The following is a 72,089-nucleotide window of genomic DNA, read 5'->3' as shown; positions in this document are numbered from 1 at the left end:
GACAAATAGATTTTTTAGTACATTCGTTTTTGGCGAGTTGGTGGTCAAATGTGTGTAATTACAGTGAAAAATATAGAGGTAGCGAGGTTTGGCGGATAAGTACGCTCACAATTTTAAAGATGCGAGTTTGAACATAGTTGACGACTTTGTACATATCAGTTTGCGAGTTTTGACGCAAGATTTGTTGCGGGTAGCTCGCTGACTGCTTAGTACATGGAGCCCTAAATCCTTAGAGACAAATTATAAGATTTTAACCAGATTGTATATTACCCCAACAAGAATTAAAAACATCTTCCCAAATTCCTCTGATATGTGTTGGAGGGGCTGTGGGGGGAGAGGCTTGATGATCCACATTTGGTAGAATTGCCCAAAACTGAAACCTTTTGGTCTCACATAGAAAGCTTCATTAAGATTCTACTGGGATGAGACTACACATTTAAACTTGAACACACAGCAGCTCTCCTAAACTTGTTACCAAAATTTTCTTGTAAACTTCACCTCCACTTAATCCAACTGGCCCTGAATTCCTCCCGATCCATAATAGCCAGATTGTGGAAATCACAAACAATCCCCACCATTTACACATGGGTGGACCACATAGAACACACTCTAACATTAGAATTAGAGAATAATATGAGTGGACCCTGCGCTAATAACAGATACCTCTAGCTCCCTTCGAAAGGGCCCCTAGTGAACCTAGTGATAAACAGTATTTAGAGAAATGAAGCGAGCGCCAGAAAAGGCTGAGGTAATTAGGTGAATGACTATTAGATTTCTTAGACTCCTAAACAGTTTATAGTATACAATTTAATACAATTTAATACATAACAAAACAAATATTCATGGATCCATGTTAAACAGATAAAAGGTTAAAATCACAAATAAAAACACATATAGAACAAATGTGAATGCAAAATATCTTGGTTATATAATAGCAGACGCAGTCCTAAATGATAGTAGAGGATAGGAATACCAAGGGATCCTAGTATGAATAAACCAATTCAGGAATAAAAGTCCAAATAAAAATCCAATTTTTGATTCCAAATAAATGTATTATCCTGAGTGTCCGTGATGGTGTAATGCAACTGGTAAATGGCAATAAAAAATGAAAAAATGAAAAATGGTGAAGAAAAAATGTGTGATGAACTGTGAAAAAAATAATATTGAGATTATTGAGATTTACGCTGCTTTTTTGCAGGTTTTAGACTTTTTCTCAGCCGGCTCTCCCCATTAATGTCTATGGGGAAATCGTGCACGAGCACGTACGACCAGCTCACCACTCACTTAAGCAGCGCTGGTATTGGAGTGCAGTGTGGAGCAAAATTTTGCTCTACGCTCACTTCTTGCCTGTTAACGCGGGGTTTGTAAAAACCCATAATACCAGCGCTGTAGGTAAGTGAGCGGTGAGAAAAAACTGCTCGTTAGCACCGCTCAGCTCATAATGCAAAACTCGTAATCTGGCCGATAATTAGTTTTTAATGTAGATAAAAAATGTAGTAAAATACTAGTGATAACAGTAAACCCGAGTACATGTCTGCAGTATCTGGTCGCAGCAGATATGCCCCTAAGTAGTGTACCTTTGCAAGGCAGAGCAGCAGTAGCTATGGAAATGCCAATGAGTTGAACCATCTGCCAGCTGTGACAGGCAGTTATTTATCCATAAGCCCCAAGTTGTAGTTCCTAACTTTAGCCCTTTCTGCCTGGTTTCAAGGGACAGGAAAGTCAGTATTAAACTGTCATAATGCATAGAACATGCAATTTTAAACAACTTTCCACTTTACGTCAATTATCACATTTTCTTTGTTCTCTTGGTATTCTTTGTTGAAGACTAAACCTAGGAAGACTAATAGCAGCTTAGGAGTGTGCACATTTCTATAGTAGTCTATGGCAAGAGTGTTGGCAACAATGTATAACATTTCTTTAAACAATGTTGCAAACTCTACTGCCAGATGGCTTAACCGCACAGTCAAGTCAAAATTAAACTTTCAAGAATCAGATAGAACACACAATTTTAAAGAACTTTCCATTTCACTTACATTATCTAAATGTGCAGAATCTTTTTATAAACACTTTTTTTGAGGCACACATCCTACTGAGCATGTGCAAGCTTCACAGAATAAATGTAAATGCATTTTGTGATTGGCTGATGGCTGTCACATGATGCACTAGGACGAAGAATATAACTAACTTTGACATTTGTCAGAAAAAAACAACATAATTTATGTAAGAACTTACCTGATTAATGCATTTCTTTCATGGTGACAAGAGTCAATGAGCTAGTGACATATGGGATATACATTCCTACCAGGAGTGGGCAAAGTTTCCCAAACCACAAATGCCTATAAATAAACCTCCCATCTCACTTATACCTTAGTTTAACATATAGCCAAGTTAAACCTAGATTACGAGTTTTGAGCGCTATAGGGAAAGTAAAGAACGCCAAAAAAGTGGCGTTATTTAACCCCTATAGCGCTGCCATTACAAGTTTTTTTAAAAAAAAACAGCTTGTGCGGGTGCTATTGATATTTTGAGCTCCATGCCGCACCAAAATACAAGCAGTGTTTTGACGTTCTCGTGCACAATTTCCCCATAGACATCAATGGGGAGAGCCGGCAAAAAAAAGCCTTACACCTGCGATCACGGAAACAAAAGCTCCGTATTGCAGCCTCATGTCTATGGGGAAAAAAAGAAACTACAGTTTAAACCTAACACCCTAACATAAAACCAGAATCTAAACACCCCTAATCTGCTGCTCCCGACATTGCCGAGACCTACATAATGGTATTAACCCATAATCTGCTGCTCCTGATATTGCACAGCCTAAATAAAACTATTAACCCCTGATCTGCCGCTTCCGATGTCGCCACCACTATACTAAAGTTATTAACCCCTATTCTGCCGCACCCCAACATCGCTGCAAACTATATTAAAGTTATTAACCCCTATTCCGCCGCTCCCCAACATCACCGCAACTATAAAGTTATTAACCCCTAAACCTTTGGCCTCCCACATCACTACCACTAAATAAACCTATTAACCCCTAAACCGCCAGCCAACCACATCACAACAACCTACATTAAACTATATTAACCCCTAAACCTAACCCTAACCCTAATGTAACCCTAACGTAACCCTAACCCTAACACCCCCTAACTTTAACATAATTAAAATATAGCTAAATTAAAATTAAAATTATTAACTAAAAAAAACTAATAACACCTAAACCGCCAGCCCCGCACATCACAACAACCTAAATTAAACTATTAACCCCTACACCTACCCCTAAACTTAACCCTAACACCCCCTAACTTTAACATAATTAAAATAGATCTAAATTAAATTTACAATTATTAACTAAATAATACCTATTTAAAACTAAATACTTACCTGTGAAATAAACCTAAGCTAGCTACAATATAACTAATAGTTATTTTGTAGCTAGCTTAAGTTTTATTTTTATTTCACAGGTAAGTTTGTATTTATTTTAACGAGGTAGACTAGTTATTAACTAGTTATTAACTATTTACTAACTACCTAGTAAAATAAATACAAACGTACCTGTGAAATAAAACCTAACCTTCCTTACACTAAAACCTAACATTACAAAAAATAAAAAACACTAAAATCACAAAAAAATATTAAATTTTTTTTGAATTAGCCAATAGAGAGAGCTGCTTAAATCCTATTGGCTGAGTTGAATAGCCAATAGGATTTTAGCAGCCTTAATTCCTATTGGCTGATTCAATTTTTTTAGTTTTATTTAAGTGGTAGTTAGTTTAATTTTAGTTTAATAATTATATTAGTTTAATTGTTAGTTTAAACTTATTTTTTTTTTATTTGACAGGTAAGTTTTAATTTAATTTAAGATAGGGAAATTGTCATTTTAATATAAAGTTAGGGGGGCGTTAGTTTTAGGGGTTACTAGTTTAAATTGATTCATTGTGATGTGGGGGGCTTTCGGTTTAGGGGTTAATAGTTTAATTTAGTATATTTTGTTGTGGGGGGCTTGTGGTTTAGGGGTTAATAGGTTTATTATAGTGGCGGCGGTGTAGGGCTTAATAACTTTAGTATATTGGGGGCGATGTGGGCGGATGGCAGATTTGGGGTTAATAATATTTAAATGGTGTTTGTGATGAGGGAAAGGCGGAGGTTTAGGGGTTAATACGTTTATTATAGTGGTGACGATGTCGGGGGTTAATAATTGTTTTAAGGAGCAGCAGATTAGGGGTTAATAGATTTAATATAGTGCTTGCAATGCGGGAGGGTCTCGGTTTAGGGGTTAATAGGTAGTTTATGGGTGTTAGTGTACCTTGTAGTAGTTTACTTATGAGTTTTATGCTTCAGCTTTGTAGTGTATACTCATAACTACTGACTTTAGATGGCGGTACAGATCTTGTCATTTTAGGCTGTAACGCTTGCGTTTTAGCCTCTCTGCAAAACTCGTAATACCGGCGCTATGGAAATCCTATTGAAAAACTTCATTTTTAGGAGTGCGGGACTAACTTTGCGGTACAGGCTAAAAGGCTTGCGGTACAGCTATACCGACAAGACTTGTAATGGCGGCGGTGCTGTTTTAATGCTGAAAATACCATATTTTCAGCATTAAAAGATGAACGCACAAACTTGTAATCTAGGTGACTGTGAGGTGTAAAAGGAGTAAAAGCATACAAAAGAGGAACGGGATAAATAAAGTGCTTTATATAAAAAAAATCATAACCCCCAAAAAATTGGGTAGGTCTCATGGACTCTTGCCACTAAGAAAGAAATTAATTTATCATGTAAGTTCTTACATAAATTATGTTTTCTTTCATATAGGTGGCAAGAGTCCAGGAGCTAGTGACGTATGGATTATAATACCCAAGATGTGAAACGCATAGGCTCAAAAGAAGGACAGGAATCCAGTTCTTAAGGCAAATCTCCTGTCTGGGTTGTAAAAAAAAAAAAGAATGCCAGGGTTTTATGCCTAAAAAAGGTAGGCTTTATTGACGCTTTAAATAAAAGTAGATACAAGGTATTAGGTCAAACGCGTTTTGTTTGCTTTCACTTTCTCAATGACCCATGTGCAGCATGGTGATATAAATCCCTTTAGAGATTGCATTAAATATTATGGTTGATAAATTGATGAATTGATATTTATCTTTAAGGGGGACAATACTATGATAAAAAATTTCTATTCTTACTTATCTATTAATGCATTGAACTTAAAGTTCACCATGGAAATCAGCAGGGCTAGTATGCCGTTTTTAGATGTAGTATTAAAGTCTAATTTGATGAATAACAGAATAGAGGTTGAATTATATAGAAAAGAGAAGGAAGGCAATACATTGCTGAAAGCCAACTCATGTCACCCCAGACACTTCATTCAAGTAATACCCAAAGGGCAATATATGCGAACAAAAATAAATTGCACTACAGAAGAGGCATATGAGGTACACTCTAGAAAAGCAAGAGAGAGGTTTTTAACAAGAGGATATACTGCACTTCACTTGAATGAAGCAAAAAATGAAGTTGATTCCATGAATAGGAAGGATCTATTAAGGTCTAAATCACATAAAAAATATGAGTAAAGATTTTTAGAGAAAACCTGTTTCTATTGCAACTTATAGTAGAGAATATAATCATATATGTGACATAGTCAAGAAGGAGCTCCCTATCCTAAAAATGGATGATACTTCATGTAAGATTGTAAAAAATGGATGCCAGTTTGTCACAAGAAAGTCAAAGACATTATTAAATATACTCCCTCCCTCGATGTTGCCTAGCAGCAAAACCACTTATTGGTTAACACCTAAGAAAGTTCTTTTCAGGTGTGGGAGTAGAAGATGCAAGTCATGTACACACACTATAAATAAGAATAATTTAGTTAATGATAGTAATTTTATTTAGATTGATTTAAATTATATTTAAGTTAGGGGGTGTTAGGGTTAGGCTTAGGTTTAGGGGTTAATAAATTTAGAATAGTGGTGGCGACGTTGGGGGCGGCAGATTAGAGGTTAATAAATATAATGTAGGTGTCAGCGATGTTGGGGGCAGCAGATTAGGGGTTCATAAGTATAATGTAGGTTGTGGCGATGTCCGGAGCTGCAGATTAGGGGTTAATAAGTATAATGTAGGTGTCAGCAATGTCGGGGGCATCAGATTAATGGTTAATAAATGTAAGAGTAGGGGTGTTTAGACTCGGGGTTCATGTTAGGGTGTTAGATGTAAATAACTTTAGTTTCCCCATAGGAATCAATGGGGCTGCATTACTGAGATTTACACTGCTTTTTTGCAGGTGTTAGACTTTTTCTCAGCTGGCTCTCCTCATTGATGTCTATGGGGAAATCGTGCACGAGCACGTGCGACCAGCTCACCGCTCACTTAAGCAGCGCTGGTATTGGAGTGCAGTGTGGAGCAAAATTTTGCTCTACGCTCACTTCTTGCCTGTTAACGCCGGGTTTGTAAAAACCTGTAATACCAGCGCTGTAGGTAAGTGAGCGGTGAGAAAAAACTGCTCGTTAGCACCGCTCAGCTCATAACGCAAAACTCGTAATCTGGCCGATAATTTGTTTTTAATGTAGATAAAAAATGTAGTAAAAGACCAGTGATAACAGTAAACCCGAGTACATGTCTGCAGTATCTGGTCGCAGCAGACATGCCCCTAAGTAGTGTACCTTTGCAAGGCAGAGCAGCAACGGGTGTGGAAATGCCAATGAGTTGAACCATCTGCCAGCTGTGACAAGCAGTTATTTATCCATAAGCCGCAAGTTGTAGTTCCTAACTTTAGCCCTTTCTGCCTGGTTTCAAGGGACAGGAAAGTCATTATTAAACTGTCATAATGCATAGAACATGCAATTTTAAACAACTTTCCACTTTACGTCAATTATCACATTTTCTTTGTTCTCTTGGTATTCTTTGTTGAAGACTAAACCTAGGAAGACTAATAGCAGCTTAGGAGTGTGCACATTTCTATAGCAGTCTATGGCAAGAGTGTTGGCAACAATGTATAACATTTCTTTAAACAATGTTGCAAACTCTACTGCCAGATGGCGTAACGGCACAGTCAAGTCAAAATTAAACTTTCAAGAATCAGATAGAACACACAATTTTAAAGAACTTTCCATTTCACTTACATTATCTAAATGTGCAGAATCTTTTTATAAACACTTTTATGAGCTAGTGACATATGGGATATACATTCCTACCAGGAGTAAAGAAACTACAGTTTAAACCTAACACCCTAACATAAAACCAGAATCTAAAGACCCCGAATCTGCTGCTCCCGACATTGCCGAGACCTACAAAATGGTATTAACCCATAATCTGCTGCTCCTGATATTGCACAGCCTAAATAAAACTATTAACCCCTGATCTGCCGCTTCTGATGTCGCCACCACTATACTAAAGTTATTAACCCCTATTCTGCCGCACCCCAACATCGCTGCAAACTATATTAAAGTTATTAACCCCTATTCCGCCGCTCCCCAACATCACTGCAACTATAAAGTTATTAACCCCTAAACCTTTGGCCTCCCACATCACTACCACTAAATAAACCTATTAACCCCTAAACCGCGAGCCAACCACATCACAACAACCTACATTAAACTATATTAACCCCTAAACCTAACCTTAACCCTAACGTAACCCTAACGTAACCCTAACCCTAACACCCCCTAACTTTAACATAATTAAAATATAGCTAAATTAAAATTACAATTATTAACTAAAAAAAACTAATAACACCTAAACCGCCAGCCCCGCACATCACAACAACCTAAATTAAACTATTAACCCCTACACCTACCCCTAAACCTAACCCTAACACCCCCTAACTTTAACATAATTAAAATAGATCTAAATTAAATTTACAATTATTAACTAAATAATACCTATTTAAAACTAAATACTTACCTGTGAAATAAACCTAAGCTAGCTACAATATAACTAATAGTTATTTTGTAGCTAGCTTAGGTTTTATTTTTATTTCACAGGTAAGTTTGTATTTATTTTAACGAGGTAGACTAGTTATTAACTAGTTATTAACTATTTACTAACTACCTAGTAAAATAAATACAAACGTACCTGTGAAATAAAACCTAACCTTCCTTACACTAAAACCTAACATTACAAAAAATAAAAAACACTAAAATCACAAAAAAATATAAAAATATATTTGAATTAGCCAATAGAATGAGAGCTGCTTAAATCCTTTTGGCTGAGTTGAATAGCCAATAGGATTTTAGCAGCCTTAATTCCTATTGGCTGATTCAATTTTTTTAGTTTTATTTAAGTGGTAGTTAGTTTAATTTTAGTTTAATAATTATATTAGTTTAATTGTTAGTTTAAACTTATTTTTTTTTAATTTGACAGGTAAGTTTTAATTTAATTTAAGATAGGGAAATTGTCATTTTAATATAAAGTTAGGGGGGCGTTAGTTTTAGGGGTTACTAGTTTAAATTGATTCATTGTGATGTGGGGGGCTTTCGGTTTAGGGGTTAATAGTTTAATTTAGTATATTTTGCTATGGGGGGCTTGCGGTTTAGGGGTTAATAGGTTTATTATAGTGGCGGCAGTGTAGGGCTTAATAACTTTAGTATATTGGGGGCGATGTGGGCGGATGGCAGATTAGGGGTTAATAATATTTAAATGGTGTTTGCGATGAGGGAAAGGCGGAGGTTTAGGGGTTAATACGTTTATTATAGTGGTGACGATGTCGGGGGTTAATAATTGTTTTAAGGAGCAGCAGATTAGGGGTTAATAGATTTAATATAGTGTTTGCAATGCGGGAGGGTCTCGGTTTAGGGGTTAATAGGTAGTTTATGGGTGTTAGTGTACCTTGTAGTAGTTTACTTATGAGTTTTATGCTTCAGCTTTGTAGTGTAAACTCATAACTACTGACTTTAGATGGCGGTACAAATCTTGTCATTTTAGGCTGTAACGCTTGCGTTTTAGCCTCACTGCAAAACTCGTAATACCGGCGCTATGGGAATCCTATTGAAAAACGTCATTTTTAGGAGTGCGGGACTAACTTTGCGGTACAGGCTAAAAGGCTTGCGGTACAGCTATACCGACAAGACTTGTAATGGCGGTGGTGCTGTTTTAACGCTGAAAATACCATATTTTCAACATTAAAAGATGAACGCACAAACTTGTATTCTAGGTGACTGTGAGGTGTAAAAGGAGTAAAAGCATACAAAAGAGGAACGGGATAAATAAAGTGCTTTATATAAAAAAAATCATAACCCTAAAAAAATTGGGTAGGTTTCATGGACTCTTGCCACCGAGAAAGAAATTAATTTATCATGTAAGTTCTTACATAAATTATGTTTTCTTTCATATAGGTGGCAAGAGTCCAGGAGCTAGTGACGTATGGAATATAATACCCAAGATGTGAAACGCATAGGCTCAAAAGAAGGACAGGAATCCAGTTCTTAAGGCAAATCTCCTGTCTGGGTTGTAAAAAAAAAAAAAGAATGCCAGGGTTTTATGCCTAAAAAAGGTAGGCTTTATTGACGCTTTAAATAAAAGTAGATACAAGGTATTAGGTCAAACGCGTCTCGTTTGCTTTCACTTTCTCAATGACCCATGTGCAGCATGGTGATATAAATCCCTTTAGAGATTGCATTAAATATTATGGTTGATAAATCGATGATTTGATATTTATCTTTAAGGGGGACAATACTATGATAAAAAAATTCTATTCTTACTTATCTATTAATGAATTGAACTTAAAGTTCACCATGGAAATCAGCAGGGATAGTATGCCGTTTTTAGATGTAGTATTAAAGTCTAATTTGATGAATAACAGAATAGAGGTTGAATTATATAGAAAAGAGAAGGCAGGCAATACATTGCTGAAAGCCAACTCATGTCACCCCAGACACATCATTCAAGCAATACCCAAAGGGCAATATATGCGAACAAAAATAAATTGCACTACAGAAGAGGCATATGAGGTACACTCTAGAAAAACAAGAGAGAGGTTTTTAACAAGAGGATATACTGCACATCACTTGAATGAAGCAAAAAATGAAGTTGATTCCATGAATAGGAAGGATCTATTAAGGTCTAAATCACATAAAAATATAAGAGTAAAGATTTTCAGAGAAAACCTGTTTTTATTGCAACTTATAGTAGAGAATATAATCATATATGTGATATAGTCAAGAAGGAGCTCCCTATCCTAAAAATGGATGATACTTCATGTAAGATTGTAAAAAATGGATGCCAGTTTGTCACAAGAAAGTCAAAGACATTATTAAATATACTCCCTCCCTCGATGTTGCCTAGCAGCAAAACCACTTATTGGTTAACACCTAAGAAAGTTCTTTTCAGGTGTGGGAGTAGAAGATGCAAGTCATGTACACACACTATTTTGGGTGATGTCTTAGCAACTACATAAATTGTAACACATGCTATGTAATCTATTTGTTAACATGCAAATTATGTAACATTAAGTATGTGGAAACCTGCTCCACCCGTAGTTTCACCTCACATATACGGCGCCGACAGTTGCTAAAGTGCCGTAAGTCGGACAAACTAGCGATGTCCAGAAATAAGCGTAAGTACACATTTCTGGAGTCGCCAGTGACTTACGGCACTTTAGAAACTGCCTGCACCTACAAAAACTGACTAAATATGAAATCTCCCGTAACTGTCTAGCACGCCTCCCAAACATCATCCCAACAGGTATACCCCTCTATTCGCAATCCCCCCTCTCACTCCTAATAATAAATATATTAACCCCTAAACTGCCGCTCCCGGACCCCGCCGCCAGCTACATTAAATGTATTCCCCCCTAATCTGATCCCCCTACACCGCCGCCAGCTACATTAAATGTATTCCCCCCCTAATCTGATCCCCCTACACCGCCGCCAGCTACATTAAATGTATTTCCCCCTAATCTGATCCCCCTACACCGACCGCCAGCTACATTAAATATATTACCCCCTAATCTGACCCCCCTACACTGCCGCCACCTACATTAAATTTATTAACCCTTAATATGATCCCCCTACACCGAAGCCACCTATATAAATTTATTAACCCCTAACATGATCCCCCTACACCCCCGCCACCTATATTAAATTTATTAACCCCTAATATGATCCCCCTACACCGCCGCCACCTATATTAAATTTATTAACCCCTAATATGATCCCCCTACACCGCCGCCACCTATATTAAATTTATTAACCCCTAATCTAATCCCCCTACACCGCCGCCACCTATAGTAAATATATTAACCCTTAAACCTAAGTCTAACCCTAACACCCCCTAACTTAATTATTATTAAAATAAATCTAAATAATATTAATATTATTAACTAAGGCCTAGATTTGGAGTTTTGCGGTAGCCGTGAAAACCAGCGTTAGAGGTTCCTAACGCTGGTTTTTACCGCCCTCAGGTATTTGGAGTCAGTGATTAAAGGGTCTAACGCTCACTTTCCAGCCGCGACTTTTCCATACCGCAGATCCCCTTACGTCAATTGCATATCCTATCTTTTCAATGGGATCTTTCTAACGCCGGTATTTAGAGTCGTGTCTGGAGTGAGCGTTAGAAATCTAACGACCAAACTCCAGCCGCAGAAAAAAGTCAGTAGTTAAGAGCTTTCTGGGCTAACGCCGGTTTATAAAGCTCTTAACTACTGTGCTCTAAAGTACACTAACACCCATAAACTACCTATGTACCCCTAAACCGAGGTCCCCCCACATCGCCGCCACTCTATTAAAATTTTTTAACCCCTAATCTGCCGAACCGCCACCTACGTTATCCTTATGTACCCCTAATCTGCTGCCCCTAACACCGCCGACCCCTATATTATATTTATTAACCCCTAATCTGCCCCCCACAACGTCGCCGCCACCTACCTACACTTATTAACCCCTAATCTGCCGAGCGGACCGCACCGCTACTATAATAAAGTTATTAACCCCTAATCCGCCTCACTCCCGCCTCAATAACCCTATAATAAATAGTATTAACCCCTAATCTGCCCTCCCTAACATCGCCGACACCTAACTTCAAACATTAACCCCTAATCTGCCGACCGGAGCTCACCGCTATTCTAATATATTTTTTAACCCCTAAAGCTAAGTCTAACCCTAACACTATCACCCCCCTAAGTTAAATATAATTTAAATCTAACGAAATAAATTAACTCTTATTATATAAATTATTCCTATTTAAAGCTAAATACTTACCTGTAAAATAAACCCTAATATAGCTACAATATAAATAATAATTATATTGTAGCTATTTTAGGATTAATATTTATTTTACAGGTAACTTTGTATTTATTTTAACCAGGTACAATAGCTATTAAATAGTTAAGAACTATTTAATAGCTAAAATAGTTAAAATAATTACAAAATCACCTGTAAAATAAATCCTAACCTAAGTTACAATTAAACCTAACACTACACTATCAATAAATTAATTAAATAAAATACCTACCTACATTTATCTACAATTAAACCTAACACTACACTATCAATAAATTAATTAAATACAATATCTACAAATAAATACAATGAAATAAACTAACTAAAGTACAAAAAATAAAAAAGAACTAAGTTACAAAAAATAAAAAAATATTTACAAACATTAGAAAAATATTACAACAATTTTAAACTAATTACACCTACTCTAAGCCCCCTAATAAAATAACAAAGCCCCCCAAAATAAAAAAATGTCCTACCCTATTCTAAATTACAAAAGTTCAAAGCTCTTTTACCTTACCAGCCCTGAACAGGGCCCTTTGCGGGGCATGCCCCAAAGAATTCAGCTCTTTTGCCTGTAAAAAAAAACATACAATACCCCCCCCCAACATTACAACCCACCACCCACATACCTCTAATCTAACCCAAACCCCCCTTAAATAAACCTAACACTAAGCCCCTGAAGATCTTCCTACCTTATCTTCACCTCACCGGGTATCACCGATCGGTCCTGGCTCCAAAATCTTCATCCAACCCAAGCGGGGGCTGGCGATCCATAATCCTGCGGCTGAAGAGGTCCAGAAGAGGCTCCAAAGTCTTCATCCTATCCAGGAAGAAGAGGCGATCCAGACCGGCAACCATCTTGATCCAAGCGGCATCTTCTATCTTCATCCGATGAGTAACGGCTCCATCCTGAAGACCTCCAGCGCGGATCAATCTTCTTCCGACGACGTCCAACTGAAGAATGACGGTTCCTTTAAGGGACATCATCCAAGATGGCGTCCCTCGAATTCCGATTGGCTGATAGGATTCTATCAGCCAATCGGAATTAAGGTAGGAAAATTCTGATTGGCTGATGGAATCAGCCAATCAGAATCAAGTTCAATCCGATTGGCTGATCCGATCAGCCAATCAGATTGAGCTCGCATTCTATTGGCTGATCGGAACAGCCAATAGAATGCGAGCTCAATCTGATTGGCTGATCGGATCAGCCAATCGGATTGAACTTGATTCTGATTGGCTGATTCCATCAGCCAATCAGAATTTTCCTACCTTAATTCCGATTGGCTGATAGAATCCTATCAGCCAATCGGAATTCGAGGGACGCCATCTTGGATGACGTCCCTTAAAGGAACCGTCATTCTTCAGTTGGACGTCGTCGGAAGAAGATTGATCCGCGCTGGAGGTCTTCACGATGGAGCCGTTCCTCATCGGATGAAGATAGAAGATGCCGCTTGGATCAAGATGGTTGCCGGTCTGGATCGCCTCTTCTTCCCGGACAGGATGAAGACTTTGGAGCCTCTTCTGGACCTCTTCAGCCGCAGGATTATGGATCGCCAGCCCCCGCTTGGGTTGGATGAAGATTTTGGAGCCAGGACCGATCGGTGATACCCGGTGAGGTGAAGATAAGGTAGGAAGATCTTCAGGGGCTTAGTGTTAGGTTTATTTAAAGGGGTTTGGGTTAGATTAGGGGTATGTGGGTGGTGGGTTGTAATGTTGGGGGGGGGTATTGTATGTGTTTTTTTACAGGCAAAATAGCTGAATTTCTTTGGGGCATGCCCCGCAAAGGGCCCTGTTCAGGGCTGGTTAGGTAAAAGAGCTTTGAACTTTTGTAATTTAGAATAGGGTAGGGCATTTTTTTATTTTGGGGGGCTTTGTTATTTTATTAGGGGGCTTAGAGTAGGTGTAATTAGTTTAAAATTGTTGTAAGATTTTTCTTATATTTGTAAATATTTTTTTATTTTTTGTAACTTAGTTCTTTTTTATTTTTTGTACTTTAGTTAGTTTATTTAAATGTATTTATTTGTAGGTATTGTATTTAATTTATTGATAGTGTAGTGTTAGGTTTAATTGTAGGTAATTGTAGGTATTTTATTTAATTAATTTATTGATAGTGTAGTATTAGGTTTAATTGTAACTTAGGTTAGGATTTATTTTACAGGTAATTTTGTTATTATTTTAACTAGGTAACTATTAAATAGTTATTAACTATTTAATAGCTATTGTACCTGGTTAAAATAATTACAAAGTTGCCTGTAAAATAAATATTAATCCTAAAATAGCTACAATGTAATTATAATTTATATTGTAGCTATATTAGGGTTTATTTTACAGGTAAGTATTTAGCTTTAAATAGGAATAAGTTATTTAATAAGAGTTAATTTATTTCGTTAGAATAAAATTATATTTATCTTAGGGGGGTGTTAGTGTTAGGGTTAGAATTAGCTTTAGGGGTTAAAAAATTTATTAGAGTAGCGGTGAGCTCCGATCGGCAGATTAGGGGTTAATACTTGAAGTTAGGTGTCGGTAATGTTAGGGAGGGCAGATTAGGGGTTAATACTATTTATTATAGGGTTATTGAGGCGGGAGTGAGGCGGATTAGGGGTTAATACATTTATTATAGTAGCGCTCAGGTCCAGTCGGCAGATTAGGGGGTAATAAGTGTAGTTAGGTGGAGGCGACGTTGAGGGCGGCAGATTAGGGGTTATAAAATATAATATAGGGGTCGGCGGTGTTAGGGGCAGCAGATTAGGGGTACATAGGGATAATGTAAGTAGCGGCGGTTTACGGAGCGGCAGATTAGGGGTTAAAAAAAATATGCAGGTGTCAGCGATTGCGGGGGCGGCAGAATAGGGGTTAATAAGTGTAAGGTTAGGGGTGTTTAGACTCGGGGTACATGTTAGGGTGTTAGGTGCAGACTTAGGAAGTGTTTCCCCATAGGAAACAATGGGGCTGCGTTAGGAGCTGAACGCGGCTTTTTTGCAGGTGTTAGGTTTTTTTTCAGCTCAAACAGCCCCATTGTTTCCTATGGGGGAATCGTGCACGAGCACGTTTTTGAGGCTGGCCGCGTCCGTAAGCACCGCTGGTATCTAGAGTTGCAGTGGCGTTAAATTATGCTCTACGCTCCCTTTTTGGAGCCTAACGCACTGAAAACCCTGCCATTCTGTTAACTCTAAATACCAGCGGTATTTAAAAGGTGCGGCCAGAAAAAAGCACGCGTAGCTAACGCACCCCCTTGCCCGCAAAACTCCAAATCTAGGCCTAAATGAGGCCTAGATTTGGAGTTTTGCGGTAGCCGTGAAAACCAGCGTTAGAGGCTCCTAACGCTGGTTTTTACCGCCCTCAGGTATTTGGAGTCAGTGATTAAAGGGTCTAACGCTCACTTTCCAGCCGCGACTTTTCCATACCGCAGATCCCCTTACGTCAATTGCGTATCCTATCTTTTCAATGGGATCTTTCTAACGCCGGTATTTAGAGTCGTGTCTGGAGTGAGCGTTAGAAATCTAATGACCAAACTCCAGCCGCAGAAAAAAGTCAGTAGTTAAGAGCTTTCTGGGCTAACGCCGGTTTATAAAGCTCTTAACTACTGTGCTCTAAAGTACACTAACACCCATAAACTACCTATGTACCCCTAAACCGAGGTCCCCCCACATCGCCGCCACTCTATTAAAAATTTTTAACCCCTAAGCTGCAGACCGCCACCTACGTTATCCTTGTGTACCCCTAATCTGCTGCCCCTAACACCGCCGACCCCTATATTATATTTATTAACCCCTAATCTGCCCCCCACAACGTCGCCGCCACCTACCTACACTTATTAACCCCTAATCTGCCGAGCGGACCGCACCGCTACTATAATAAAGTTATTAACCCCTAATCCGCCTCACTCCCGCCTCAATAACCCTATAATAAATAGTATTAACCCCTAATCTGCCCTCCCTAACATCGCCGACACCTAACTTCAAACATTAACCCCTAATCTGCCGACCGGAGCTCACCGCTATTCTAATATATTTTTTAACCCCTAAAGCTAAGTCTAACCCTAACACTAACACCCCCCTAAGTTAAATATAATTTAAATCTAACGAAATAAATTAACTCTTATTATATAAATTATTCCTATTTAAAGCTAAATACTTACCTGTAAAATAAACCCTAATATAGCTACAATATAAATAATAATTATATTGTAGCTATTTTAGGATTAATATTTATTTTACAGGTAACTTTGTATTTATTTTAACCAGGTACAATAGCTATTAAATAGTTAAGAACTATTTAATAGCTAAAATAGTTAAAATAATTACAAATCACCTGTAAAATAAATCCTAACCTAAGTTACAATTAAACCTAACACTACACTATCAATAAATTAATTAAATAAAATACCTACAATTATCTACAATTAAACCTAACACTACACTATCAATAAATTAATTAAATACAATATCTACAAATAAATACAATGAAATAAACTAATTAAAGTACAAAAAATAAAAAAGAACTAAGTTACAAAAAATAAAAAAATATTTACAAACATTAGAAAAATATTACAACAATGTTAAACTAATTACACCTACTCTAAGCCCCCTAATAAAATAACAAAGACCCCCAAAATAAAAAAATGCCCTACCCTATTCTAAATTACAAAAGTTCAAAGCTCTTTTACCTTACCAGCCCTGAACAGGGCCCTTTTGCGGGGCATGCCCCAAAGAATTCAGCTCTTTTGCCTGTAAAAAAACACATACAATACCCCCCCCAACATTACAACCCACCACCCACATACCCCTAATCTAACCCAAACCCCCTTTAAATAAACCTAACACTAAGCCCCTGAAGATCTTCCTACCTTATCTTCACCTCACCGGGTATCACCGATCGGTCCTGGCTCCAAAATCTTCATCCAGCCCAAGCGGGGACTGGCGATCCATAATCCTGCGGCTGAAGAGGTCCAGAAGAGGCTCCAAAGTCTTCATCCTATCCGGGAAGAAGAGGCGATCCAGACCGGCAACCATCTTGATCCAAGCGGCATCTTCTATCTTCATCCGATGAGGAACGGCTCCATCGTGAAGACCTCCAGCGCGGATCAATCTTCTTCCGACGACGTCCAACTGAAGAATGACGGTTCCTTTAAGGGACGTCATCCAAGATGGCGTCCCTCGAATTCCGATTGGCTGATAGAATCCTATCAGCCAATCGGAATTCGAGGGACGCCATCTTGGATGACGTCCCTTAAAGGAACCGTCATTCTTCAGTTGGACGTCGTCGGAAGAAGATTGATCCGCGCTGGAGCTCTTCACGATGGAGCCGTTCCTCATCGGATGAAGATAGAAGATGCCGCTTGGATCAAGATGGTTGCCGGTCTGGATCGCCTCTTCTTCCCGGATAGGATGAAGACTTTGGAGCCTCTTCTGCAAAATAGCTGAATTTCTTTGGGGCATGCCCCGCAAAGGGCCCTGTTCAGGGCTGGTAAGGTAAAAGGGCTTTGAACTTTTGTAATTTAGAATAGGGTAGGGCATTTTTTTATTTTGGGGGGCTTTGTTATTTTATTAGGGGACTTAGAGTAGGTGTAATTAGTTTAAAATTGTTGTAAGATTTTTCTTATGTTTGTAAATATTTTTTTTTTTTTGTAACTTAGTTCTTTTTTATTTTTTGTACTTTAGTTAGTTTATTTAAATGTATTTATTTGTAGGTATTGTATTTAATTTATTGATAGTGTAGTGTTAGGTTTAATTGTAGGTAATTGTAGGTATTTTATTTAATTAATTTATTGATAGTGTAGTGTTAGGTTTAATTGTAACTTAGGTTAGGATTTATTTTACAGGTAATTTTGTTATTATTTTAACTAGGTAACTATTAAATAGTTATTAACTATTTAATAGCTATTGTACCTGGTTAAAATAATTACAAAGTTGCCTGTAAAATAAATATTAATCCTAAAATAGCTACAATGTAATTATAATTTATATTGTAGCTATATTAGGGTTTATTTTACAGGTAAGTATTTAGCTTTAAATAGGAATAAGTTATTTAATAAGAGTTAATTTATTTCGTTAGAATAAAATTATATTTAACTTAGGGGGGTGTTAGGGTTAGGGTTAGAATTAGCTTTAGGGGTTAAAAAATTTATTAGAGTAGCGGTGAGCAAGTTAGGTGTCGGCAATGTTAGGGAGGGCAGATTAGGGGTTAATACTATTTATTATAGGGTTATTGAGGCGGGAGTGAGGCGGATTAGGGGTTAATACATTTATTATAGTAGCGCTCAGGTCCGGTCGGCAGATTAGGGGTTAATAAGTGTAGTTAGGTGGAGGCGACGTTGGGGGCGGCAGATTAGGGGTTAATAAATATAATATAGGGGTCGGCGGTGTTAGGGGCAGCAGATTAGGGGTACATAGGGATAATGTAAGTAGCGGCGGTTTACGGAGCGGCAGATTAGGGGTTAAAAAAAATATGCAGGTGTCAGCGATAGCGGGGGCGGCAGAATAGGGGTTAATAAGTGTAAGGTTAGGGGTGTTTAGACTCGGGGTACATGTTAGGGTGTTAGGTGCAGACTTAGGAAGTGTTTCCCCATAGGAAACAATGGGGCTGCGTTAGGAGCTGAACGCGGCTTTTTTGCAGGTGTTAGGTTTTTTTTCAGCTCAAACAGCCCCATTGTTTCCTATGGGGGAATCATGCACGAGCACGTTTTTGAGGCTGGCCGCGTCCGTAAGCACCGCTGGTATCTAGAGTTGCAGTGGCGTTAAATTATGCTCTACGCTCCCTTTTTTGAGCCTAACGCACTGAAAACCCTGCCATTCTGTTAACTCTAAATACCAGCGGTATTTAAAAGGTGCGGCCAGAAAAAAGCACGCGTAGCTAACGCACCCCCTTGGCCGCAAAACTCCAAATCTAGGCCTTATTCCTATTTAAAACTAAATACTTACCTATAAAATAAACCCTAAGATAGCTACAATATAATTAATAATTACATTGTAGCTATTTTAGGGTTTATATTTATTTTACAGGTAATTTTGTATTTATTTAAACTAGGTACAATAGCTATTAAATAGTTAATAACTATTTAATAGCTACCTAGTTAAAATAATTACAAAATAACCTGTAAAATAAATCCTAACCTAAGTTACCATTACACCTAACACTACACTATCAATAAATTAATTAAATAAACTACAATTAACTCAACTGAAATACAATTAAATACACTAAACTATATTACAAAAAATAAAAAAATATTACAAGAATTTTAAGCTAATTACACCTAATCTAAGCCCCCTAATAAAATAAAAAAGCCCCCCAAAATAATAAAATTTCCCTACCCTAAACTAAATTACAAAAGTAATCAGCTCTATTACCAGCCCTAAAAAGGGCCTTTTGCGGGGCATTGCCCCAAAGTAATCAGCTCTTTTACCTGTAAAAAAAGAACAATCCCTCCCCCCACATTACAACCCACCACCCACACATCCCTACTCTAAAACCCACCCGATCCCCCCTTAAAAAAAACTAAGTCTTACCCCCAAATGGTCCTTACATGTCCTGAAGACCGGCGGAGAAGGTCCTGTTCCAGGTGGAGAAGTCTTCTTCCAAGCGGCGACCTCTTCTTCTTCCAGGAACCAGCCGGCTGATTTGAATAGCCAATAGAATAAGAGCTACTGTAATTCTATTGGCTGATTTGAATAGCCAATAGAATTACAGTAGCTCTTATTCTATTGGCTATTCAAATCAGCCAATAGAATTACAGTAGCTCTCATTGGATTGGCTGATTTGAATTTGAAGGCTCAAATTAGCCAATAGGAATTTAAGGGATGCCATTTTTAATCGCGTACCTTGAATTCCTATTCAGTGTACTGCGGAGATCATATGAAGAGGATCCTCCACGCTCCATGGCTCCACGGTCTTCAGTTCCAGCGTCGCCGATCTTCAGTTCCAGCATCGCCGGTCTTCAGTTCCAGAGTGGACGGTCTTCAGCTCCGCGGTCATCGGTCTTCAACTCCTCCGCTCCATGCCGGCTGGTTCCTGGAAGAAGAAGAGGTCGCCGCTTGGAAGAAGACGTCACCGCCTGGAACAGGACCTTCTTAGCTGGTCTTCAGGACGGGCAAGGACCACTTGGGGGTTAGACTTAGGTTTTTTTAAGGGGGGATCGGGTGGGTTTTAGAGTAGGGGTGTGTGGGTGGTGGGTTGTAATGGGGGGATTGTGCTTTTTTGTTACAGGTAAAAGAGCTGATTACTTTGGGGCAATGCCCCGCAAAAGGCCCTTTTAAGGGCTGGTAATAGAGCTGATTACTTTTGTAATTTAGTTTAGGGTAGGGAAATTTTATTATTTTGGGGGGCTTTTTTATTTTATTAGGGGGTAAGATTAGATGTAATTAGCTTAAAATTCTTGTAATATTTTTTTATTTTTTGTAATTTAGTGTTTGGGTTTTTTTGTAATATAGTTTAGTGTATTTAATTGTATTTTAATTTAGATAATTGTAGTTTATTTAATTAATTTATTGATAGTGTAGTGTTAGGTGTAATGGTAACTTAGGTTAGGATTTATTTTACAGGTAATTTTGTAATTATTTTAACTAGGTAGCTATTAAATAGTTATTAACTATTTAATAGCTATTGTACCTAGTTAAAATAAATACAAAGTTACCTGTAAAATAAATATAAACCCTAAAATACCTACAATGTAATTATTAGTTATATTGTAGCTATCTTAGGGTTTATTTTATAGGTAAGTATTTAGTTTTAAATAGGAATAATTTAGTTAATAATATCAATATTATTTAGATTTATTTAAATAATAATTAAGTTAAGGGGTGTTAGGGTTAGACTTAGGTTTAGGGGGTAATATATTTAATATAGGTGGTGGCGGTGTAGGGGGATTAGATTAGGGGTTAATATATTTAATATAGGTGGCGGCGGTGTAGGGGCTCAGATTAGGGGTTAATATAGTTAATATAGTTGGCGGCGGTGTAGGGGGGTCAGATTAGGGAGTAATACATTTAATGTAGGTGGCGACGGGGTCCGGGAGTGGCGGTTTAGGGGTTAAACACTTTATTAGGTATTGCTGTGGGGGATTGCGGTTGACAGGTAGATAGACATTGCGCATGCGTTAGGTGTTAGGTTTTATTTTGCAGGCAGTTTAGGGAGTTACGGGGCTCCAATACTCAGTGTAAGGCTTACTACGCCTGCATTTTGTGGTGAGGTGAAAATGGAGTAAGATTTCTCCATTTTATGCCACTTAAGTCCTTACGCTGTATATTGGATATCAAACTGCGCGGGTTTGGTATACCAGTCTATGGGCCAACAAACTATGGCCGAAGGGTGAAATATACGAGCGTAAGTTCTATGTTACGCCGTATATAGGATACCAAACCAGAGCCAAATTTTGTGTCACCGGCTTTTGCGGGCGACGCTGCATATCGGATCAGGCCCTAGACCCCTAAAGAAAAGGTTCTTGGAACATTTGCGTTCCATAGAGGACACTGAGTCTGATACCCCAGTTTCCATTCACTTTCACAACTAATACAATGGAGACAGCAAATCATTGCAATTCCAATGTATACAGCATGTAACTCGACATATCAGGGGAGGGAACAGACTAAAGTAAGCTAGAAGGAAGTATATTGGATCTTACAATTGGGAACTAGGGTACCAAATGGCTTAAATTCGGGTTGGGACGCAAAACTATATGTAGACTGACATTTAATTTTATTTAAATTTCAGTTTTTATATCTCTATTAAGGATTAGAATTCTGGGTGTATATATATTTTTTGAAAGTGATGCATTTTTTGATTGAAATTAGTAACATACCTGTATGGTGTAACTGCTAACATAAAGTTTACATTGAAATAAAAAATTATAGGATGTAATAATATATATCATATGAAAATGGAGAAAGTGTTATTACTACAGTTTATCTATTAGGATGTAATATGTTTATGAATTATGTTCTGTTACCATGGATAAGAATGACAATTTAACTGTTTGCTTTTTGAAATCTGAATTTGCATTTATGCATCACAGTAATGAATATGTTCATATATATAAACTAATGTCTTAATAATCGTGATAATGTTTGAATTTAAGTGGTAGATTTTATTGATGTTAATGCATCTTTTTGAAACTACACCACGTACATATTTAAATATGCAATAGGATGAGATTGTGTTATGTTTACGGTTGTTTAAATTTGGATATATTTGAGTAATAATCACCACAATTGTTAACATATGTGTTTGCATTGATTACGCTAGGACATGACTATGTCAATTCCCCTTTAAATAGGGGTTTGTATCACTGCAGCACACAGGTCATTGAGAAAGTGAAAGCAAACGAAACACATTTGACCTTATTCCTTTGTATATATTTTTAGCTAAAACTTCAATAAAGCCTACCTTTTTAGGCATAAACCCCTGGCATTCCTTTTTTTACAACCCAGACAGGAGATGTGCCTTAAAGGACCAGTCAACACAGTAGATTTGCATAATCAATGAATGCAAGATAACAAGACAATGCAATAGCACTTAGTCTGAACTTCAAATGAGTAGTAGATTTTTTTTTCTGACAATTTTAAAAATGATGTCTTTTTCCACTCCCCCTGTACCATGTGACAGCCATCCGCCAATCACAAATGCATACACGTACCATGCGACAGCCATCAGCCATTCACAAATGCATACACACTTATTCTTGCACATGCTCAGTAGGAGCTGGTGACTCAAAAAGTTTAAATATAAAAAGACTGTGCACATTTTGTTAATGGAAGTAAATTGGAAAGTTGTTTAAAATAGCATGCTCTATCTGAATAATGAAAGTTTAATTTTGATTGAGTGTCCCTTTAAGAACGGGATTCCTGATTTTGTTTTGTTTTGGGAGTGGGTGAAGACTCCTGCTGTTCAGGGGCACTATTCCATGGTGCTGCCATTTCTACTGGGTACACTGAGGCTGTGACACCGGCTCAGCATGAGGATCCTCTGTTGTTCCTGTGGGGACCGCTGAGACCAACGCCAGTGGCAAGGGCTTAGAGCAATACATTGGGGCGGCAGACGAAGATACAGAGCACTTACCATGTTTTCCTGTGCTCTAAAGGAGGAGCCTGCAAAATCTTTAAAACCAAATTGAGACTCCAAGGAGGAGAAATTGATTTAATAACAGGTTTGATATGAATCAAAGCCTGAACAAAACAGTGAATATCAGGAAGCTTAGCAATCTTTCTATGAAATAAGACAGAAAGAGCAGAGATTTGTCCTTTCAAAGTATTTGCAGACAAACCTTTATCCAAACCATCCTGAAGAAACTGTAGAATCATATGAATTCTTAAAGAATGCCAAGAATAAACATGAGTGGAACACCATGAAATATAGGTTTTCCAACTCCTATGATAAATCTTCCTTGAAACAGACTTACAAGCCTGTATCATAGTGTTAATTACTGAGTCAGAGAAACCTCGATGACTAAGAACTAAGCATTCAATTTCCATGCCTTCAAATTTAGAGATTTGAGATCCTGATGGAAAACTGGGCCTTGAGACAGAAGGTATGGTCTAATAGGAAGTGACCAAGACAAGCAACTGGACATTGAGACAAGGTCTGCATACCAAAACATGTGAGGCCATGCTGGTGCTATCAGAAACACATAAGATTGTTCCATTATGATCTTGGAGATCACCTTTGTAAGAAGAACTAGAGGCGGAAAAATGTAAACAGGTTGGTAAAACAAGGGAGCTGCTAGAGCATCCATCATTTCCGCCTGAGGATCCCTGTACCTGGAAAGGTATCTGGGAAGTTTCTTGTTTAGATGAGAGGCCATCAGATCTATTTCTGGAAGACCCCACATCTATACAAGTTGAAAAAACACATCTGGATTGAGAGACCACTCCCCTGGATGTAGAGAATGACGGCTGAGATAATCCGCCTCAGAATTGTCTACACCTGGGATATGAATCGCAGAGATTTGACAAGAGTTGGATTCCACCCAAGTAAGTATCAGAGAAACATCTTTCATTGCTAAAGGACTGCGAGTCCCCCCTTGATGGTTGACATATGCCACTGTTGGGATATTGTCTGTTTGAAAACTAAGGTAAAGTTCTCTCTTCAATAGAGGCCAAGCCTGAAGAGCTCTGAAAATAGCACAAAATTTTAAATTGATTGGTAACCTCACCTCTTGAGGATTCCAAACCCCTTGTGCTGTCAGAAACCCCCAGAGAGCTGCCCAAACCTGTAAGACTTGCATCTGTTGTGATCGCAGTCCAGGAAAGACGAACAAAGGAGGCCCCTTGAACAATAAGGTGATTGTTTAACCACCAAGTCAGAGAGAGTTGAGTTTTGGGATATAAGTATATCAACTGTGATATCTGAGTATAATCCCTGCACCACTGGTGCAACATGCAAAGCTGTAGAGGTCTCATATGAAGACAAGCAAAGGGGATTGCATCCGATGCTGCAATCATGAGACCTAAAACTTCCATGCACATAGCCACTGAAGGGAATAATAGAGACTGAAGGTTTAGACAAGCTAAGACCAATTTTAATTGTCTCTTGTCTGTTAGAGAAAGAGTCATGGACAATGAATCTATCTGGAAACCTAAGAAGGTGACCTTTGTCTGAGGAATCAAGAAACTCTTTGTTAAATTGATTCTCCAACCATGTCTTTGAAGAAACAACATCAGTTGTTTTGTGTGTGATTCTGCTAAATGAAAAAATACCAAGATATTGTCCAAATAAGGAAACACCACAATACCCTTCTCTCTGATTACAGATAGAAGGGCACCGAGAACCTTCGAGAAAATTCTTGGTGCTGTTGCTAGGCCAAATGGAAGAGCAACAAATTGGTTATGCTTGTCTAGAAAAGAGAATCTCAGAAAATGATAGTGTTCTGGATGAATCAGAATGTGAAGATAAGCATCCTGTAAGTCTATTGTGGACATGAAATGACCTTGTTGAACAAAAGGCAGAATAGTCCTTATAGTCACCATCTTGAAAGTTGGGACTCTTACAAAACGATTTAAAGTTTTCAGATCCAGGATTGGTCCGAAAGAATCTTCCTTCTTTGGGACAATTAATAGATTTAATTAGAAACACAATCCCTGTTCCTGCTGAGGAACTGGTACACTCAACCCTGAAAGCTCTAGGTTTGAAACACACTTCAGAGTCTTCACAGGGTTTGTTGGAACATAAGTAAGAAAAAATCCCATAGGAGGTCTTATTCTGAAACCTATACGATACCGTTGAGAAACAATATTCAGAATCCACTGATTTTAGACAGAATCTGTCCAAATGTCTTGAAATAACTTTAGTCTGCCCCCCCCCCCCCCCCCCACCAGAAGAACTGGTTTGAGGGCCTCACCTTCATGCAGTCTTAGGGGCTGGATTTGGTTTCTTATAAGGATTGGATTTATTCCAATTCCGAGATGGTCTCCAATTAAAGCCAGAGGCCTTAGGGGAAGGAAAAGTTTTCTGTTCTCTATTCTGACAAAAGGAAAAAAATTATTGGGAGCTTTAAATCCACCCTTAGATTTCTTGTCTTGGGGCAGACAAAACTCCTTTACCCCCAGTGATAGTGGAGATAATAGAATCCAATGAGAACCAAACAAATTACCCTGAAAAGATAGAGATAATAATCTAGATTTAGACACCATGTCAGCATTCCAAGTTTTAAGCCATAAAGCTCTTCTAGTAAGAATAGCTAAATACATATATTTGACATTAATCTTAATGACATTAAATATAGCAACACAAATGAAATGATTTGCATGTTGAAGTAAAAGAACAATGCTATATAGTTCAGGATCTGATCATTTCTGCGCTAAACTGTCCAACCAAAAAGTTAAAGCAGCGGAAACATCAGCCATAGAAATAGCTGGTCTAAGAATATAGCCAGTATGTAAATATGCTCTTCTAAGGTGGGATTCAAGCTTCCTATCTAAAGGATCCTTAAAATAAGTACTATCTTCCATAGGAATAGTAGACCCAAAACTCTAGACTAGCCACAGGTAAAGGATATAACTTCTAAAACCTAGAAAAAGGGTTAAACGAGGTACCAAGTTTAGACCATTCTTTAGCAATCATATAGGAAATAGCATCTGGAATGGGAAAAACTTCAGGAGTAATCTCAGAAGTCTTAAATACAGAATTTAAATGTTTATTAGTTTTGCTATCAGGAGGAATAGACTCCTCAATGCCCAAAGTAAACAATACTTCCTTTAATAGAGAACAAATATGTACAATTTTAAATAAAAAATAAGATTTGTCAATTTCTGTCTCTGATGCAGGATCCTCTGAGTCAGAGGAACCCTCACCAGTGGAGGATATTTCAGTATGCTGTCAGTCATTACAAAAGTCATTAGATCTATTACAAGTTTGGAAAGACATTTTACATTTATTTGAAGACAGAATAGCAGTCGTAGCCTTCTCTATGACTGCAGCAATAAAATTTTTCATATCTGCAGGAATATCAGGTACATTAGACTGAAAAGGAAAACAGTAGATGTATTTGTACTCATAGAAACATTATCAGCATGTAATAATTTGTCATAACAAATGCCACATAATTAAGCTGAAGAAATAAGATCAGCTTGCTTACAACAAACACACTTAGCTTTGGTAGAATTGTGTTCAGGCAGTTTAGATTCTACAGTAACATTAGAGGCAGGATCAGTTTGAGACATCTAGCAAAATGTAACAAATTAGAAAAAATAAAATTTAAACAAAATATCCAATTTATTCAATGTAGCGGCTTCAGGAATGGGAAAAATGCTTATGATAACATTCCTATACAAAAAGTAAAATCAAAAGCAAGCATCATAGCTCTCTATAATATGAGAGCAGTGAGCATTAGAGGGAGAGGTTTAATATAACAAATTTTGGCACCAAGAACGACGCACTGAAAAGACACAACTTGCGTCATAACAGGCACTACTTTGCGGCAAAAATGACGCAATGAAAAAACGCAACTCGCATCACAGCGGGCACAATTTCACGTCAAAAATATTCGCCCAAAAAAATGACTCAATGAAATGATGCAATTTGCGTCATCGCAAGCCTAATTTGCCCACAAAAATTTTAAAAACAGACACCATGTTAATGGCTAACCGGAACCCCAGGTAAGAAAAAAATACCTAAATTCTCCCATAAACATAATTTCCATACTGAAACTGTTAGACTGCAAAGTGAAATACACAGACCTGACTCATGGCAAATGTATGCAATATATATTAAAAACTTTATAATATAAAGTGCCAAACATAGCTGAGAGTGTCTTAAAAAAATGATATATACTTACCAGAAGACACTCATCCACATATAGTAGACAGCCAAACCAGTACTGAAACATATCAGCAGAGGTAATGGTTGAGGAGTATAATGTCGATCTGTAAAGTCAGGCAGCAGATGAATCCCCGTGACCGAATTTACAGAGAGCCCTAGAATAGATTTCTCATAGGTGAAAACATGGAGGCCAATTTAACAAATGTCTTGTGGACCTGATCCGACAGTGCGGATCAGGTCTGCAAGACATCGCTGAATGCGGAGAGCAATACGCTCTCTGTATTCAGCATTGCACCAGCAGCTCACAAGAGATAGGCCCCATGGTATCATCAGGCAATACTCCCTTCACATCCCTCAGACAAACGTTGTGCTTAGAGAGGAACTGGGCTTCAATATGCTGAGAAGCACCTTTCACAGAAGAAATCAAACATGACTTGCTTCACCACCTCCTAAGGAGGCAAAGTTTGTAAAACTGAGGTATGAGTAAGGTGGGAGGTATATTTATAGGCATTTGAGGTTTGGGAAACTTTGCCCCCTCCTGGTAGGAATGTATATCCCATACGTCACTAGCTCATGGACTCTTGCCACCTATATGAAAGAAAAATCTACTTCTAATTTGAAATTCAAACTAAGTGATTTTACATTGTTTTTTTATTATGCATTTATTGAAAATACAATTCCACTGTGTTTAGTGGTCCTTTAAGACACATGCACAGCCTGAACTCACCTGGATTACTCTTCAACAAACTAAGCAATATGTATTATATGAGTAAACTGAAAAGTTGCTTAAGTTTAATTTGGAATTTACTGTCCCTTTACTGTTAAACAGGGCTGGACTGGAACAAAAAATAGGCCCGGTCATTTTTAGGCAAAGCAGCCCACCCACCCCCATATACACACACTCATATGTGCGCACACTACGCATACACCCATGTACACACACTTATATGCAGGCACACACATATATGTATATATATATATATATATATATATATATATATATATATATATATATATATACACATATAATTGAATGAGAAGAGTAGAAGTAGCAAGCCAGAATGGGAGTATACAAACACACAGAAAAACTATAATATATTAACCATCAGTGATAATTTATTGCATTAAAATGCACAGATAAGAAAAAAAAACATGCACTAAATACTGTTCAGTTTCTTTCAGAATATCCCAAATATTAAATGCCCTAAGTCATATCATTTCTACAACATTAACAAGCTAATTAGTCCTAAAAGCCCATGCTTTTACCAAAATTATAAGTAAGCATACCAAAATTAGCAGCAACTCTTTGTAAATACAAAGAGCAGTTGGTAGATCATTATTTTAGGTCCATTAAGTCAGAGAACATCATGTAAACTTAGGTCAGTAGTTAACCAGTCCTCAGGACCCCACACCCAGTCCAGGATTTTGGGATTACCCAGGTGTGTCTAAGGTGTTTTCCACAAAACAAAAAAACACAACTGGGTAATTCCTAAATCCTGGACAGGTTGTGGGGTCCTGAGGACTGGTTTAAGAACCACTGGGCTAAGGTACTATTCCTATGCTACTTACAGACACTCCTCTAGTAGTTTTAAAAAATATATTAACGTGAGGGGGGCGGGGCCAACTGCCGAAGCAACAAGTCGTGCCATCTCAGAGCTCCTGAAATTTGATCTTTAAAATATTAATTTGTGGCATCCTAAGAATTTATACATTTCTACATTTGGCTCCTAGGATATCCTATGACATGGATTGCATATTTTGGGACTAAGATAAAATATAACGGATATATTAACGGCACAGAGGCCTACTACCTAGTTGAATCCGCTGTAACGAGTACACCATCATATTTGAAATTACCTACGCACTGTCTAGACTGATAGAGAAATAATTCCTACACTGCTATTGTTACTTCAGCATTCTAATGGGGAAACAAATTCTTTCTGCGCTGCGGGCTTTGATGCACTCCATGGACTCCCACCAGCAGGCCCTTCTCGCTGAACTGAGAGCTGCTATGGCTCCGTCACAGGTTGCAACACTGATAGGGGAAGTTGCTGGTAAGACCGACTGGTCTGAACCAGACCCACCACAATGCAACAAAGATTTACCTCAAGATCTTGTGGAGCGGCACACAGCAGGCATGGAGGACCTCAGTTCGCAGATGACGGAACAGACGGAAACAGATATGCAGAACAGTGCCATGCGGCCCTTCTCGGTTCTCGCAGGGCCGGTGCAATGGAACACAGCATACCCGGAGGTGCCGCAGACACAGCTGCTCGGATCGATCAGAGTATCCAGCTTGCAGCCGACAGTCTATTTGCCCTTTAGTACAACGACGGCTGACTCATCAAGAGGTCCTCCTGCAGAGGTCGAGGCCAAGTCAAGTGGGAAGGTTACACCGGTAGCTGAGTGGAACACAATACACCTAAGATTTATCGCACTCCAGAAGAAAAAGAAAATTAAGCCTACCCATGAGAGACCCAAGGCTCGATCCATTACACCACTTGCTAAGTGGGAGAATACTACTAATCTACATGAGGTCAGTTTGCGGCGGCTGAATATAGGCATCGGCTGACAACTATGAGGCTCATTTATATTAGCAGACGAAGCTCCCTTGTTTGTTCTTTTACTGTGACTATGCTGTTTTCTATGACTAATTATGTGGCCAAACTTTCAACACTTGGTATCATACATGTAATATATTACTGAGCAGGGGGGTTGAGCCCTTTGGGGGTTTCTTGTATACATTGATGGGACAGTTGTGAGGATCAACATAGCCTTTAAATGAAGACTTCCTGAGTAACCCCCGCATCTACATTAATATCACTGTATATTTAGTAACGTTTCTTGATGTCCACTAGTTTATGTTAGTCCTCTCTTATGCACATCTACCCTAGAATATGAGATATATATTACTTATACTCATTCACTTGTAATAGGGGTTTAGAATTAAGCATTTGTTAATCCCACAGCTCATCCAGTACACACAGTTAATGCTGTTATTGTTGATATGCACCCTTATTTATTGTTATTATTGTATGTTAGTGTTTATTACCCTTGCTTTGTGTACATCTACCAAAGACTATAAGATATATCACATATATATTTACTTGTATAGACTAGGGGACTAGAATGTAGCAAGTTCCCTTTAAAGTTTCAAGGACCTGGAAAGCATTTACACAGGGGATTTTAGCTTACGGCTAGATTATTGGGCTTCCTTTTATAATACAAAAGTAGGTTATATTAAGTAAACTTCAGACAGCTTGGGGCATATGTATCAAGCTCCGTATGGAGCTTGATTCCCCCGTGTTTCTGGCGAGTCATCAGACTCGCCAGAAACAGCAGTTATGAAGCAGCAGTCACAAAGACCGCTGCTCCATAACCTGTCCGCCTGCTCTGAGCAGGCGGACACACATCACCGGAAATCAACCCGATCGAGTACGATCGGGTTGATTGACACCCCCTGCTGGCGGCCTATTGGCCGCGAGTCTGCAGGGGGCGGTGTTGCACCAGCAGCTCTTGTGAGCTGCTGGTGCAATGCTGAATACGGCGAGCGTATTGCGCGCCGTATTCAGCGAGGTCTGGCGGACCTTGATAACTATAGGCCATAGACTCCACTCAATGTGCTTAGCTGCATCTACTTAATTTTCTCTACTATAGCCTTCAGGTTATATGTTTAGGCAAATTTAAACATTATTACCTTATAATCAGGCTTCATAGGAGATCAATCCCTACTCCCTCACACTCCAGCCACAGCAACCCTAATTAGCTGGCATTTTATATAACAGATACTTTGGGTTACCACTCTCTTTGCTATATCCAGTGTTGAATTTTGTGATGAGCATTGAGTCTGTTCAATAATTATCTTACCCTCATAGGCACACTGTATATAGTGTCTTCTTATCAAAAATAAACCTACTCTTGATACTCCACTATATCTGGAGGCGGAACGTTCTATGACATAGTCTAGGTCACCTTACGTTTGAGTTCATATACATTTATTATACATATGATATTATTGCTATACGCTATTGCTATAAATATTTCATAGGCTACTATACTTTTCAATTGTTATGAAATCATCTACATATTTGCCATCTTTTTTTTTAGGGCTAATTCATACTATTTTCAGCATGCCATATTATATTATTATATTATGATTACATTAGTTTCTTATAGGGTGCCTATATCTTTAGCTATTTAATACCACATTATGCTAAGGCCCAAGCACTGTACTGTTCATAACATATTAACCCTTCAATTATTGTTATACTATGGTTATAGGTGGTGTATATTACATAAGCTAGTTAATATCATGTTATCCAAGGTCTAACAGAGACTGTAATACTTTTCAATTGTTATGTTATTTCTATTTATGACTCTTATCTTTTATATACTGATATTCTTCAAAGCAATAAGAGTGTAGCATAGCTCCCCCACCACCTGGGAAGCACTGTTGTGAGTCATAGTCTACGTTTCCTAATGAAATTCCCTAAGCCACGTATCTATATCCCATAGATCTCTTTCACATTGGAATCAGTTAGCAAAGCTACCTGTAAGGAATACATTGCAAGCCTTATTATATTTATATTCCTAGATAAGTGTACTCCCTATGTGGCAGTTATTATTAGGACAAATCACCTGTTCCTGTTAGGCCCTCTCCTCCCTTTCCGTCGGTACTTATTGCCTGCGGGTCATATTCCTACACCTTTTACCCACATCGCCTATAGCTAGCATTTCCCCAGGAGAGGGGCTCATGCAGAAGTCCTCTGCATTCCACATACATTAATATCCCCCTTGCGCATAACTTTACCAGACAGCCGCCCTAACTAGCTCTGCCCCCCCTCCCCTCTTCTTATTTAGAGCGGCTCTCGCCCGCTGAACTTCCCTTCCCCCCCAAAAAAAACTCATGATGCTAATCCCCCATTTTGCTCCAATTAGTTTAGAACAGATAAACTATCCTAGGGTTTCCATTGCAATTGGGGGACCATTCTTACCCTTACTAAGTGACAAGTTAAAAAATGAGGTTACATTATGATATGTCCCAGCCACCCATTTTTGTCATACACTAATTCCCTTTCTGGTTAACCCTAAATATCATACACTTTATGATTACAATCTCAGACATAGGGGCATATGTATCAAGGTCTGGCGGACCTGATCCGACACTGCGGATCAGGTCCACCAGACCTCGCTGAATACGGCAAGCAATATGCTCACCGTATTCAGCATTGCGAGCTGCTGGTGCAATGCCGCCCCCTGCAGACTTGCGGCTAATAGGCCGCCAGATGGTACTCGATCGGGTTGTATTGTGGCTGTAAGGAGTCCTCACTAATTCTCTCTCTGACTGTACCTTTAAGAATCACTACCTCCTCCCTTTATAAGGAACATCCTCCCAGCACTTCCTTGCTGGTTAATTGAAGCCTCTAAAGGATTTTCAAGCTCAGTCAGCCTCTCAAAGGTTTATCAACTTAAATTGCTGTTACTTAACTAAAATCTCTTTTTTCAGCTACCGGCATCCTGTTGTTATACTTCCAAGTAAAAGATTCAGCATCCGCATCTTCCAATTCAACTTTACCTGTAATTCAAACTTTGTTGCAATCCAGTTCCAGCCAAAGCCGTTCAATACGTCATCAGCTACGGCCGAAGTGCGGTAAGCTTGTCTCTCTCCCTGCAGCTCTGATCCCTGCAACGCCGGAACTCCGCTGTTCTAAATCTTGTTAGTTAAAGCCATCAGCAAGATCCAAACTTTCACACTGTCTCTTGCTTCATGTGATATACCTGGGAGTTAAGGTATTGTCATTTATTTTTCCTTTATTTAAAGCTTAACTGTTTTTTGCTGTAATTGCAACTCTCTGATTCCAGTATAAACTGTGTTTGGCTTATATTAACTCATATGTGTAACTTGGGAAACATATTACTTTCTATATAGTTACATGTGTGATACATATTACAAATTGTATCACATTATTACATAATTAACCAGCCAAAAAAGATACAGGACTTATTGAAACTTTATTTCAAATCATTTTTTGTTTTGGATCTTTATCGTCCTGTTTAAAATACAAAATCCAATGGAGATGAATACAATGTCTGAACACCTAAAGAGTCTATCTGACAGGGTTGACTTACTTGCCAGTTCATTTCATGAATTACAATTAGAAAATCAGGCATTAAAAGCTTGTCTTAGGGAAACACTTGCTGCTAAATCAGGTCAGAATGAACACCAACCTGAACCTGCAGTTTCTACTCCTGAAAAATTTTCTGGCAACCGCTCTCAGTTCAGAGAGTTCAGAAACTCCTGTATGCTGTTATTTGAACTGAGACCTAAAACATATGCTTCGGAGAGAACAAGAGTTTTAACTGTCATATCATATTTAAGGGGAGAGCCCAGGGCTTGGGCAGACAGCTTTTTTGAAAAACAGGATTCTATCTTGGGATCTTTGGAAGCCTTCTTTTCAGAAATGTCTACACTCTACGATGATCCTTATAAGCAGATCTCAGCAGAGAATAACCTCAGAGCTTTGAAACAAAATAAAAATGCTGTTGAAACATACATCACTCAGTTTAAGATTTATGCCACTGATTCTTTGTGGAACGAGATTTCACTAAAGAATCAATTTCGCTTGGGATTAAGTGAGGAGCTAAAAGATGAACTCTCACGGATTGGAATACCAGATACTTTGGAGGAGCTGTACACAGTGTCCATATCCATTGACCGGCGTTTGAGGGAAAGACGTTCTGAAAAATCTGGGTTCACAAAGAGAGTCTCTACACTACCCTCCTCTCCTTCAGGGAAGGATTTCCCACAACCTATGGAAATAGGTTTTATTAAAGGGCCTCTATCCTCACAAGAAAAATCTAGAAGGAAAACACTAAACCTGTGTTTATATTGTGCTTCTCCTAAGCATGAGGTTAAGGAATGCCCCCTATTGGCTAAACAGAAATTAGGTAAGATTGACCTCCCTCTTACTAATTTTTTCTCCAAAACTATTGCCACTAAGTATTTAACGTTACCCATCTCTTTACAGTGGGAACATTACAAGATCCAGACTACAGCCATAATTGACACAGGGTCCTGTGGTAATTTCATTGATGTGAATTTTGTGAAACTTAATAAAATTCCTATAATCACTAAGCACATCCCTGTCTCTGTCAAAGTCATTGATGGTAATCTTCTACCTAGCGGTCCACTTACTCATCAAACCATACCCCTTTTGTTACATACTGAAAGCGATCACTCTGAACAGATATGTTTGGATGTGATCTCTTCACCTATGTTTGAAGTTATTCTTGGTATTAAATGGCTAAGTTTGCATAAACCACATATTAATTGGTCAAGTCTAACCATTACATTTCCAGAAAACCATAACATCAAAATTACAAATAATAATCCTATTTGTTTAACTCTGACTGATTCAGAAAATAAAATACCCCTTCAATACTGTGAGTTTTCTGACGTATTTGACAAAAAGGAAGCAGAATCCTTACCTCCCCACAGGGCATATGACTGCCCCATTGATCTGCTTCCAGGTGTCTCTATACCATTTGGGCATCTATATCCCCTGTCTAAGCCTGAATTAGAGCATTTAAAAACATATATTGATGAGAACCTTAAAAAGGGCTTTATAAGACCCAGCACCTCACCTGCAGGTGCTGGCATGTTTTTTGTTACCAACAAAGACGGATCTCTCAGACCTATAATAGACTACAGGGAGCTTAATAAACGCACTAGAAAAAATAGGTACCCTCTCCCATTAATTCCTGAACTGATAGAAAGATTGAGAGGCGCCTCAATATTCACTAAATTGGATCTTAGGGGCGCCTATAATCTCATCAGAATAAGAGCTGGGGACGAATGGCTTACTGCATTCAGGACCAGATATGGTCTTTTTGAGTATACTGTAATGCCATTCGGCCTTTGTAATGCCCCAGCAACATTTCAATGCTTCATTAACGACCTTTTCAGAGACATATTGGATGTATATATTGTCGTCTATTTAGATGACATCTTAATATATTCAAAAGATCTTGAACAACATAGAATTCACGTCAAAGAAGTACTAACTAGGTTAAGAAAAAATAGTTTATACGCTAAACTTGAGAAATGTATTTTCGAAACTCAAGACATCTCTTTCCTAGGCTATCATATTACTGTAAAAGGAATTTCTATGGATAACAAAAAGGTACAGGCTGTGTTGGATTGGCCAATTCCTAGTACTAGAAAAGAAACTCAACGTTTCTTAGGGTTCTCAAACTTCTATAGGAAGTTTATTCCTGGCTTTGCTGCAATTGCCAAGCCTTTTACAGATCTTACCAAAATACATAACATATTCTGTTGGACGCCTAAAGCACAAAAAGCATTTGATATTCTCAAGGAGAGATTCTCTACAGCTCCTATTTTAAGGTTTCCAGATATGAACCATCAATTCGTGTTGGAAGTAGACGCTTCCGAATATGCAATCGGTGCTATCCTATCCCAAAGACCATCATTCAAGGATCCTTTGCATCCAGTTGCCTATTTTTCTAGAATCTTACAGCCTGCCGAAATTAACTATCCTGTAGGTGAAAAGGAATTGCTGGCGATCAAAAGTTCATTTGATCATTGGAGACATCTGCTGGAAGGAGCTGTTCACCCTATTGTAATATACACAGATCATAAGAACCTGCAATACTTGCAATCAAATAAGACTCTTTCCTCCAGACAATTAAGATGGAGCCTTTATTTTTCAAGATTCAACTACGTAATTACTTATAGGCCAGGAGAAAAGAATGGGAAAGCTGATGCCCTCTCCAGACAACATACTATTTCCACCTCTAACAATACCCCATCCACTGTAATACCTCGAGATTGTATCCTAGGATTCTTAGGTGATATCATGCCACAGATGAAAAATGCTCAAACTTCTGACGACAACCGACCCACAGACGGTCTTACTATGCATACAGATGGGTTGTTGTACGAAGAAAAGAAATTGTATATACCTACTTCCCTACGTCCATTGGTGTTACGAAGTGTCCATGATTCACCTCTAGCAGGACACATGGGGGTAAACAAGACAACTGACCTCATTCTCCGTTCTTATTGGTGGCCTGGAATCAGAAATTCAGTCAAATCTTATCTTTCAGAGTGCACAGTCTGTGCCACCTCTAAACATTCAAAACAACGTCCTATTGGGTTCCTACAACCACTTCAAGCCCCTCTGAGACCCTGGGATAAGGTCTCTATGGACTTCATTGTTGATTTGCCCAGATCCAATGGGTATACTACTATCTTTGTTGTTACCGATCTCTTTTCAAAGATGGTTCATTTTATCCCTACTTCTGCTCTTCCAACCTCCAAACACACTGCTGAACTTTTTATTAAAGAGGTGATTCGCTTACATGGAATTCCAAAATCTGTGGTTAGTGACCGAGGAACACAGTTCACATCACGGTTTTGGAGACACCTTTGTAAAGCCTTACATATTGACCAGTGCCTCACGACTTCTTTCCACCCTCAATCTAACGGGCAGACTGAGCGAATGAATCAAGCTGTAGAACAGTATCTGCGGTGTTACTGCTCTCAAGAACAAAATGCCTGGGCGGCATATTTACCTTTGGCTGAGTTTGTACATAACAACCATGTGAGTTCTTCCACTGGTTTCAGCCCGTTCTTTATCAACTACGGACTCCATCCTCGACATGATCTTTTACCTAAAATTGATTCTCCATGTCCCCAGGTGAATGATACAGTAAATGATATTTCACATATTTTCTCTTCTGCAAGGGCTCATATTTTTGAAGCCCAGGCCTCCCAAAGTAAATATTACAACTTACGCCATAGAGACAGTCCTCAGTATGCAGTTGGGCAGCGGGTATGGCTCTCCACTAGGAACCTGAAGTTGCACTATCCCTGTAAGAAGCTGGGTAAGACTTACATAGGTCCTTTTGTTATCACCTCCATACGAAACCCAGTTACTGTTACTTTGGATCTACCCCCCTCTATGCGGGTGCATCCCACCTTTCACATCTCCTTGGTGAAACCTTGTACCTCAGATGTACGTACTCCCATCCTGCAGCCTGATGCAGTGGATTTGGATCCTCAGGAGGAATACCAGGTTCATAGTATTCTTGATTCTCGTCTTCTCCGGGGTCAACTCTACTACTTGGTCCATTGGTTGGGTTATGGTCATGAGGAGGATTCCTGGGAGCCAGCCTCTAATCTCTCTGCTCCTCGTCTCGTTTCCCTCTTCCATCGGAGGAACCCAGATAGACCTCGTCCGTGAAACCTCGCTGTGGTTTCCTTGGTGGGGGGCCTATGTAAGGAGTCCTCACTAATTCTCTCTCTGACTGTACCTTTAAGAATCACTACCTCCTCCCTTTATAAGGAACATCCTCCCAGCACTTCCTTGCTGGTTAATTGAAGCCTCTAAAGGATTTTCAAGCTCAGTCAGCCTCTCAAAGGTTTATCAACTTAAATTGCTGTTACTTAACTAAAATCTCTTTTTTCAGCTACCGGCATCCTGTTGTTATACTTCCAAGTAAAAGATTCAGCATCCGCATCTTCCAATTCAACTTTACCTGTAATTCAAACTTTGTTGCAATCCAGTTCCAGCCAAAGCCGTTCAATACGTCATCAGCTACGGCCGAAGTGCGGTAAGCTTGTCTCTCTCCCTGCAGCTCTGATCCCTGCAACGCCGGAACTCCGCTGTTCTAAATCTTGTTAGTTAAAGCCATCAGCAAGATCCAAACTTTCACACTGTCTCTTGCTTCATGTGATATACCTGGGAGTTAAGGTATTGTCATTTATTTTTCCTTTATTTAAAGCCTAACTGTTTTTTGCTGTAATTGCAACTCTCTGATTCCAGTATAAACTGTGTTTGGCTTATATTAACTCATATGTGTAACTTGGGAAACATATTACTTTCTATATAGTTACATGTGTGATACATATTACAAATTGTATCACATTATTACAGTGGCGATGTCTGTCCGCAGGTGGACAGGTTATGGAGCAGCGGTTTTTGTGACCGCTGCTTCATAACTGCTGTTTCTGGCGAGCCTGCAGGCTCGCCAGAAACACGGGGCATCAAGCTCCATTCGGAGCTTGATACATATGCCCCATAGTATCATTGCCTGTCGCAGTAGCTACTCTATTTCTATTGAACATACTATATTGTATAATAAAAGCCTTCACACGTTTCTTTATAGCACCGCTGTGGTTTAGATATAGTGCTTATAATGGCAATATTTGTATTTCAATGTCTTAGCTCAAGTCTATTTCTTGTTTAAGAATTGTATAATCGCTATTATCAACTTTGATATGTGTCTGGACATATTTTCTGTTTTGATGTTATTACTTATATAAAAATTATCTTTTTTAAAAAATATATATATATTAACGTGCTCTAATGGCATTAAGCATGTTTTCTCACGCATAATTGATGGAACTTTGTGCTGCACTTTGATTTCGTCAGTCCCAGCAGGTAAAGCTTCATGGACAAGCTAAAAGGTACTGTTTGCAGCCAGAGATAGGATAAGAGGTATCTGGTTAGCTCGCTGTACTCAGAGCTTAGGCAACACACAGTACAGTCAGTTTAGCACACCCCATATAGCTTCCCCGCCAGTCAGAAACCTTTTTGGATTAGCCTGACAGCCACTGTGCTTAGGTAAGCCCCCTAATAGAGCCTTGGAGCAACAGGGAAACACTCCTAAAAATGGCAGTGGGCTATGACCAGGGCTGTTTCTAGAGAATTCGGCTCCAAGGGCAAATTGGCATCCATAGATATCTGTGTATGCATACAGGCACCCATTGCCATCTATATGCACACAAACAAGCACCACATACACACAAGCATCATCTCATACCAACACTTAACCACATTATTGACCCCATCCATCTCTCTATAGACATATCACAGACATGTAGACTTTTCAATCACAGGGGCAAACATGCTAAGAGTCACATCACATTATATATTTACTGGACAGCCTGCTAAAATATTGGACTGTCCGTTTGAATACTGTACACTTGGCAACCCTACACACAGCACAGACACTCACTGTACCTACTTACATAGATGCATACAGCACAGATATATTCAATACACTACAGATACACTTTCCAAAAACCTGGGACCCTAAAACAGCCACACAATGCAAGCTCTCAATCCAAACAAACTGGGAACAAGTATATACAGTATATATATATATATATATATATACATACACACTTCCATATACACACTTTATTTCACATGGGAGCACATTTTTTTTATATATGCTTGCTAATTTTTTATTTATCTTTCAATGTGAGAAATTTAAATTGACAAACATTTGAAGCTTGTGGGGATTTTTTAAACTAATCTAGAACCACAACAATTATAGTACAGAAATTCTAAAGAGAAAGTGTGTGTGTGTGTGTAAATGATAATATATATATAGTTATTTCAGAAAGGAGCAACTTTATTTGAACTTTTATATTTTTTTATGATAGGGGGTGCAGTTGGATCCCAAAAAAAAGCCTAACGTTTACTCACTGTCTCATAGCAGTCAGCCTGACTAGTAGCAGCAGATATTCCCTGGAGATACAGCATTACCTGTCACTGTGCCTGACCACGCAGTGAAGGGAGAGGGCCATAAAACCGGCATCCTGAAACAGGGCAATTTGCAAAATAAAAAAACTTTTCTGGGCTGCCTTCTCCACGCTGAAAGCCCAACCCCGCTACTGTCTTCACTGCTGTGTTCGGCAGGGGAGTTAGCTGATCTAGACAATATTAAAAAGGCAGTATTTTTTCCTAACAAAGACAGAAGTTTTTACTGATCCTAGTAATGCTTCCTTGGCGCCCCGGCCCTAACTATGACTGTGCAGAGTGTGTCTATGGCTAGGCTTACCATAATTTTTAGAGGTGAAACTGGGACCACCTGGTGCGGTGCCAGTGGGGGTGTGGCCAGGGGCGTGGTCAAGGGGGCGTGTTGATTACCGGTCCCTTTTAAAGTAGCAGCTTTTATATGCGTAATGTTTTGTGGATATTCTACAAACACAGTTTAAAAAGACCATAACACCACCCGCTAGTGAAAAAGGCACCATTACGTTGTCATGGCAACCCATACACAACATGAGCAAATAAATCATTCATCTAAATCTCAGATTCTAAATAATGCCAAACATCAAGCATAGTTATCATTTTCATAAAATAGTGAAAAGCGTATACATCACACAATTTGAATATATGCAGTGTAATATGTGTTTTATGTGTCTAATTAAGGAACCAAATACTTATAAGGCATAAATGTAACATTGAATGAAATAAGTAAAAAAAAAACACATACCTGCTAAAGCTGTTTAAGAGGCTACTCTATACCATAATGCAGGAAGATTACAGACAAAATGCTATTCTGCATGAAGCAAAGCAAGATCCACGCCAAAAATCCTGCCTGCCTGCACTTCCTGGACATACTCATATGATTCCCCTAAAGGTGTATCACTGGTGACGTCACCAGAGGTCGAGGGGGGGGGGGGGGGTGTTATATTCTTAGAAAAATAAACCAAGTAGTACTACAAAATTAAAGTACCAGTAAACCTAGAAAATAATGTTGTATAATTCTGCACATAGTGCAGAATTATATAACATTATTTTAGTGCTAGCTTTATGTAACCTAATATTGCCGGGCATTTTTTATTAAAAAAAAGAGGGGTTTTCAGACCCGCCCTCTGTGCTCTACTGAGCGGGTCTGGTTTTCCCTCAGAGCGCATATGGCCAATTGTCTAGTCACAGCCTGTCCCGACCGCGCCATTACTCTCAATGTTGCTTGATCCTGCTCTGTCTGACAGTGGGAGCGAGCTACATTGAGAGTAATGGTGCGGCCAGATGACTAGACAGCTGGCCAGATTCGCTCTGAGGGAAAACCAGACCCGCTCAGCAGAGCACAGAGTGCGGGTCTGAAAAACCCTCTTTTTTTAATAAAAAATGCCCGGCAATATTAGGTTACATAAAGCTAGCACTAAAATAATGTTATATAATTCTGCACTATGTGCAGAATTATACAACATTATTTTCTAGGTTTACTGGCACTTTAATAAAACCCTATGCTGCTCACACAGTGCCCGTTTTTTTAAAAAACTATTAAAAACAGGGGCACTTTCATTCATGAAAATTTACATTTCACGTTTTTTTTTAAATATACTTACCTTTTCCAGTGCTTCACCAGCCCGTCGCAAGCCTCTTCACACGTCAGCAATGACGATTCCTGCATCTTCCAATCACGGCTTCCACCCCCGGGGAATCATTGCTTGGCAACGCCGTGATTGGAGGAAGCCAGTTTTGTCATTGCTGAGTAAGTAAACCAGGAAAAGCAGGCGGGACATCGTTTCAGAACGGCGATCCGGCGTTTCAGAAGAAAAAGGTAATTCTTTTTAAAATACTGTGCAATGTCAATTTTCATGAATGAAAGTGCCCCTGTTTTTAATAGATTTTTAAAACCCGGGCACTTTCACATGAAAATTGACCTTCACTTTAAGTAAAATTACTAAAGAACATATAGCGCATCCTATATAATCAATTAAACATTTTGTGGAAGAATTAATTTTTATTTTAATATTACTTTAGTGCAACTTTACAGAGCAAACCTTATGATATGAAAATGTTGAACCTTTTATTTCCTTTTCCCTTGCCACATACATTGCACAAGATTTAAATATTGCTCTAAAGATATTTTGATTCTCTGTATGAGGATAAAGGAAGTCATCTGCAAGATGTGTAAATATAGATTTTGTTCTGCTGTTTATCACTGTGGTATCCTGCACTGTACCATTTAGCACAGTAATATAAAGAAGTGTCTGTTGCTTCTGCGTTTGTTATAATTAGCTGATATTCTGTTCCAGCGCTGTTTATGGAACTTGTATATTGTGCTGATGACATTCCAGGACCATATCCAGCAGCTGTGAGAGAGTGGTGATTATACAGTATAAGCTGAGGAACTTCTCCAGGGTTTTTTTTATAGAAAGTTACATAGTAACCATCTTTAGCTCCAATCTTGCAGGTGAAAGATGCTCTTTGTCCAACATTTACAATAACATTATCAAGTACCAACACTGGGGGCTGACAATCAGCATCTAGAAAAGAGACATTGCTAAGGGTTATATAATGTACAGTGTGTGCTACATAGGTTATAAGGTTACACAATATAGAGATAAAAACATACATGAAATGATCAGTGCAACAAACATTAGGATTCCTACAACACTCATATTGAAGAGTAATAACCTAAGCAAAATGAATAATTATAACAATCTGTCACTTTGAAGCTGAAACATGAGGCTGTTTAAATAACAGTAAATGGTTTCTACCTCATTGTATGCAAATTAGATAGACTATTAAGACTATGCTGCAAATTCCCAAATTGCAGGTGTTATGAAAAACAGAGAAATATTAAACCCAGCCGGCATTTTTATTTATTTTAAGTATAATATTTTAAACTCATTATTATTATTTGTATTATTATTATTATTTATGCAGTTAATCATTTTGGAAATACATTTAAAAGGACATTATAGTGATAAAATTGCATATTCTGACAAAAAGCGCATTTAATTGTTTTTGAATATAATAGCTCATTAATAAGTTCCCTTGGATGAATATGAAACCACTTCATTTAAATCTATTAATAGTTTGCTTACAACGTATTGTGAGGTTGATTGTAATCTTGTTTTTCTGCTACCAATATGCATTTTTAACATTGACAAGATCACAATCCAAATGATAACACCATTTCTTTCATAAAGGTGGTGAGAGCCCACAATCCATTATTCCTGGGAATTACCTTCCCTGCCACTAGGAGGAGGCAAAGATTCCCAAACCCCCAAATGTTCTATATAACCCCTCCCACATCTAAGGTAGTTAATTTTATTTTTGCCCCCCCTGGAGGAAGGTGAAGAGTGAAGATGTACAAATAATTGCTTCGTTGGGTTCTCAGATTTGAGGCCCGTTTCCCCTCAAAATACAGTCACCTAGATTACGAGTTTTGCGTTAGCCTTAAAAAAGCAGCGTTGAGGGGTCCCAACGCTGCTTTTTAACGCCCGCTGGTATTACGAGTCTGGCAGGTACAGGTGTACCGCTCACTTTTTTTCCGCGATTTTAACATACCGCAAATCCCCTTACGTCAATTACGTATCCTATATTTTCAATGGGATTTTCCTAACGCCGGTATTACGAGTCTTGGAAAAAGTGAGCGGTACAGCCTCTCCTGTCAAGACTCCTACCGCATTTAAAAGTCAGTAGTTAAGAGTTTTATGGGCTAACGCCATAACATAAAACTCTTAACTAAAGTGCAAAAAAGTACACTAACACCCATAAACTACCTATTAACCCCTAAACAGAGCCCCCCCCACATCGCAAACACTCTAATAACATTTTTAACCCCTAATCTGCCGACCGGACATCGCCGCCACTGCAATACATATATTAACCCCTAAACCGCCGCACTCCCGCCTCGCAAACACTAGTTACATTTTATTAACCCCTAATCTGCCGTCCCTAACATCGCCGACACCTACCTACATTTATTAACCCCTAATCTGCCACCCCCAAGGTCGCCGACACTATACTAAATGTATTTACCCCTAAACCTAAGTCTAACCCCCTAACTTAAATATAATTTAAATAAATCTAAATCAAATTACTACAATTAACTAAATAATTCCTATTTAAAACTAAATACTTACCTATTAAATAAACCCTAAGATAGCTACAATATAACTAATAGTTACATTGTATCTATCTTAGGTTTTTTTTTTATTTTACAGGCAAGTTTGTATTTATTTTAACTAGGTACAATAGTTATTAAATAGATATTAACTATTTAATAACTACCTAGCTAAAATAAAGACAAATTTACCTGTAAAATAAAACCTAACCTAAGTTACAATTACACCTAACACTACACTATAAATTAATTAATTAACTAAATTAATTTAAACTAATTACAATTAAATAAAATAAAATAAAGTACAAAAAAACACTAAATTACAAAAAATAATAAAATAATTATAAGAATTTTAAACTAATTACATCTAATCTAATCCCCCTAATAAAATAAAAAAGCCCCCCAAAATAAAAAAAGCCCTACCCTATACTAAATTCCAAATAGCCCTTAAAAGGGCTTTTTGCGGGGCATTGCCCCAAAGTAATCAGCTCTTTTACCTGTAAAAAAAAAAATACAATACCCCCAACATTAAAACCCACCACCCACACACCCAACCCTACTCTAAAACCCACCCAATCCCCCCTCAATAAAACCTAACACTAACCCCTTGAAGATCACCCTACCTTGAGACGTCGTCACCCAGCCGGGCTGAAGTCCTCCAAGAAGCCGGCCAGAAGTGGTCCTCCAGACAGCCAGAAGTCTTCATCCGATCCGGGCAGAAGAGGTCCTCCAGACAGCCAGAAGTCTTCATCCAGGCGGCATCTTCTATCTTCATCCATCCGGAGCGGGTCCATCTTCAATCCAGCCGATGTGGAGCATCCTCTTCTAATGAAGTCCAACTGAAGAATGAAGGTTCCTTTAAATGACGTCATCCAAGATGGCGTCCCTTCAATTCTGATTGGCTGATAGAATTCTATCAGCCAATAGGAATTAAGGTAGGAAAAATCCTATTGGCTGAATTGAGCTCGTATTCTATTGGCTGATTGGAACAGCCAATAGAATGCAAACTTAATCCTATTGGCTGATTGGATCAGCCAATAGGATTGAACTTCAATTCTATTGGCTGATTGCATCAGCCAATAGGATTTTTCCTACTTTAATTACGATTGGCTGATAGAATTCTATCAGCCGATAAGAATTGAAGGAATGCCATCTTGGATGACGTCATTTAAAGGAACCTTCATTCTTCAGTTGGACTTCGTTGGAAGAGGATGCTCCGCGTCGGCTGGATTGAAGATGGACCCGCTCCGCTCCGGATGGATGAAGATAGAAGAAGCCGCCTGGATGAAGACTTCTGGCCGTCTGGACGACCTCTTCTGCCCGGATCGGATGAAGACTTCTGTCCGTCTGGAGGACCACTTCTGCCCAGCTTCTTGGATGAATTCGGCCCGGCTGGGTGAAGATGTCTCAAGATAGGGTGATCTTCAAGGGGTTAGTGTTAGGTTTTATTAAGGGGGGATTGGGTGGGTTTTAGAGTAGGGTTGGGTGTGTGGGTGGTGGGTTTTAATGTTGGGGGGTATTGTATTTTTTTTACAGGTAAAAGAGCTGATTACTTTGGGGCAATGCCCCACAAAAAGCCCTTTTAAGGGCTATTTGTAATTTAGTATAGGGTAGGCTTTTTATTTTGGGGGGCTTTTTATTTTTTTAGGGGGATTAGATTAGGTGTAATTAGTTTAAAATTCTTGTAATTATTTTATAATTTTTTGTAATTTAGTGTTTGTTTTTTTTGTACTTTAGTTTATTTTATTTAATTGTAATTAGTTTAATTTAATTTAGTTAATTAATTTATTTATAGTGTAGTGTTAGGTGTAATTGTAACTTAGGTTAGGTTAATAACTATTTAATAACTATTCTACCTAGTTAAAATAAATACAAACTTGCCTGTAAAATAAAAATAAACCCTGAGATAGATACAATGTAATTATTAGTTATATTGTAGCTAGCTTAGGGTTTATTTTATAGGTAAGTATTTAGTTTTAAATAGGAATAATTTAGTTAATTGTAGTAATTTTATTTAGATTATTTTAAATTATATTTAAATTAGGGGGGTTAGGGTTAGACTTAGGTTTAGGGGTTAATAACTTTATTATAGTGGCGGCGACATTGGGGGCGGCAGATTAGGGGTTAATAATTGTAGGTAGGTGGCGGTGACATTGGGGGCGGCAGATTAGGGTTTAATGAATATAATGTAGGTGTCGGCGATGTTAGGGGCAGCAGATTAGGGGTTCATAGGTATAATGTAGGTGGCGGCGGTGTCCGGAGCGGCAGATTAGGGGTTAATAATATAAAGCAGGTGTCGGCGATGTCGGGGGCGGCAGATTAGGGGTTAATAAGTGTAAGATTATGGTGTTTAGACTCGGGGTTCATGTTAGGGTGTTAGGTGTAGACATAAAATGTATTTCCCCATAGGAATCAATGGGGCTGCGTTAGGAGCTGAACGCTGCTTTTTTGCAGGTGTTAGGTTTTTTTTCAGCCGGCTCAGCCCCATTGATTCCTATGGGGAAATCGTGCATGAGCACGTTTAGCCAGCTTACCGCTACCGTAAGCAACACTGGTATTACAGTGAGATGTGGAGCTAAATTTTGCTTAACGCTCACTTTTCTGAGGCTTACGCCGGCTTGCAGAAAACTCGTAATACCAGCGTTGTCTTAAGTGAGTGGAGCCTCTTTCTACTGGGTCTACAGATTACTCCTATATTATGTTCTCTGCTGATATGTTTTCTGTACTGACTAGTTTGAGTTTCCTGTTAGTGTTCCTAGCAGGAGAGTGGTATTGGTAAGTACTGTTTGTTTTCTCAAACACTCTATTAACCTTATATTTTGGCAAGATTATATTACTGTAATATACGCTTGGGACAGATCATTATTATATAACTCCTCATTTATTTAAAGAGCTTGTTGGCATTTATAGGGGGCATGTTTTTATTTTTTATTTGTCGCCCCTCAGAGGCGCAATTTTTAAAAAATATTTTTTGGTTCCTGTGTGTGTGCATGGGTGTGCACAGGCGTGCATTCAAGCATGCTCATGGGTGCCCTCGTGTGTGTGAGCATGCGCGCTTGTTTTGTGGAATTTTCAGCTTATCCCCAATTTACTACTTTTTTAGTTTTATATTAAATGGACATTTTCTGTTCCTCACCCTAATTTTGTTTTTCCCTTACTAACGGCTAGATTTAGAGTTTTGTCTGTAACGACCCGCGTAGCTAACGCTGGCTTTTTTCTGGCCGCACCTTTAAAATAACTCTGGTATTGAGAGTCCACAGAATGGCTGCGTTAGGCTCCAAAAAGGGAGCGTACTGCAACTCTCGATACCAGAGTTGCTTACGGACGCGGCCAGCCTCAAAATCGTGCTCGTGCACGATTCCCCCATAGGAAACAATGGGGCTGTTTGAGCTGAAAAAAAACCTAACACCTGCAAAAAAGCCGCGTTCAGCTCCTAACGCAGCCCCATTGTTTGCTATGGGGAAACACTTCCTACGTCTGCACCTAACACTCTAACATGTACCCCGAGTCTAAACACCCCTAACCTTACACTTATTAACCTCTAATCTGCCGCCCCCGCTATCGCTGACCCCTGCATATTATTATTAACCCCTAATCTGCCGCTCCGTAAACCGCCGCTACTTACATTATCCCTATGTACCCCTAATCTGCTGCCCTAACATCGCCGACCCCTATATTATATTTATTAACCCCTAATCTGCCGCCCCCAACGTCGCCTCCACCTGCCTACACTTATTAACCCCTAATCTGCCGAGCGGAGCTCACCGCTATTCTAATAAATGTATTAACCCCTAAAGCTAATTCTAACCCTAACCCTAACACCCCCCTAAGTTAAATATAATTTTATTCTAACAAAATAAATTAACTCTTATTAAATAACTTATTCCTATTTAAAGCTAAATACTTACCTGTAAAATAAACCCTAATATAGCTACAATATAAATTATAATTACATTGTAGCTATTTTCGGATTAATATTTATTTTACAGGCAACTTTGTAATTATTTTAACCAGGTACAATAGCTATTAAATAGTTAAGAACTATTTAATAGTTACCTAGTTAAAATAATAACAAAATTACCTGTAAAATAAATCCTAACCTAAGTTACAATTAAACCTAACACTACACTATCATTAAATTAATTAAATTAAATACCTACAATTACCTACAATTAAACCTAACACTACACTATCAATACATTAATTAAATACAATATCTACAAATAACTACCATGAAATAAACTAACTAAAGTACAAAAAAATAAAAAAGAACTAAGTTACAAAAAATAAAAAAATATTTACAAACATAAGAAAAATCTTACAACAATTTTAAACTAATTACACCTACTCTAAGCCCCCTAATAAAATAACAAAGCCCCCCAAAATAAAAAAAATGCCCTACCCTATTCTAAATTACTAAAGTTCAAAGCTCTTTTACCTTACCAGCCCTGAACAGGGCCCTTTGCGGGGCATGCCCCAAGAAGTTCAGCTCTTTTGCCTGTAAAAAAAAACCATACAATACCCCCCCCAACATTACAACCCACCACCCACATACCCCTAATCTAACCCAAACACCCCTTAAATAAACCTAACACTAAGCCCCTGAAGATCTCCCTACCTTGAGTCGTCTTCACCCAGCCGAGCCAAATTCTTCATCCAAGCGGAGCAAGAAGAGGTCCTCCATCCGGTAGAAGTCTTCATCCAAGCGGGGCAGAAGAGGTCTTCCATCCGATTGAAGTCTTCATCCAAGCGGCATCTTCTATCGTCATCCATCCGGAGCGGAGCGGCAGCATCCTGAAGACCTCCGACGCGGAACATCCATCCTGGCCGACGACTGAACGACGAATGACGGTTCCTTTAAATGACGCCATCCAAGATGGCGTCCCTCGAATTCCGATTGGCTGATAGGATTCTATCAGCCAATCGGAATTAAGGTAGGAAAATTCTGATTGGCTGATGGAGTCAGCCAATCAGAATCAAGTTCAATCCGATTGGCTGATCCAATCAGCCAATCAGATTGAGCTTGCATTCTATTGGCTGATCGGAACAGCCAATAGAATGCGAGCTCAATCTGATTGGCTGATTGGATCAGCCAATCGGATTGAACTTGATTCTGATTGGCTGATTCCATCAGCCAATCAGAATATTCCTACCTTAATTCCGATTGGCTGATAGAATCCTATCAGCCAATCGGAATTCGAGGTACGCCATCTTGGATGACGTCATTTAAAGGAACCGTCATTCGTCGTTCAGTCGTCGGCCAGGATGGATGTTCCGCGTCGGAGGTCTTCAGGATGCTGCCGCTCCGCTCCGGATGGATGACGATAGAAGATGCCGCTTGGATGAAGACTTCAATCGGATGGAAGACCTCTTCTGCCCCGCTTGGATGAAGACTTCTACCCGATGGAGGACCTCTTCTTGCTCCGCTTGGATGAAGAATTTGGCTTGGCTGGGTGAAGACGACTCAAGGTAGGGAGATCTTCAGGGGCTTAGTGTTAGGTTTATTTAAGGGGGGTTTGGGTTAGATTAGGGGTATGTGGGTGGTGGGTTGTAATGTTGGGGGGGGGTATTGTATGTTTTTTTTTACAGGCAAAAGAGCTGAACTTCTAGGGGCATGCCCCGCAAAGGGCCCTGTTCAGGGCTGGTAAGGTAAAAGAGCTTTGAACTTTAGTAATTTAGAATAGGGTAGGGCATTTTTTTATTTTGGGGGGCTTTGTTATTTTATTAGGGGGCTTAGAGTAGGTGTAATTAGTTTAAAATTGTTGTAAGATTTTTCTTATGTTTGTAAATATTTTTTTATTTTTTGTAACTTAGCTCTTTTTTATTTTTTGTACTTTAGTTAGTTTATTTCATTGTAGTTATTTGTAGATATTGTATTTAATTAATGTATTGATAGTGTAGTGTTAGGTTTAATTGTAGGTAATTGTAGGTATTTTATTTAATTAATTTAATGATAGTGTAGTGTTAGGTTTAATTGTAACTTAGGTTAGGATTTATTTTACAGGTAATTTTGTTATTATTTTAACTAGGTAACTATTAAATAGTTCTTAACTATTTAATAGCTATTGTACCTGGTTAAAATAATTACAAAGTTGCCTGTAAAATAAATATTAATCCTAAAATAGCTACAATGTAATTATAATTTATATTGTAGCTATATTAGGGTTTATTTTACAGGTAAGTATTTAGCTTTAAATAGGAATAATTTATTTAATAAGAGTTAATTCATTTCGTTAGATTAAAATTATATTTAATTTAGGGGGGTGTTAGTGTTAGGGTTAGACTTAGCTTTAGGGGTTAATACATTTATTAGAATAGCGGTGAGCTCCAGTCGGCAGATTAGGGGTTAATAATTGAAGTTAGGTGTCGGCGATGTTAGGGAGGGCAGATTAGGGGTTAATACTATTTATTATAGGGTTAGTGAGGCGGATTAGGTGTTAATAACTTTATTATAGTAGCGGTGCGGTCCGCTCGGCAGATTAGGGGTTAATAAGTGTAGGCAGGTGGAGGCGACGTTGTGGGGGGCAGATTAGGGGTTAATAAATATAATATAGGGGTCGGCGGTGTTAGGGGCAGCAGATTAGGGGTACATAAGTATAACGTAGGTGGCGGTCGGCAGATTAGGGGTTAAAAAAATTTAATCGAGTTGCGGCGATGTGGGGGGACCTCGGTTTAGGGGTACATAGGTAGTTTATGGGTGTTAGTGTACTTTAGAGTACAGTAGTTAAGAGCTTTATGAACCGGCGTTAGCCCGGAAAGCTCTTAACTACTGACTTTTTTCTGCGGCTGGAGTTTTGTCGTTAGAATTCTAACGCTCACTTCAGACACAACTCTAAATACCGGAGTTAGAAAGATCCCATTGAAAAGATAGGATACGCAATTGACGTAAGGGGATCTGCGGTATGGAAAAGTTGCTGCTGAAAAGTCAGCGTTAGACCCTTTTTTGAATGACTCCAAATACCGGCGGTAGCCTAAAACCAGCGTTAGGAGCCTCTAACGCTGGTTTTCACGGCTACCGCCAAACTCCAAATCTAGGCCTAAGAGAATTCTCTTTTTGGGAATATATATATAAATAAATATAATTTTAAATCACCTTACTCCTTAACTTTAAGTCTTCTGATCCTGTCCCTAATCCTACTTGGGAAGCTATTGTTTAAGATGTTTATTGTATACAAACTTACTTATCCTTGTGAGCTTTATTTATTTGGGCATTTTACTGTTTATTTATTTTTCTACTTGTCTGTTTTGTAGAAAAAGTTTTGTGCTATAATGGAACTTTCTGACTCTGCTTTGAATCTGCCATCGAAGCTGGGTCTTTTGTTTACTTCCCTTCGAATGTTAATTATATTTATTGCTAAATTGAGGTATCTCCTACAGCATATTTTGTATGACCTATGTTTAATTATGTTAATACATTATAATCTATTTTTGCTTCTATGGATATTACTGCTTTTTTTGTTTCTTGCTTACAGGGAAATTCAACAAGACTTTGCTCCTGAAATATAAGAAATCTTCAGATTTTTTTTCAAATATGCTGGCAGCCCTGCATCCTTCATGTGAACATAAAGGTCAGTTAAGAATTTACATGTTACTTGTATTATTTCTAATGTTTCTTTAGAAGCGGACGTTTCCTCTGAGGTTCAGGGGTTTTTCTTCTGTTTTTCTGTATGGGCTATCCTTTTTTTTTTTTTTTTTTTTAGTAGAACATGTCTGTTCCTTTTTAAGGAGATTTTGTTATCTTAAGGATTTTTGTATCTAAGTCTGTGGAGGTTGTGCCCTCTATTATCTAGATTTCATTTTTAGTCTGTGGTTTAAGACCCTACAGTTTTATTCCCTGTCACTGTTTCTGTTTTGTAGAAGGTTTCCAGGGAATGGTGTAGGTAAGGTAGTTTTTTTTACCCTACTGCAAGGTTTTTTTCTTTTTCTTACCTGCCTTTGTTTATTGTACTTTGGGATATGTATCCCTTTTGTTAATGGGCCTTTTCACTTTGGCTTAGTGTTCCATGTTTTTCCCTGGTAAATAGTACCTCTTGTAGGAACCTTTTATATTTAAGGTTGGAGTCCTTGTTTAGAAGGGCCTTTCTGTATGCAGATTTTTTATTTTGATTTGTTTACTTTGTAGGAATTTCTTATTGTGCTAATCCTTTTTATTTGTGTTGCTGTTTCTGTCATTATTTATTCTATTGCCAGAAATATGTCCATAGCAGGCCTTTTTAGGAATTTTAATTTGGTCTATATTTTTCATCTAGACTTTTATCTCCTTCATTTCTGGGAAAGAAATTGGATTCCTTTACTGTGTCTAGAGTATCAGGACTCTAGTCAAGTGGTATTTCTAAGTCTCTAATCATTTTTAATTCCTTTAGGACCTATGAGCTGTTGTTTTTTTTCTTTAGAAACTAGCTATAGCTGCCTTTATCTAGAAGCTAAGATTTATTTGGATTTGGTCTTTATGACTAGGATGTCCTCCCCTAGTTCTATTATTACTTGAGATTGTTCCAGTTCTAGTTTTGAAATATGTACTATTTATTTGTATGTTCTTTTTTTACTACAAATAGTTTCAGTTTCTGTATTCTGCTTTTGTTAACAAGCATTTGCAGTGGGTCATGCTTCAGTTCCTAGAATTTTTTTCTAGATTCTGGGTGCCCTTTTCTCCATTTCTGAATTCAGAATATTGCAGTGTTTCTCTGTCTGGTTCTAATATTTTTATTTAAAAGATTATTTCTTTAGTAGTTTGTTGCTGTTTCTTCAACAGCATGGATGAAAGTCCTTTTTTTCTTTAGGATTTAATATCCATGAGATTTTTTATGGCTGTTTTGAGAAGACTGAATTTTTTTTTAGTTGCTGAATTCTTCGATTTCTTCACTTTCCCTCAACTGTTTTTTTGTATGGGTATATTGTATGGGTATATTTGGATTTTTCATTAAAGCAGTTTATGGTTCTCTGTTTTGTCCATTTTATATGAAATCTTTTTGTTTGCTTTGCCTGTAATGCAGGGATCTTTCTCACGTTTCCCAGAAATGAATGTCTAATTTTCAGAACAGGTCTATACCTGTTTTGTTGGCTGAATCATTGGCTCATTTGGCAGAGGTTTTCTTTTGCTCATTCTTTTGAACTATGTTTTATTTAAATTGGGGGATGGGGGCTGCCTGAGAGTCTCTGTGAGTACAGGGGGTTTGGGCTTCTCAGGAGGTGAGGTTGCCAGTAGATATTCTTGAATTTGTACTTTTTTCAGGGCTCCTCTGTGTCAGCCTGTATTTTCTATTTCCTATTTCTAGCAGACAATGGTTTTGTAAAGGCTTATATCAATGATTAGGGGGGAACGTGAAGTTCAACAGGCTTAAGGGAAGTGTTTGGCTTTTTTATGGGCTAAAGCCAGTTATTATCTGTTTACATCTTAGTAGTCAGTGTCTTCCCTCAGGTGTATGGTCTCTCCTCAGGATGTTGTTTTTTCCGATTATAGTTATTTGAGGGCTCCAAGAGATACATCTGTTAGCTTCTTGGCTAGAAATTCCCAGGTACCTTGTAAGGTCAGAGGATCCTCAGATGAAATTTGTGGGTGCTCTTGATCTTTTCTGCTTGTTTTTGTGTTTTCTTCTCTGGTTCCCTTTTCCAGAGAAGTTTCAAGTTTAGGCAAAAAAAAAAAAAATCAGTCTTTCTTTTTGCTGCAGTCTGGCTTCTGAGAGTTTTATTTGTGTGTAGATTTTGGTTTAAATGATCAGTAGCCTAGGGTTCTTTCTTTTAGGACTATTTTGTTCCTTCCAGATCTCAATCTTTCAATCTGATAGTATTGTGGTTTATTTGAGTCTTTGGTTGAGACTCTGGTTCTGGGACTTGTATCTAGGAAGTCTTCTTCATAGGGTCTGTTAGGCCCTTTTATTCTTGGGACATATCTTCTCCTGCTATTCTTTCAGAATTTCTTTGTGCAGGTTGGTTTGAATAAGGGCTTATCTCGTAGTTTATTGAAAGGTCAGTTTTATGCTCTTTTCGGTTTGTTTTTCTTAGGAAGATTGCTTATCTTTCTGTTTTTTATGTTTTTTTCATTCAGGTTTTTGGCCCATATTCAGCTTGATTTTCCTATCTCGCCACCCTGAGGTTTGAGTTTAGTGTTGATGTTTTGCTGGCATCTCAATTTGAGTCTATTCATAGGCCATTTTTGAGCTTTCTTTTTTGAAACCTTTTTGTTCCCTTTGGCAATCTCTTTTTTTTAAGAGTTTGTGTGTTATCTGTCATCTCTTTAGCTTTTTCTTAATACTGCCCACTTCTCGCACTAGAGAAGAGCCTGTGAATCACCCCGAGCGAGGGTGTTTGGGGTGATTTCAATATGCTATATCAGTGCGGGCAGGGACTGTAAGAAATATCGTTCTGGTGACTGCTGCTTCTTACATTGTGGGAAACAGGCTTGCATGTGCTTACAAGAGCTCAAAAGCAGCTGAAAGGGATATTAAACCAAACATTTTTCTTTCATGATTCAAATAGAGAATGCAATTTAAGAAACTTTCTAATTAACTCATATTATCAATTTTTCTTCATTCTCATTCGCCTAGATTTGGAGTTTTGCGTTAGAAGGGGTGCGTTAGCTACGCATGCTTTTTTCTGGACGCACCTTTTAAATACCGCTGGTATTTAGAGTTCACAGAAGGGCTGCGTTAGGCTCCAAAAAGGGAGCGTATAGCATAATTTACCGCCACTGCAACTCTCAATACCAGCGGTGCTTACGGATGCGGCCAGCTTCAAAAACGTGCTCGTGCACAATTCCCCCATAGAAAACAATGGGGCATTTTGAGCCGAAAATAAACCTAACACCTGCAAAAAAGCAGCGTTCAGCTCCTAACGCAGCCCCATTGTTTCCTATGGGGAAACACTTCCTATGTCTGCACCTAACACCGTAACATGTACCCCGAGTCTAAACACCCCTAACCTTACACTTATTAACCCCTAATCTGCCGCCCCCGCTATCGCTGACACCTGCATATTTTTTTTAACCCCTAATCTGCCGCTCCGTACACCGCCGCAACCTACGTTATCCCTATGAACCCCTAATCTGCTGCCCCTAACACCGCCGACCCCTATATTATATTTATTAACCCCTAATCTGCCGCCCCCAACGTCGCCTCCACCTACCTACAATTATTAACCCCTAATCTTCCGACCGGACCTCACCGCTACTATAATAAATGTATTAACCCCTAATCTGCCTCACTCCCGCCTCAATAACCCTATAATAAATATTATTAACCCCTAATCTGTCCTCCCTAACATCGCCGACACCTAACTTCAATTATTAACCCCTAATCTGCCGACCGGACCTCACCGCTACTATAATAAATGTATTAACCCCTAAAGCTAAGTCTAACCCTAACACTAACACCCCCTAAATTAAATATAATTTAAATCTAACGAAATAAATTAACTCTTATTAAATAAATTATTCCTATTTAAAGCTAAATACTTACCTGTAAAATAAACCCTAATATAGCTACAATATAATGAATAATTATATTGTAGCTATTTTAGGATTTATATTTATTTTACAGGCAACTTTGTATTTATTTTAACCAGGTACAATAGCTATTAAATAGTTAATAACTATTTAATAGCTACCTAGTTAAAATAATTACAAAATGACCTGTAAAATAAATCCTAACCTAAGTTACAATTAAACCTAACACTACACTATCATTAAATTAATTAAATACAATACCTACAAATAAATACAATTAAATAAACTAACTAAAGTACAAAAAATAAAAAATAACTAAGTTACAAAAAATAAACAAATATTTACAAACATTAGAAAAATATTACAACAATTTTAAACTAATTTCACCTACTCTAAGCCCCCTAATAAAATAACAAAGCCCCCAAAATAAAAAAATGCCCTACCCTATTCTAAATTTAAAAAGTTCAAAGCTCTTTTACCTTACCAGCCCTGAAAAGGGCCATTTGCGGGGCATGCCCCAAATAATTCAGCTCATTTGCCTGTAAAAAAAACACATACAATACCCCCCCAACATTACAACCCACCACCCACATACCCCTAATCTAACCCAAACCCCCCTTAAATAAACCTAACACTAAGCCCCTGAAGATCTCCCTACCTTGTATTCACCACACCGGGTTCACCGATCGGTCCAGAAGAGCCTCCGATGTCTTCATCCAAGCCCAAGCGGGGGCTGAAGAGTGACGTCCATCCTCCGGCTGAAGTCTTGATCCAAGCGGCAAATGAAGAAGTCCATCTTCGGGAAGAAATCTTCATCCTATCCGGGCAGAAGAGGACATCCGGACCGGCAAACATCTTCATCCAAGCCGCATCTTCTATGTTCTTCCATCCGATGATGAGCGGCTGATCTTGAAGACCTCCGGCGCGGATCCATCCTCTTCGTTCGACGTCCAACTGAAGAATGAAGGTTCCTTTAAGGGACGTCATCCAAGATGGCGTCCCTCGAATTCCGATTGGCTGATAGGATTCTATCAGCCAATCAGAATTAAGGTAGGAAAATTCTGATTGGCTGATGGAATCAGCCAATCAGATTCAAGTTCAATCCGATTGGCTGATTGGATCAGCCAATCAGATTGAGCTTGCATTCTATTGGCTGATCAGAACAGCCAATAGAATGCGAGCTCAATCTGATTGGCTGATTGGATCAGCCAATCGGATTGAACTTGAATCTGATTGGCTGATTCCATCAGCCAATCAGAATTTTCCTACCTTAATTCCGATTGGCTGATAGAATCCTATCAGCCAATCGGAATTCGAGGGACGCCATCTTGGATGACGTCTCTTAAAGGAACCTTCATTCTTCAGTTGGATGTCGAACGAAGAGGATGGATCCGCGCCGGAGGTCTTCAAGATCAGCCGCTCGTCATCGGATGGAAGAACATAGAAGATGCGGCTTGGATGAAGATGTTTGCCAGTCCGGATGTCCTCTTCTGCCCGGATAGGATGAAGATTTCTTCCCGAAGATGGACTTCTTCATTTGCCGCTTGGATCAAGACTTCAGCCGGAGGATGGACGTCACTCTTCAGCCCCCGCTTGGGCTTGGATGAAGACATCGGAGGCTCTTCTGGACCAATCGGTGAACCCGGTGTGGTGAATACAAGGTAGGGAGATCTTCAGGGGCTTAGTGTTAGGTTTATTTAAGGGGGGTTTGGGTTAGATTAGGGGTATGTGGGTGGTGGGTTGTAATGTTGGGGGGGGTATTGTATCTGTTTTTTTTACAGGCAAAAGAGCTGAATTATTTGGGGCATGCCCCGCAAATGGCGCTTTTCAGGGTTGGTAAGGTAAAAGAGCTTTTCTATTTTAATTTTAGAATAGGGTAGGGCATTTTTTTATTTTGGGGGGCTTTGTTATTTTATTAGGGGGCTTAGAGTAGGTGTAATAAGTTAAAAATTGTTGTAATATTTTTCTAATGTTTGTAAATATTTTTTTATTTTTTGTAACTTAGTTCTTTTTTATTTTTGTACTTTAGTTAGTTTATTTAATTGTATTTATTTGTAGGTATTGTATTTAATTAATTTATTGATAGTGTAGTGTTAGGTTTAATTGTAACTTAGGTTAGGATTTATTTTACAGGTAATTTTGTAATTATTTTGACTAGGTAGCTATTAAATAGTTAATAACTATTTAATAGCTATTATACCTGGTTAAAATAAATACAAAGTTGCCTGTAAAATAAATATAAATCCTAAAATAGCTACAATATAATTATTCGTTATATTGTAGCTATATTAGGGTTTATTTTACAGGTAAGTATTTAGCTTTAAATAGGAATAATTTATTTAATAAGAGTTAATTTATTTCGTTAGATTTAAATTATATTTAACTTAGGGGGGTGTTAGTGTTAGGGTTAGACTTAGCTTTAGGGGTTAATACATTTATTAGAGTAGCGGTGAGGTCCGGTCGGCAGATTAGGGGTTAATAATTGAAGTTAGGTGTCGGCGATGTTAGGGAGGGCAGATTAGGGGTTAATACTATTTCTTATAGGGTTATTGAGGCGGGTGTGAGGCGGATTAGGGGTTAATAACTTTATTATAGTAGCGGTGAGGTCCGGTCGGCAGATTAGGGGTTAATTATTGTAGGTAGCTGGCGGCGAAGTTGTGGGGGGCAGATTAGGGGTTAATAAATATAATATAGGGGTCGGCGGTGTTAGGGGCAGCAGATTAGGGGTACATAAGTATAACGTAGGTGGCGGCGGTGTGCGGTCGGCAGATTAGGGGTTAAAAAAAAATAATAGAGTGGCGGCGATGTGGGGGGCCTCGGTTTAGGGGTACATAGGTAGTTTATGGGTGTTAGTGTACTGTAGAGCACAGTAGTTAAGAGCTTTATGAACCGGCGTTAGCCCAGAAAGCTCTTAACTCCTGGTTTTTTTCTGCGGCTGGAGTTTTGTTGTTAGATTTCTAACGCTCACTTCAGCCAAGACTCTAAATACCGGCGTTAGAAAGATCCCATTGAAAAGATAGGCTACGCAATTAGCGTAGGGGGATCTGCGGTATGGAAAAGTCGCTGCTGCAAAGTTAGCGTTAGACCCTTTAATGACTGACTCCAAATACCAGCGGGCGGTAAAAACCAGCGTTAGGAGCCTCTAACGCTGGTTTTGACGGCTAACGCAAAACTCCAAATCTAGGCGATAATTTGAAAAAGCAAGAATGTAAGTTTAGGAGCCAGTCCATTTTTGGTTCAGCATCTTAGGGTACCTTTAGCCACAAATCAGCTAGTGCTACCCATGTGCTGAACCAAAAATGGGCTTGCTCCTAAGCTTACATTCATGCTTTACAAATAAAGATACCAAGAGAACGAATAAAAATTGATAATAGGAGTGAATTAGAAAGTTACTTAAAATTGCATTCTCTATTTGAATCATGAAAGAAAACATTTGGGTTTCATATCCCTTTAAGCTGCATAGTACATTGAGCCTACAGTGCGTAATTTACTCCATCAGTAGATCAGATCTGTGACTGAAAGTACCTTTGGTGAACTGAAAATATGGTTTCAGAGACAGGACCATTTGATGGCTTTTTACAGTACTCTCCCCTGAATATAATTCAATATAACTATAGCATTTTGTTGCCTCTGCAATCTTGCACATAATGATTGCTTTCTTGGTGATCAACCACTGAACTGTGATTATGAAAATGTGACGGAAAATAAAGGCAGGTGAGAGGAGGTCTATCATTTTGTTAAGACTGACACCATAGTTATGGTGGGAGAAGAAGGGACAATAAGGGGTTAATTAGCACTCTTTCCTAATCCGGGTAGTAATAATGCTGAGAAACTCTCAGCTACAGGGTGTACAGTTTAAAAAATGTAAAAAGCTGATTAATTAACAAATTTTAAAATGTAATAAACATTACATAAAGTAACTAAGAATAAACCTAGTTGTATCCTCTAATTCCTAATTCTAAACGAGAAAGAACAGAGGGCACACAACCAAAACCACCCCCCTGTATTCCTGGCCGATAACTGGATACTTCGGCTTCAGGTGCCAGGGATGGCCAGAACTGCATTACCCACAAACTAACTGCTGATAGATCAGGAAAAGAATCATGTAAAACACACAATAACACAAACGCGTTTCGGTCAAGATGCAGCCTTTCTCAATGTGAAAACAAAATTGACAAGCCGAATGCCACTCTCACATCGCTTTAAATACCCTATACAGCCGAGTATCGGCCAATCATACAGAGAGAGAGCTTCACACCCCCTTCAGAATGAATCCAAATACCGTGATGTCACAGAGGACAGTACTCAGGGGGTCTTCTCATTGGTTACACGCAAAATACCTTGAGCCAATCACCAGGCAGTTATCTCATGCCCATAGGTAATATGGCTCGATGTATTGAATATACATGTTAAAATTAAATTCTGTTGACATAAGGGTAATATAGTGTGAGTATAAGTGTAATGCGAATTGTGGCATTATAACTACTTTTTAAAAAAAAAAAATATTTTTATTGAGAATTTCAAAACATACAGCATGATTTAAAATAATATAACGTCAATTACAGGAGTTATCCAGTAGCAGGTGACAGTTAACATAGTCTGAAAAATAAAGTTGGCTTGCGAGTGACTGCAACATTACATGCATTATACCTGTAACACTTGAATGAGATTGTTATAACGATACATCATCACTTTTTTCCTCTGTCCCTACCCCCTCTAGTTCACCCCCTTAACCTACATAAACTGTTCAAGCTTTTAACCCAAGATCCCTCGTAAAGGATCGAGCGGACTAAAATGTTCAAATAAGAAAAACCAGGGGAGGCAGACCCGAAGAGGAAACCCTATTGGGTCCAGGGAAATGTCTATAAATGTGTGATGGTATTAAGTGATAGAGGCAAGTTAAACAAGTTTGGGGACTTCTAGTGTATCCCGCCTGTCTCCGAAGACTTATTAGTTATATTATACTACAGTGGTAGTTATGGAAGAGTAACAACTTAGGAATTAGCAACTCACTTTGATAGGTTTAATAATATAAGTAATCTGAGGTGGGTGGTGGGCCTGCTCATAGTAAGTCATTGTCCGTTTCATAATTGGGTTTGCCTGCAATATTCACTATTCTATTAAATTTTAGGGACTTAATTATTTAACAGGGATCTAAGGAATTAAGTTTACTTTAAACGCGTTGCAGAGGGCACTCTTAGGCCGAGAACATCAGATGAACAGGTTGGGGATATTAAGGGAAGGCAGAGCAGGGAGGGCAAGACGGAGGGGGGGGTAAGGGAGAGAGAGAAGAGAAGAGAGAAAAAAAAGGGGGGGGGAGGGGGGAGATGATTCATCATTTTTGATTCTAGTGAGAAGGAGGGGGGAGGAGTATTACATTCCCCTCCTACCAGTTGCACACAGAAGTTGATATCCACCATCCTCTCCTAGATGGAAAGGATCCTGTCCTCCCCAGTGAGTCCCAGGGGTTCCAAGTTAAGGCAAACAGATCAATCTGTTGGCGGGCGTTGTACATATAGTTTTCCATTGATGAGCTGAATTAAAGCCTGCCATTTCGGACAGTCGGGTTTCTTCCAATTCCTGGCAATAAGTAGCTTTGCAGCCATCATAATAGTGATCAGTAGGATACAGCTTGGTACCGGTAGGGGTCGGAGACCGTCATGTATTATAGCCATCTCCAGGGGGAGGGACGTAGTGAGACCCAGAAGCCGACACAGAGACTCCAATTTGCGCCACAAGGGGGCAATGATGGGGCAGGCCCACCAAATATGCTGGGGGTCCACTATTTGTTGGCAGCCTTTCCAGCAAAGGGGGGAGCTGTTCGGGAACATTTTATGAATCTTTGAGGGAACATAGTGCCATCTGGTCATTAGCTTGTAGAACAATTCAAAGAGAGTTGCCCAGTGAATGGAAGACTTAGTGTGTAGGATTGCTTCCGACCATATCTCTGTAGACAGATCTACACCCCAGTCCTTCTCCCAATCTTCCATTTGTCTGGTCTTGGTGAGCTTAGTAGCATTGAGGAGGATTAGATAGTGGGAGGACAGTGGAGAAATGTGTTGTGAGTCTGTGGAGAGCCTGGTTTCCCATGGAGTCAGTGGTCTGGGGGGGCATTCAAGAAACCCCATGATTTTAAAATGGAGAAGAGTCTAAGGAGATCAAATCTGAATTTGAGTGGAATATTGTGGTTTTGTGCCATGGCGTCTGGAGACGTGAGTCCGCCTTCTGCAAAGAAGTCTGTAATTTGAAGGTTGGAAAGTGTCCGGCGAACCGCCGATCCCACCAGCGAGAGACCCAGCAAAAGCCCTGACATAGAATGGGAAGGAGAGGGATGCGGGGAAACCAAATTGTGGTAACAAAGCTGTGTCCAGGAAGTTCTGCAATGTTGGACAATTTTGTTGTGAATTGGAAAATCCGAGGAACAGTGAGGTGGGATCCATAACAGGTCTATTAGTGTTAGGTTGGCCGGGATGGAGGCTTGTTCTAGTTCTAGCCAGTGAGGGACGGCTGATTTTGTGTTCCACTCATAAATATGGGATAGAAGGGCGGCTTCATAATAAAGCCTAATGTTCGGTAGACCTAGGCCCCCTGTCAGGAACGGGCGTTGCAACAAGGAGGCTGCAATTCGGGGCCTTTTTCCATTCCATATATATCGGTTAATTACCGTCTGAAATTTGTTAAGCAGTGGGAGTGGGACTTTGACCGGTAGACATCGGAAAAGGTAGGTTAGCTTGGGGAGCTGCATCATCTTGACTGCCGCTATTCTCCCAAACCAGGAGATTTCATCATATCTTCCGGAACACAGATCTGTTTGAAGTTGGGAAAGGAGGGTATGGAAATTCTTAGACAGAATAGTGTCGATGTCATAGGAGAGAAACACTCCCAAGTTCTTTAACCCTGGTGATGACCACTGAAAGTGGAATTTTTTCTTAAGAGAGTGCAGTTGAGAGTCAGATAAGTTGAGGGGATAGGCCTCTGTTTTACTAAGATTCAGTTTATAGTAGGAAATGTTACCAAACCTTTCTAATAATTCAAAAAGTGCAGGGAGTGACTCCTCCGGGTCCGTGATGAAAAGTGTTAAGTCGTCCGCATACAGAGCCAGTTTTTGGGGGGTGTCATGTAGTACCAAGCCTTAGCGTTGAGACTCAATGCATAGGGCAAATAGAAGGGGAGACAGGGGGCATCCCTGTCTTGTGCCATTGTCAATCTGTAATGTGTCGGAGCAGAAACCCAAGCCCCTCACCCTCGCTGTATAGGGATCTAACAGCTGTGATAAACGGGTCTGGTAGGCCAAACGCTTGTAGAGTCAGGAACATGTAGTCCAATCTCACCCTGTCAAATGCTTTTTCAGCGTCCATTGACAGGGCAAGAAGAGGAACCCCCATGTCTGCAGCCTCGGTAAAGATGTTGAGGAGGCGTCTTGTGTTATCAGGGGCCTGTCTACCCGGTATGAAGCCCACCTGGTCCGGGTCAACTAACTCTGGGAGCAGTCTATTTAATCTGGTGGCCAGTATTTTTGCGTATAATTTTACATCCACATTAATTAATGATATCGGCCTATAGCTCTCACAAAGAGAGTGGTCTTTGGGAATCGTAATAATGGCAGCTTCCAGAAATTCAGGGCAGAGGGCTCCCGAGTTGAAGGTAGAGTTAAAGAATCTGATAAGAAGGGGAGATAGGTGGGATATGAAAGTTTTATAAAATAGAGCAGTGAACCCATACGGACCAGGAGATTTATTAACAGAGAGCGAAGACATCGCTTGCTTCAATTCCTCTGTAGTTACTGGGCCAGAAAGGCTTAGGGCATCCTCCTCTGAGAAAGTTGGCAAGGGGAGGGGGGACAAGAACTGCTCTGTCGTTTCGAGGTCTTTGAGCCCTCTCGGGAGGAATCTAAGTTGTACAGGTTAGAGTAGTAATGGGCAAATGCCCTTGCGATATCTTTAGGGGCGTAGACCATTCCTCTGGAGGTTTTAATTTGAGGGATCCGGCGTTGCTGGACTCGGATTCGAAGTTTGTGAGCCAATAAACGATCGTCTCTGTTTCCTTTATAATAATAAAGTTGTTTAAGGGATAAGAGGTTCGACTGAATCCTTTTGTCTTCAATAGCGTTAATTTTGGATCTAATGGTTGTGATTTGTTCCGCAATCTCTCTAGAGGGGCCTCCTTTGTTGAGGGTCTCCATAGCCCAGAGTTCAGAGTATAGTTGGGCCAAAGGTTTATCTGAGATGTTACGATTTACTGAAGCCTGCTTTATGAAGTGGCCCCTCATAAGGCGTTCAGGGTTGCCCATAGTATTGGTAAATCAGTCATTGCATTGTCATTGATGGACAGAAATTTGGCTATAACTCTGGAGGTGTCAGCCTCTGCTGGGCCTGATATTAACGAGGGGTGCAGCCTCCACGAGGAGGGGTAGGCTCCAGAAGGAGAAAAGTTGGTCAGGGAAATGGAAACCATATCATGATCTGACCAGGGACATATTCTGATGGAAGGGAGGGTTAATCTGTCCAGAACGGAGGAGCGACACAGTAGGTAATGGATTCTTGTGTAGCAAAGGTGGGGATTTGAGTAAAAGGTAAAGTCTTTCTCCATAGGAGATAGACAGCACCAAGAGTCATACAAGTTGTATTGATACATTAAGGATCTAAACTGGTGTGAGAGTCTTTTGGTGGAGGGATCTAGTGGGCCGCGTTTGGATGATTTTCAATCTAGGATTGGGTCCCATATGATGTTGAGGTCTCCTCCAATCAGGAGAGTGCCCCTATATAATTGTTCTATCCGTGGGAGGACCGATTTCAAAAAGGCTAGTTGCCCCACATTGGGAGCGTACAGCGAAGTGAGAGTATATTGGACGCCCTCTAGAGTGCAAACTACTAAGAGGTATCTGCCCTCTGGGTCCCTTTCCACATATTGGACCTCACATGACACAGATTTATGCACCATGATGGCAACCCCTCTCCTTTTTTTTGGATGAGTAGCCGACAGGCAAGTCGGAAACAGCTTAGAATTCTGTAAAAATGAAGAATCTTGAGGCCAGTGGGTCTCCTGGATGAAGGCAACCCCTACTCCATTCTTCAGAAGGTAATGGAGGAGAAGACTTCTCTTAGAGGAAGAATCCAGTCCTTGAACGTTTAAGGTGGCAAATTTGAATGCCATGTTTAGGAGGAAGAAGAGAAAAAAAAGGGGGGGTGGAAAGGGGTAGAAGGGGAAGGGGAAGGGCAGTTAGTCCTGTTCTCTGTCTTATCGTTTTGCACCCGAATTGGGATGACGTTTTTCTTTCTTTTTTTTCCCCTTCCTTTCACCTATGAAATTCTCTGTATATTTTTTTTAATAAACTTTTGAATAGGTATTCGAGGAAAAATACAATTAAAATGTATCAATGATTGAGGTCTGTGACAACAAGTACACAGCCAAAATCTGCGTTATACTTCCCTAAGAAGCGAAGTCTAGAGCAGATCTGAAAGTGGGGGGGAGAGTGCCGATGGCACTAGAAACAAGCTAAAGAGCTTAAATTTCAACTAGGTTAAGGCCGTTTGGGCCCAGGTGGTGAACATAAGAGATTGGGATGGACATTTATGATTGACAGTTATTTCAGCTTACAGTATTAGCAGTACATTACTAGATTGCTAGTTGGAAAACATAGAGGAAACATTTATCAACATTTATCAACATGGAAACAGCATAAAAGTGAGTGAATACAATATTAGAAATGAGCATAAACTTGAGGTAAATTCACATGAAGTCAGTAAAACCTTGATATAAGTACACTTCAACTAACAAAACATATTAACTAGCAGTGAAACAAACAAAAAATCCAGCACCTGAAAGTAATATGATGTGCAAGCTTCAAGGATATTGCACAATATCCCACTATATAGAAAAGCACAAAAAGAAGCAGCACCATCCAAACGTTTCAACAGGTTTAATCGTGTAATATACACATTATGAAGCCAGACCAACAAGCAGCAACGTTTTGGACTTAGTCCTTAATCATGCATAGTTACACCTGAGGATCATACAGCTTAAATACACATATAAACCACACCCACTACAACTAATACATAACACACACTGAATGTAGTAGCCCTCTAGTGGTCACATTGCAGAATTGTTAAACAGAAAAAACAGAAAAAAAGCCAAGTTAAACACATATTGCTCCCAATAAATCAGAACATGGAAATGTTTTTTTCAAAACTTTCAAATACATTAAAGTATTATTCTGTTAATTAATAAAGGCACATTAGAGACACAGAGCCCAATCTAGCTCCTTATTCATACCCTTTGGGTACATGGTGTCTAGCCTATTGATCCAATAGGCTTCCCTAATTTTTAACCTCTTAGTTCTATTACCCCCACGTCTTAGATGGCCCACATGTTCTAATACCTGAAACCTTATTTGGGAAAGATTATGGCCCACAGATAAAAAATGATTGGCCACTGGGGCATCCAATTTTTTAGTTCTTATATTACTCTTATGTTGGGTAATTCTTTCTCGGACAGTGCGGGTGGTCTCGCCCACATAACCTAAGCCACATGGGCATTTAATGTAATATACAGCAAAATCTGTGTTACAAGTAAAATGTCCCCTGATTTCAAATCTCCTACCCGTTCCTGAGTGACTAAAGTGGGAACCCTTAATCATGTTGTTACAGTTTGAACATCCTAAACAAGGGAAACAACCTAAATTTCTTTTCCCAATATACCTTTGCACAGACATTTTAGATGGACCAATATCTGCATGTACCAGATGGTCTTTTAAATGTTTTCCCCTCTTAAAGGCAGGCATGGGGGGTTCCTTAAACTCATGTACATTAGGGTTATACGTTCTTAAAATGTGCCAATGTTTAGAAATGATTTTATTTACCCTGTTACTCAATTGGGAGTATTGACTGACAAAAATCAATCACTAATTATATGCAGGTCTTAAATTTGAAATCTCTAGGCTTGATGAAAAAGAGTACTTTTACACCGACACAGGTGAATGCAGGGGTTCAAACTTTCATTAGTAATATAAGAACTAAAAAATTGGATGCCCCAGTGGCCAATCATTTTTTATCTGTGGGCCATAATCTTTCCCAAATAAGGTTTCAGGTATTAGAACATGTGGGCCATCTAAGACGTGGGGGTAATAGAACTAAGAGGTTAAAAATTAGGGAAGCCTATTGGATCAATAGGCTAGACACCATGTACCCAAAGGGTATGAATAAGGAGCTGGATTGGGCTCTGTGTCTCTAATGTGCCTTTATTAATTAACAGAATAATACTTTAATGTATTTGAAAGTTTTGAAAAAAACATTTCCATGTTCTGATTTATTGGGAGCAATATGTGTTTAACTTGGCTTTTTTTCTGTTTTTTCTGTTTAACAATTCTGCAATGTGACCACTAGAGGGCTACTACATTCAGTGTGTGTTATGTATTAGTTGTAGTGGGTGTGGTTTATATGTGTATTTAAGCTGTATGATCCTCAGGTGTAACTATGCATGATTATGGACTAAGTCCGAAATGTTGCTGCTTGTTGGTCTGGCTTCATAATGTGTATATTACACGATTAAACCTGTTGAAACGTTTGGATGGTGCTGCTTCTTTTTGTGCTTTTTTAAAACATATTAACTACCCATCTATCCAGCTAACGGTGGAAGGGGGGATGGAGAAGAGGGGAGTTAAGCGGAATGGTGATAGGTTAATGCTGCATTAGGACTCCCTTCCTCCTCCCCTGTAGCGAGCACATGAGAGACAGAAATGGGATCAGAATTGGAAGAGGAAATATTACTTTTGAAAAGGACCTCAAAGGGCCCGTAAGAGGGAGGTGAGAGGGGCATAAGGAGTAGCCCTTAGGGTCTAGTGTTCCCAAGAGGTCATAGGAGGGGGGTCTATACGGTCTTGGCCATACAGGTCCTTGGACTCTTTTTTTTTTCCCTCTTTTCCCTTTCCTTCTCTTTTTTCCCCTTCCCCCTTTTTACTTAAAGACAACAGAAAAAAATCCAAGACACATAAGTTAAAGCCTTTGGTCATTAACTGTTTACAAAACTTAACTGTAACATTGTCTAATAAATTTGTCTGGAGGCACGCTGAAACCAGCAGCCCCCACCTCTTACTCTTAGTAGGTCAGAGTTTGGGTCAGGACAACTGTCAATATTTCTTCTGTGTCATCTAAGGCTGACCGTTCTTGAACCTACAGAAAGAGGAGAAAACATAGACATCAACAACAGTGATTATAATAACAACAACATAGGCGGCAATATGGCTCTTGTCCTTTCTATAAGTCGGGTAAAGGACCTATATGAGGTAAAGTTCAAGAGATAGATGTCTATTGGACCCTAAAAGGGCAGCTGGAAGTGGATAAAGGCTCCAGTTTCCTTAAGGCCATAAGTCCAAGGCCTGGGTTATAAGCAGAAATGCTTCCCATCAGTAGGGGCTTGGAGGTTCCTTGTTGGCGACCCTAGGGGAGAGTTGAGTCCACGGCGGAGCCTCTACTCTCAAATCTCCATTTGTGGCTTTCGGGGTTGAGGAGGGGGGTCTATCTGGAAGTAGATCCCATTTGGAAAGAAGGCTTCTGGCCTGTTCTGGAGAGGTGACAATATGCTGTATATCGTCTTTGGACACAAATAGTCTCACCGGAAAGCCCCATCTGTACATAATGTCTTTATTCCTAAGAATTCTAGTAAAGTCCCGGAAAGCCTTGCGCTGTTGCAAGGTGTGAGGAGAAAGATCTGGAAAGATCTGAATGTTGTCAAATTTCGTAGGTTTTAAGGCTCCAGAGTTAACTGCTCTCAAGAATTTCTCCCTAAAGGTGAAGTAGTGTAGCCTCACCACCACATCTCTTGGCTTGTCATCTGAAATGGCTCTCGGCCTGAGTGCTCTATGGGACCTGTCAATAAGGGATTCAGGATCCTTCAGGGGACCAAGTGCCGCTGTGAAGACTTCTTGAAGATAGGTCTGAATATCCTTGGGGAGGACAATTTCAGGAATGCCCCTCAGACGAACATTATTACGCCTGGAGCGGTCTTCTAAGTCAGCCAGTTTGGACTCAAGTGCTGAAATTTGTCCAGCCAGGAATTCTGAGTATGAGACCAGGTTGGTGTGGTCAACTGAGAGATCTTCCTGCTTACGCTCCAGGGTGTTGGTGTGTTTGCCTATTGCAGCTATATCTCTTCTCAGTTCTGAGCAGGATTTGTCAAACCTTTTGCAGATGGATTCATGGTGTGACGTCAGCATAGTTTTTATTTGAGTCATCATGTTGTTATTCGCACTAGAGATGTCTGCTAGGCTTGCTGGTTGGGAGGAAGCGTTGGTATCTCTTTCATTGCTTGGCTCCGAATGACAGGTTGAGTCAGACAGATCATCCTCCGAACAGTGTTCCCATTCTCTATGGGGAAGCTGGAAGTGCTCTTTCATTGTTCTTTTCAGGCCTGAAAGGCCTTTTGATTTCTTTCTTTGGGCTTGCGCCATAATTCTTCAGAGGAAGTGTTTGCGGGGGGGTTTTGTGAGTGTTGACAGAGGCCCACAGTATGGTGTATGGGGAATAAAGAGGAATATGATGAGAGTTTTCCGCTGTTCACTGTAAGCAGGATTTAATTTACCCCTGGGCCCATGCCCTTGGGCATAGTGTTTCTAGCCGGCCATCCTGCCACTTCCAACAGGTGTAACCATATTAGGAGTGGCTCCTATTGTTCTGAGGCACGGATCACTTTATTGTAAGAGTACTGCCCGTTACCAATTGCAACAGAGTCCTAGGGCAGACCCCTGGTCACCTCCACTCACTCTCCCCAGGGAAGTTGCCCTCACAGGGTGATCACGGGAAAGGGGAAGTGGGTATGACCCGCTGTCACTGAGGGCAGCGGGAAAGGGGGGGGGAGTGTAGTTAAGTTAGTTAGGAGCTGTAGACACTGGTGGAGAACACCTGTTAATATAGACAGTTTGCAGGGGTGAGGTTTATGTGAATATATCTTGTGAGGAGTTCCTCAGTTCATAGGCCTGCAGTGAGATAACCCCTTTCCTGGTGGGGAATATCTAGGTTGTCTGTGATCTAAGGAGCACTTGGTCCCTTTGGAGGAAAAGAAGGATCAAGAGATATGCAGGACCCTTAGAGGGCTAAGCTCTCTCAAACATGGAACCCTCTTTGTGTCAGACAGACCTCACTGACCTAGATCAGGCCCTCCTAGAGGTTTACAGAGATGAAGGGGCCGAGATGTGGACTTAAGTGCGTTAAAGGGCCCTTGAAAAGTTTGCTGCTTATTATAAGTAGTTCTCTAGGCTGTAGAGATGGGTAGTAAGAGTACTCTTTTCGTTTTGAGGGAAAATGTACCTGATGCTGCTGCACATTAAAGCAGGCAGTGGCGCAAAAAATGGAACTCTGTACTGCAGCTTCCCCTGTTAGGCCTTAGTCAAGATGGCAGCCGCTCCCGCCCTCCGCCCCTACCCGAAGATGTAGGTCCCCGCACACAGGGAGAACCAACTTTCAGTGCGGGTAAGTTCTCAGTATGAGGTGGTAGTACGGATAGGATGTAAGCGCTGCTGTAGGATGATTTGCAGCTGATCGTTTGCGAGCCAGATGTCGTCTGGGCTCTGCTGCATCTTTAGGTACGGTTGGAGATCTGCGGGCAGAGTACTTTCCTAGATTAGGTCCGAGGGATGTGATAACGGCTCCGGAGCGGAGCCCCGACCCTCCAGAGATGTTGGCGGTAAGTTAGTTGCAGGTGTGCAGGGTAAAGTGAAGTCGGGAGCCAGCAGACCGGAACGTCACTGTATTAGGCCACAAATTAGCACTAGACCCCAATGGGCTTATAAATTAGCTAGACCCCAATGGGCTTATAAATCTTGTGGCCAAGCTAGAGTAAAAAGATTTCCACTAGAAACAATTTTTTGAGCTAAAAACTATTTGTTATGGATGGAGCTCTTACACTTAGCGTCCAGCCAGCTCGGCAGTTAGCTCCGCCCCCCGCGGCATTATAACTACTTAAACATGCACTCATATCAATCACACCACTGTCACTACCTAAGCAGTTTATTTTATTAGCAATTTACTTATAATAGTGAATATGACGCCGTTTAGATACCACTTGTCACAGAAAGGTGACTAGTATGTATGTACAGCTATTAAATCATATAGTCAAAGTTGGATGTATTAAGTTGAGATTGATCACGATATTGCAATGGCATGATTTTAATCTAGTTCAACCCCTAACGGAGATCATAGCAACGTATTCACAGCACATTTGTTTTCAATGCTGTGGCGACTCGGTAACATAGGCTAGATCAAAATGCCCATTTACAGTAACCTGACCAATATCTAAACATATTAACAAGATATTCTAGTATACCAGTAAGTTATTTACAAATAACATTTTTGTATTCAATCTGAATACTAGGTTATAATGAATGCTCACCCTCCTTTACTAGATACTATATATAAACTTCCAACTTGTGGTACTTGTGCACACATATGGTAAAAAAGAAAACTATGGTGGATAGATTCCACAATAAATGGACCATACGGCATCATATTACATGTAAAACTACTAATGTAATATACTGTGTATCCTGCAGTTGTGATTTAATCTATGTAGGAATGACGACTAGACAGATGGGTAAAAGAATGACTGAATATTTAAGTAACATTAGAAATGCCGCCAAAGATGTAGAGAAAGGCAAACAAATTACAAGCACTGCACGACATTTCCTACAACACCATAATGGCAAAACTAGTACTTTTAAATGTTGGGGATTGGAAACATTACGATTTGGCATTAGAGGAGGTGACACAGAACAAACCTTATTAAAAAAAGAAGCAAGGTGGATATTTAATTTGAACCCTGTAATGCCAAATGGTATGAATGAGAACAACAATTTTTGGGTATTCCTCTAAATTATACTAAAGGCTTTACACAGAATTTTTATCTAGCACAAATAATCTTTTAATAAACAGTCTCATCACTTTCCTACTTAAATATGCACCCAGAATATAGTTGAATGTATGAAACACTTTATGTGTTTATAAATAGATACTATTGACAAGTTCATGATCCAGTAAATTCCTCTATTGAATTGTTCACATCCTAAATAGCATCCGTGTAAACTCCAACTTCTAATTTGGTTGTCCATTGTAACAAATAATAATGGGATACAATACCACAAGTTGGAAGTTTATATATAGTATCTAGTAAAGGAGGGTGATCATTCATTATAACCTAGTATTCAGATTGAATACAAAAAATTTATTTGTAAATAACTTACTGGCATACTAGAATATCTTGTTAATATGTTTAGATATTGGTCAGGTTACTGTATATGGGCATTTTGATCTAGCCTATGTTACCAAGTCGCCACAGCATTGAAAACAAATGTGCTGTGAATACGTTGCTATGATCTCCGTTAGGGGTTGAACTAGATTACAATCATGCCATTGCAATATCGTGATCAATCTCAACTTAATACATCCAACTTTGACTATATGATTTAATAGCTGTACAGGGAGTGCAGAATTATTAGGCAAGTTGTATTTTTGAGGATTCAT

The 72,089-nt window shown here is 39.2% G+C and overlaps 1 gene segment (V, D, J or C); it reads right to left on the bottom strand.

Moving 5' to 3' along the window:
* Positions 1–42,178: 42,178 nt before the first annotated feature.
* LOC128647296 (immunoglobulin kappa variable 1-27-like) lies at positions 42,179–42,714 on the bottom strand. The segment is given in 2 exon segments: positions 42,179–42,549; positions 42,639–42,714. Coding segments are annotated over 2 exon segments (417 nt in total).
* Between the last annotated feature and the right edge of the window lie 29,375 nt (positions 42,715–72,089).

Source organism: Bombina bombina, chromosome 2, assembly GCF_027579735.1.
Source record: "Bombina bombina isolate aBomBom1 chromosome 2, aBomBom1.pri, whole genome shotgun sequence".
In the NCBI taxonomy this organism is placed as follows: Eukaryota; Metazoa; Chordata; class Amphibia; order Anura; family Bombinatoridae; genus Bombina; species Bombina bombina.
This window is presented reverse-complemented; position numbering and strand designations above follow the sequence as displayed.